This window comes from Andrographis paniculata, unplaced genomic scaffold (assembly GCF_009805555.1).
Source record: "Andrographis paniculata isolate CXL003 unplaced genomic scaffold, ASM980555v1 Contig38END, whole genome shotgun sequence".
Classification (NCBI taxonomy): domain Eukaryota; kingdom Viridiplantae; phylum Streptophyta; class Magnoliopsida; order Lamiales; family Acanthaceae; genus Andrographis; species Andrographis paniculata.
Window position 1 is genome coordinate 2,032,593 of NW_026137571.1, and position 72,089 is coordinate 2,104,681.

Consider the following 72,089-nt stretch of genomic DNA (forward strand, 5'->3'; position numbering starts at 1 on the left):
TTTTTTTCATTACTTTAAATGCTAATTTTTTTTTTTACTATTTTAAATTTTTTTAAGCTCCAAAACTCAAAAAATCTATATATCTAAATGAAATTATTTTTTTGTCTCTTCCAATCATATATACAACTTGTGGACCCTAATATTAAATTAAATGAAATGAAACTAAAAATCTTGAGCGTAAATATCTACGTGACCTACCACGTGACCGATCATTAGTAAACTACTCCATCCGTTCCACATAATTTGTTTCTATTTTCTATTTTTGTCTGTCCCACATAATTTATCATTTCTTTTTTTGGAAAATTAATTATACACTTTAATCATATTTTAAAATTTAAAATTTAATTTTTTTTAATCTTAATTAAATTATTTAGTTATCTTAATCTTAATTTATAATTATTTTTACTATTACATTTTTAATTATTTACTAATTATACTTTACCTAAATTCTCGTGTCTACAGTAATACACACATATTACATGTGACGGAGGGAGTATTTGTCGGATTTATTTTATTTCGGGTTGGACTATAGTGTAATTGACGTCACGTGTCGACGAGGAATACAATATGTTTAATGATGTGGCTTATCCAATTTTGTTTAGATTTGTTTCTAGAATGATGTATTATTTTAATATTAGTAATCATATACTCCATTCTGGTGCAAGATTGTCGGTTATTTTTTGTATGTAGATTTTTTAATATTAGTATTATAATGGATTATAGTGAAAAATACGGAACTACCACTATTAGTATTGTGTAATATAAAAGTAATGACATTTGTGTAATATAGTGTAAGTTGAAAAAGTATTTATTATGTTAGGTATGTAGTAAAATTACTAAATTAGAAAATTGTAACTTTATTTTGGGACGAGCGAAAATAAAAAATGACAACATTTCAATTGGACGGAGAGAGTATATGTGATATTTTTTAATGGTAACTAGCGTATGAGTATATTATAATATATTATTTGAAGTAGAACAGACAAAAATGGTATTTTAAATTAGGAGAAAAGAGTATTATTTTATATTGAATAATTTAATTTTTTATAATATATTTTTTATTTTTTATAACAAGTATTTAAAGTTTTTTTTTTTTTGACCTTTTAATAATTGTATAAAATATTTTGTATTTTTTACTATTTCATCCGTCCTGCAAGAAGGTTTTCATTGACTTTTTGCATGTTGATCTTTGAATATTAATACGTAGTACAAATCAAGAAAAGAAAAAAATATATGTTTATTAGTCTCTTATAATACATATACAATGATATTTGTCGAGTAAAGTATTAAAATATAAGGATATTTTTAATATTAAGTATAATGATACAAAAACCAAATGACAACTTTCTTGCGGGACGAATGGAATATTATTTTTAGAGAATAACAATTGAAAATTATTATTGGAAGAACAAAGCAATATTTATAATAAATATTATAAAAATTTTAAGTTATTTTTTATAAGGTAAATTACATAACATCATATTGTGTTTCAGTAAAAATGCATAAAACACTATGTGTTTTATTTATTGCGTAAAATCTTATTGTGTTAATGTAAAGTTTGAACTAAACACCCTTCTTGTCCAAAACTGATGTTCGATTCTAAATAAAAATCTAAATTACCGCAAGTTTTATATAAATAAAAAACATAAAATATCTTAAATAATTTTTTTGAATAAAATAAATAAATAAATAATTGATCAATCATTTTATTTTTATAGTTTTTTATAAAAATCAAATAACAGTTTGTCTTCAAAAACTATAAAACGAATGATTAGTCAATCATTTATTTATTTAAATTATTTTATATTTTTTATTTGTATAAAACTTACAAAATTTAGATTTTTATTTAGAACCGAACATCAATTTTGGATAAGAGGGTATTTCGTGCAAACTTTATGTTAACACAAGGTAGTTTCATGTAATAAATAAAACACAATATTTTTCACATTTTTACTAAAACACAAAGGGGTGTTATATAACTTTTTTTTTTTATATATATTTATAAATTAGTGAGTAGAATTAATATAATTTTTTTGAGTGGGACAATTACAGTATAACAATTTTTTTTTTTCAATTATTAATTTTATAATATACATGTATAATAATATTTTAAAGAAAAAATTCTATATTGAATATATAGGTCCATAAATCTATGAACAATAAATCGTAAAATTCTATAAAATTAGTTCTGTGCAAGATGAATTACACATCATTCAATTATTATATATGATTATATAATCTAAATAAATTTGTTTAAATTTTTATTTTATTAAATTTTAAATAATAAAAAATATGTGTTCACTTTGTATTCTTATGTGTTTACTTTTTTTTTTCTTTCTTTTTATTGAATATTAATTTCTTTTTTTAAGTTAAAAAAAATTATATAAGCAAGGATATATTTTTGTAATAATTTTCATTGATAATCGTGTCATAAAAAAAATATTGAGTGAACACAATTATTTATAAATATATATATATATATATAAAACTAAACGTTCAATTTCCTATGTAAAACAAATAATAATATGTAATAATTATTTTATAGCAAATTTATTTAAAAAACAAAAATTTCATAAAACTATAATAATCTATAAAATATTATATATAGATATTTTAACAAACAATTACAGATTTTAAAATTAAAAATATATTTTTTCATTATAAAAAACTTTAATCATAGGTTCATATCGTATAGGATACAACCCAAAGAGAAAATTAATTAAAAAAATTTATTAAAACAAATAGAAAAAAATAAAAAAAGAAAAAGAAGAAGATAAATTAATAGCATTAAAATGAGAATATCATATATTAAAATAAAAAATTTAAATTTACGATTCTTCAAACACAATATATAAATATTGTGTATATATATTTTTTTGATGTAATTAAAACTAAAAGGTAAGGAAGGTGTCATGGAAATGGATTCCCTTATTATTTTAGTCTCGTAAGTGGAGCATGTTGCAAACTATTCCCATAAGTAAAAAATTTTCGCTGTTTTAGTCCTCCGGTGCCCGAGATACCAGCGTGATTCGTCAGAGGCGACGTGTCTAACAGGTCAGCGAGACCTGACGGATACGTTAATTTTATTATTATTTTTTAATTTTTTAAAATTAATTTTAAATTTTTTTTGCCTTTTTTAATTTTTTTATTTGGACCAATTGAAAAAAATTCAAAAAAAAAAAAATAAAAAATAAAATCCACATGTGTCGCTGACCTGGCGGAGACGTGGCTTCCGGCGAGCCACGCGGACGTCTCCGGAGCCGGAGGATTAAAACAACAAAAAATTTTCACTTATAAGACTAGTTTGTGACAGACTCCACTTACGAGACTAAAATGATAACAGGTCCAGTTACGGGAAAAAAAAACAGTTTACCGAAACTAAAAATAGACTTTATTTATAAATGAAAAATATACTATGTATTAAATTTCCAATGTGGGCCAAACAATTTATAATAATTTTGTTATAGCAAATTTATACTTTCCTATTTAGAATGTCCAACAATTATTGTCCTCTTTTTATTTTTTATACACAAAATTTACTCTTTTATCCTTACTTTATTTACTCTTTCATTTTCTATACACAAGATTAAGGGCAAATTTGTCATTTTATAACAAAAACCTTAATTGCCTAAAAATGTGTGTAAAAATCAAATAGGACATTAGAAAATGGACGAAAGGAGTATTTTCTATAGAAAACGTATAATTATCCGTAAAAATAATATTCTTTTAATTATAAAAATTCTTAAAATTCAGCGAATTGAAAGAATTGTGAATTGTGCTCATGTCATTGTCCAGTATTAATCTTCGAATGAAAAATATTTATTTTGTTATTTTCGTCTATTAAACTTAAATATATCAATTATTTTTTTTAAGTAAAAGTATCTCGTAATTAAAACATATAGCTTGCTTTATTGTTCTTATTCTTTTAATCTAAATAATGTGAAAGGTGAAATAAATTTTATACTATTCTATTATATTATATTAGAGCCGTCAACCCATATTAGAGCCGTCAAAATGGGTTGAGCTCATCAGATCGGCTCGCCCAGTCTTCTTTTTAATGAGGATTGGATTGTGATTTTTTAAGTCCGTTAAAATGCGAGCCTAAATGGGCCAATTCGCATGGGCCGCGGGGTGAGGGTGCCGTTAGCCCGCAGTGAGGCGGATTAGCTCGCGGGTCAAGGAAATATTATAATTAGTACTCATTCGTTTAACTAAATGTATTTTTTTATTATTTTTTACTGTCATATTATGAACTTGATTGAAAATGAAAAAAAAAATAATTTTCGAGTAAACAAAAATAATATATAATATTTTTTTAAAATTATATTTTAAATGGAGCTTGTTTTAGTTTTTTTTTTTTTCTTATTATTTTTAAATGAATTTTCGAGTAAGAAAGACTCGTCTATTGCCACGTTAATTAGGAAGGTCAATTCGCTAGTAACTTCTTTGAAACGACCATCCGACGAAAATGAATAATACTCCCTCCGTCTCAGATACCGTAGACACTGTATTTTAGGAGATGTGCAATTAATAGATAATTAAGAATGTATTAGTGAAAATAATTATCCTATAATATAAATAATTATAAATTAAGATTAAAATAACTAATTAATTTTATTAAAATTTTAAAAAAAATAACATTAAAAAAATTTAAAATGAGATTAAAGTGTGTAATCATTTTCCAAAAAATGAAAATAACATGGTATATGGGGCGGACAAAAACGGCAACGTGAACATGGTATCTGGGACGAATGGAGTATCTCTTTAGTTGACATGTTTGACACTTCGAGTAGTAAGTCAACAAACATCTCGATATTTTCCTTTAAGGTAACCATTCCGATGTTTTAGTCTATGATAACACAAATAACAACTACACACCTATTTATATACAATTGTCTCTTAATAAATGGACTAGGACATAGTTTATCTTATACTCCATTCATCCTAATTCAAAGTATTTTTTTATTATTTTCGTCTATCATATTTCAAAGTATTTATTTCATATTTTAGAAAATGTAATCCTACGCTAATACCAAAATACCCTTAGGGGTTGTTTGGTTCGTGGATTTGGTGGGATTCCATGGGATTTGGATTTTAAAATCCTAATGAATCCATATTTGGTTATAAAATTGATGATGAAATTTTAATTGCATGAGATTTTAAAATTCTGCAAATGCAAAATTTTTCAGTGTACCCCTGTTACTTTAAAATTTCATATAATTGCATTTTACATTTTACTATTATACCATTCCATAAAAATAAAACCAGATTTCTTTTTTTTTTTAATATTAAATGTATATATATTTACATTTAAATTATATTTTATTGATTTTATAAAATATAATATTATATTTAAGCATACTACTACAAATCATATATTTATTTATAATTATTAATGTTATTTATATTTAATTATTTTACTAATGATAATTTAAATAAATTAATAATTTAAATTTATTTTACTAGTGTATTAATTTTGTATTTTTAGTTTAAAGTGTTTTTTTATATTAAATATGAAAAAGAATGTCGATAGTATAAAAAATAATTAAATTATCGTATTTTTTAGTGTATAGATTATATATTACAATATATATTTTGTATGAATATATATATTATATCTTTTATTATTAATCGAAAATCGTATTAAATTTTATTTTATTAGAATACACTAAATATAGTAAAAAATAAAATTTACGGAAAAAAAATGGATGTAAAGTTTAATTTATTACAATAAATAAAACTCGTGAATGATAATTACGTCATTTAAAATATCAAAAATAAAAATCCTTGAACCAAACAGTTCCAACCAAACACATGATAGGATTCCAAATCCTAAATACAATAAATCATATCACATGTAAATCTACTGCAAAATCCTAATCCCCTTAAAAAACTCGTTGAACCAAACAACCCTAAGTTTTACTTAAATTATAAACATACCATTACACATACAATTATTTTATACAAACAGTCAAAAATATCAAAATTTGGAATAATAGCTTAAATTGTCTGGAAAACTTCTTAAGTGATGCAAACTCATAACTACGTAATCATTTGTTTTTTCACGAAGTTTAGAAATATTAATATTATATTAGGATGTAGTAGGAATAAGGTAAAAACGATTAAAATAACTTTATTAGTAATGTGTGATATAAAAGTAATGAAATTTTTGCATGATATATTATAAGTTGTAAGGGTATTTGTAATGTTAGGTAGATAGTACAGTTACTAAAAAGAAAAATAGACACTTTGTTATAGAACAAACTAAAATGAAAAAAATGAATACTTTATCATGGGACGGAGGGAGTATTATTATTATTATTATAACAAAAAGAAAAAATATATACCGACACCTAAATAATAATAATAATAATAATAATAATAATAATAATAATATTTTCATAATAGTTCAACTTTATCTTTACCTATTATATTTTTATATAAAAATATTATTATTTCTTACATTTTTGCCAATCAAACAACTATAGATATTGCAATTACGGAGTATTTATTTATCTTTAGGTGGAATTCGCCTATAATCTCTCATTTTTAATTCTATCTCTTTCTTAAAATAATAGGTATATTATTAAATATTTTTATTTTTTATGAACTAATTTATGGTAATTATATAAATATTTATACGTATTATATTATATTTAATTCTTCGTGAAATGACGCTCATATAAAATATAGTTTATTATAATATAATTTTTAAAATATTTTAAATATTTTAAATTCAATTTTAATCAAATAAATATATTTCAACTTATTGCCAAATAATAATTTATTTTTCAACAATGAAATTCACTATATACCTTCTATAATTAGACATGATAAGATACACATATATTTGTATCGTTATATTAATATAAAATACAAGTTATATAAATTTATAGGGTAAACTGTTTTTTAGTCCCGTAACTGGACTCCTTTATCATTTTAGTTTTGTAAGTGGAGCCTATCGCAAACTAATCTCATAAGTGAAAAAATTTCGTTGTTTTAGTCCTCCGGCGCCGGAGACGCCCGCGTGCTCGCCGGAGGTGACATGTCTGCCAGGTGTCCCGCCAGGTCAGCGACACCTGGCGGACACGTAGATTTATTTTATTTTTCATTTTTTTAATTTTTTTATTTTTTTTAATTGGACCAAATAATAAAAAAATACAAATAAAATTAAAAATAAATTAAAAATAAGTTTTAAAAAAAATTAAAAATGAAAAAAAAAAATCCACGTGTCCGCCAAGTCAGCGACACCTGGCGGACATGTCACCTCCGGCAAGCCACGCGGGCATCTCCGGCGCCGGAGGACTAAAACAACGAAAATTTTTCACTTATGGGACTAGTTTGTGACATACTTCACTTACGGGACTAAAATGATAAGGGGTTCAGTTACGGGACTAAAAGAATCAGTTTACCCAAATTTATAATATAATTTACTTTATATTAACAAAAAAAGTATACAAAATTCTTCCTCTTATTATATATTAAAATTATATAATCTTTTTTATAGAACTTTTATAGATTTAAATAAAATATACTAAACACACTAACAACTACCATGAATGTATTTTTTCTTTTTAATTTGATTTTATTTTTAATAATAGCTTATAACTAATATTTTATAGTTGCATATTAATAAAAAAAATAAAATTCGAAGAACACATAACTTAACAATAATACTTATTTTCTATTTTCTATTTTTATTATTTTACAAATAATTCAAATCTGTTTAAAATTATGTCTTAAATTTTTAATGAATATTATTATTAACCATGATAAAAAAAACAAAAAAAAACTTAAAATGTGATTAAATAAATAGATTAAGGCTCTGTTTACTTGGATGATTATATCCTAATTTTACTATTTTAATTTTTTTTTTCAAAAAATATCAAATCAGATATCCATTTCTTATTTATTTTATTATATTAAAATCTAATTTTATATTCAAAACATCACATCAATATATATTTATATCACATTAAACAATTATTTCAATTCAAAATTACAGTACTCCCTCCGTCCCATAACTAAATATTCATTTGTTTTTTGCACGTAATTTTAGAAATATTAATATTATTAAAAATGACTAAAATAACTTTATTAGTATGTGTGATATAAAGGTAATGACTGTGTAATATATTGTAAGTTGTAAGGATATTTGTAATGTTAGATAGATAGTACAGTTACTAAAAAAAAATGAATATTTTGTTATGAGACGGACTAACTTGAAAAAATAGATACTTTGTTATGAGACGGCGGAAGTATTTAAAATTAAAATAAAAAACCATAATGTTACAAATAAACACATCTTAAATTTTCAACGAACGATTTTCAAATCCAACGCATCATCAAAACATTCCAAAAAAGAAAAAAAAGACAACAAACAATCGAACAATAAATAACATTAAAAAAAAAAAAAACGAGGTAAAAAAATTTAATTCCTCGATATTGACAAAAAAATGGAAACAAAACGATCTACGGACACATCTCTATAAGAATCGCCAAAATCTGCACTCAAAATCACACCAATTCCACCACGTGATGGAAATCCTCCGTTTCGGCGCTCCTTCGGCCCAGTCATTTCTCGGCGGCGCCGCCGCCGTAAAATCTTCCGACGGCCACCGCCGCCGGGCGTCAAGAATTTCCGCGGTGGCGGCTCCTTCGGCGGCGAAGGAGGAGTCGCCGGTCATCACACTTCCGGCGAACGCTTTAGGACACCACCCCAACGGTCTGATTATCGATCTCAGCAACAGATCATCCGCCGCCGCCGCCGCCGCCACCCCCGACGGCGGCGCCGACGACGTTATGACGGCGGAGAAGTACATGAGGGAGATTCTGCTGTCGAATGTGTACAACGTGGCCGTTCGGACGCCATTAACGAAAGCTGAGAAGCTGTCGAAAAGGGGATACAATTTGTATCTCAAGAGAGAAGACACTCAGCCCGTACGTAATTAAATTAAAATTAAATTAAATTAAATTAATAATGCTTTGTTTACGCGGCTATCGTTCATTTGACACTATTCATTTTTAAAAAAATATCACATTAAATACAATTTTTTTTCTCACAAAAAATTGAATCAAATAGTTCATTCGTCCACGCTAAAAATATACAATTACTTTTGACGTTGTGTTTAAAAAATAATAATATTTTAATTATAGTGGATAGTTAAAAATAGTGTAAAAATATTTTTTGCCTTGTTTTTTCGCGTAAAAATAATAATATAATATATATTTAATAAAATGTTACTTTGTAATTAAACTTTTCAAAATAAAAATATATATACTTTTTGATAAATGAAATATTAATTTTTTATTTTTTTAAAATTTTCAAAATTTCAAAAATCCCGGTCTAAACAAAGCTTCGATTTTCGATTCTGACGTAGGTTATCTATGTATGTATGTATCCATTTGCAGGTGTTTTCGTTCAAGATTCGAGGGGCTTATAATATGATCTCGAAGCTTCCACTGAATGAGCTGCTTCAAACAGGTGTAATAACGGCGTCGGCTGGGAATCACGCACAAGGCGTCGCTAAATCTGCCACTGATTTGGGTGTCAAGTCCACCATTTATATGCCTACCAATACACCACAAATTAAGGTTACATTTATCTATTTTTAAATTTATTTATTAACAATAATTTTTTTTAAAAAAATCACATCATATTTATCTACTTATATCAACTTTGGTTATAGTTTCAATTCAAAATTGTCAAATTTTGTTTATTTGCTCAAATGTTTGAGTATAAGTTTTAATAAAAAAATGAGTAATTATTATTATGATTATTATTTTAGTAAAAAAAATATATGTTTATTAATTTATAATTAAGATAAAACTAATTTTATAAAAAAAAAAAGTAGAAATTTTTAAATATACATAAAAATATTTGTTTATTGATAAGAGATAATAAAAATAAAAATACTTTGAGTGGATCCTACCGTAATCTATTATGTTATATGTATTATTAAATTAATTAAATTGATTTATATTTGTTAAATATGTATAGATTTAGTAATTTTTACTAAAAATAAAAAATACGCCAATTGAAGTGAAATGGACAAAAAATAAAGATAAAACTGAGACAACTGAAATGAGATGAAGATAGTATTTTTTATTTTTTTATTTTTAATGATAACTCAAAATAAAAAAATAAATATAAATTTAAATGACGGAAGAGATATATTGTTCTCTCAATTTAATTTAGCCAACTGTTGACTTGCTGACCAAAAGACTTGTTTAGTTAAATAAACAGTATTGATTTCAATTTGAAATTACAAAAGAACAAATTGTTACAAATCATACGGGTGTTTAGATGGACGCCGTAAGGGATCTCGGAGGAGAAGTCGTACCTTGGGGAGATTCTTTCGACGAAGCTCAGGCTAAGGCGATTGAGGTCTCGGAAGCGGACAACATACCGTTCATTCCTCCGTTCGATCATCCCGACATCATCGCCGGCCAAGGGACCGTCGGAATGGAAATTATTCAGCAAATGAAGGACCCAATCCACGCCATATTCGTGCCCATTGGCGGCGGCGGCCTTTCAGCCGGCATAGCTGTCTATGTCAAGACACTATTGCCGGATGTTAAGGTCATAGGAGTCGAGCCTTTCGACGCCAATTCCATGTCTTTGTCTCTCGAGGTCGGCCACCGTGTCGAGCTCGAGACTGTCGGGACTTTCGCCGACGGCGTCGCAGTCAAGCTCGTCGGCAAGGAGAATTTCCGACTCTGCCAGGAACTGCTAGACGGGGTCGTTCTCGTCACCCGCGACGCCATCGCCGGAGCCATAAAGGTCGGTAAGAGAATATCTCTGTTTACTTATAATTTTAACTTTGTTTTCGTATTACTATCAATTATTTTTTTTAAAAAAAAATCTCTTTAAATATATAATTTTTATTTAAAATATTAAATCATTTTTTTTAAATAAAAAAATCATTTCTATTTCCTTCACTTCTGTTTTCAATTTTATTTTCGTATAATTTATCAAAAAAACTCCTAATAGGTGGCTTACTGATATAAAATTTTGTCTATCTGTGTGACTTATTTGCTAGCTTAAATATTCTTACAGTAAAAAAGTAAAAAGTCTCTCTTTAAATAAATTTGTTATTTAAAATATTTTGTCTCTGCTCACCGGTACTTTTAGATGAATTGATTTTTTCGTATGTGGTACAAAAACTGTATTGTTAATATAAAAAATAATATTTTGTGTTGAATTGTTGATTTTTTATGAGTGGATGATATATATATTATTTTAATGTGTATATATTTGTATTTTTTAAATAACATTTATAGAGAATTATTCCATTGAGAAAGAAACATATCTAAAGTCCGCAATTTGTAATAATAGGACATGTTCGAGGAGACGAGGTGCATTTTGGAGCCGTCGGGAGCTCTGTCTATCGCCGGAGCTGATGCCTATTGCCGAGCGCATAATCTGACGAACGTCAACGTCATCGCTGTAACGAGCGGCGCAAACATGAATTTCGACACGCTGCGGCTGGTGGCGGAGATTGCGAATATCGGTACAGGCCAAGAACAGCGTCTCATGACGTCTCTTTCGGAGGATCAAAAAAGCTTGAAGGAACTTGTCGACATTGTAAGCCTCCGTCCCATATCTATCTATTCATTTGCTTTTTGCATGAAATTTTAGAAATCTTAGTATTATAATGAGATGTAGTAGAAATAAAAATAAAAAGACTAAACTAATCTTATTAGTATCGTATAATAGAAAGATAATGATATTTGTGAAATATATTATAAATTGGAATGATATTTGTAATATTACGCAGATAGTACAATTACTAAAAACAAAAAATTTATACTTTGTTAGGGACAAGGGAGTCTATAAAAAATTATATTTTCAGTTTGAAACATACACAAGCATTATATATTTGGATTCTTGAGTTTGTTTGGTAATAGATTTTATAATTGAATTTTGAGTTTGAATTATTTGAATCCGAATAATTATTTTATATGATATGCTGAGATATACGTTTTTGTCTTAATTATACATGCTGATTGAGTTAAATCAACAAACACCCTAACCGCTTTGATGGATATTAATACGATATTTTTAATATAAAATTAATTTTTAGTATAATATAAAAATAAAAATTAAATATTTAGTTTGATATGTTTAGATTTTTTTTTTTTTTTAGATAATAGATATTGAATACAAAACTTACAAATAATAAGCACAAACCTGATTAATCAATTCGATTTTTTTGCAGTTGAGTGATGTGAACATTAGTGAAATCAGCTACAGATCCAATGGAGGTTTGCCCCACAACGTAGTAACATACAGGCAAGTGAAAAATTAACGTACGTCTCTGATACCATATTAAATGATCATCTCACACGTCAAAACTTGTTTCTTACAGTGTGGATTCAATGTCGGAAGAACAACTTTCCTACGTTATTAACAACCTGAAGGCAAAGGATATGCCTACAATGGTGATTAATGATAACCAATTTGCCAAAGATCATTTGAACAACGTATATGTAAGATTTGGACAATTATTATTTTTTAAAATTATTATTAATAATATTATTTCTTACATATTTATTTCAGACATATTTACCGATCACGGATCTTAATTGTTACATTGTTTCCTCGGCAGGGGGGCGGGCAACTGCTCAAGAACGAGCATATCTTCAAGTTTGCTCTCCCCGAAAAACCGGGGGCGCTTAAGAAAATGCTCGATGGATTTCCCCCGGGGTACAATGTTACATCACTAGACTTCCGATCAAAGGTTGTGATCCTTGTACTAGTGATTCCATATATTTTACACATTTTTAATGTTGTCTGCCTCCGATCTTTTGTCTTACAAATTCTAATCTTCAATTTGAAAATTCTGACTCCGTCACTGATATCTGTATTTTTATTTTATTTTTTAATCCAGGGAGACTTCCAAGGATTTGTGGCCGTGGGCGTCGAAGTTAATGAAAATGAGAAGGCGAAATTGTACGAAAAGTTAAAGGAAACTGGGTACCCGGTTCAAGATGAAAGCGACAACATTGCTGTCAAGTTTGTGAAGGCAACGGGTGATGCTGCTTCCGAGGTTGTAAAAGAATCCGGCAATGCTGTCTCCGGGGTTGTAAGAGAATCCGGAAAAACAGCTACCAAGCTTTTAAAAGGAGCGGTGGGTTTGCTCCCGAAATTAAGATGGTGATGATGACGGGGCAACCTCGCTTACACGTGGCGTAGACTTGTCTAATACAATAATAATCCCATGTTATCCGATGCTCGGGTGTGACCGAATAATTACTATCCCGTCGTATGTCTAATAATGTTGCAACTTCGAGATTTGTATATGTTCTTTGGAGACAGCAGAAAACATCATTTTTGCTGTAGTACTTTGGACATGTCCGATGTTGTAATGCTACCTATTGTTACGATGATCTAATGTAATGAATAATTTCTCAATAGTCGTGACGAACTGTCCGTTTGCTTGATCGAAATATTGGATCAAAAATCCAATTATGCATTAAGTATAACTTGTTTCTACTATTCAAATTAAACTTGAATCTATTAAATTTGTTGGATTTACAATATATTTTATAAGTACGGATCTCTTATGCGCTGAAATTCATTAATTATTAATTAGGTGTTGAAAGAAAGTTAATAATAAGGAATTATATATTAAAGTTCTGATCTTAGGCTTATACACACACTTTATTTATCATATTTAATTCAAATATCACTTTCAATAGAAATACAATAACCATTCTTAAAGAATATCACATATAAACTAAAATTTTAAGCAAAATAATACTTCAAGGTGTGTTTGTTTGGAGGTTTGAATTATGAGTCAGAATTTGAATAGTAAAAAATTTAAATTGAAATAATCGTATTACGTGTTGATGTGATGTTTTGAATATAAAATTAATTTTTAATATAATATAAAAAAAATAAGTGTTTAATTTGATATTTTTTTTTAAAAAAATAGAATTAATAATAAATCTTTTATAAAATTCAACAAACGAACACATCCTTAATTTTCACTGTATATTAGGAAGCAAAGGGTGTGCTCCTTTTATAGTTTATTGCCATTTTTTACCATTTTCATAAAAATATACTCCCTCCGTTTCAATACAATAGTTTTGTTTACTATTTTTGTTTGTAAAAAAACAATAGTTTTATTTCCATAAATAATCATATCAACATAAAACAACCCCTACTTTTTCATTTTTATTACACAATTGCCACTGAGGATGTCAAAGGGGCGGGTTCGGAACGGGTTCTGCAGGCCCCGAGACCCGCCCCGCTAGAAAATATTAGGCTCCGAGACCCGCCCCGCCCTGCTTCCACCCGGCCCCAGGACCCGCCCCGGGGCCAACCCGGCAAACCCGTTTTTTAAAAAAATATATAATAATAAATATTTTTTTAATAATCGAATATTAAAACAAATAGCATTAAAAGCAAAAAAAAAAAGTCTAAAAACAATCAAATATTGATCCATAAAAATAAGATAAATAAATAAATAATATATTTTTATTATATAAATATACATATATTAGGTATAATAATTTTAAAAAATTATTTTGGAGCACGCGATTGAATTTTATATTTAAAATTATTTAAGTAAATAAATAATATATTTTTATTATATAAATGTACATATATATTTGTTATAATAATTTTAAAAAATATCCGGGTTCGGATCCGGGTTGGGGCGGGTTTTTAGTAAAACCCGTAACCCGTCTCGAACCCGGCCGGGTTTAAAATTTTAAATCCACAACCCGCCCTGAAACATATTATTTAGACCCGAACCCGCCTCATTAAGAGCGGATCCGGGGCTAACCCGCCCCATTTGACATCCCTAATTGTCACTACTTTTTACACTAATACATTCGCAAAGGCAAAAAAATCTTTTATCTATATTTTTTACAACTATCAATAATCCTTAAATCTCATGTCCAACCCAATTAAAACTATATTTTTATGGGACAGAGGGAATATTATTTTTCTTTATAACAAATCGCATACAAATTACTATACGAACCATACATATAACACCCTTTATATAATTTCATTGATATAGAAAATTCCATCTTAAATGTCTCTTCAATTAGAAAGATAATAATTTTAGAGATAGTCTCAAGAATGGTGCTTCTTGGCGATATTAGATCTCATCATAATTATAATCAAATACTCCCTCCGTCCCATAATTATAGTTTGGGTTGTATTTGACACGAGATTTAAAGAAAATCGATATTATATTAGTAGTGAGTAAAAAGTACGGGCAAAAGATTTTTTTGTTCTTATGAGTGTATTAGTGTAAAAAGTAGTAGCAATTATGTAATAATAATAAAAAATTATGAATAGTTTTATAGTTATATGGTTATTTATGAAAATAAAACTATTGTTTTGAGACGAACAAAAATGGTAAATAAGACTATTGTATTGTGACAGAGATAATAATAGTTTGTCTAAGTCATCCTTTAGATGAATCTTTGTAGAGATGAGTTATGATGAATAGTTGATGAAATCAATTATCTTTGTAGAAAATAAAACAATTTTTTGAGATTAATTTTATTTGCTAAAGACTTTGTTTATTTACATACTGTTTAAAAAACTCAAGTTACATATTTGAAAAAAAAAAGGAAGAACAAAAAAATCATTTATTATAAAATTGTATATATATATTTACGGGTAAATTATGTAACACCCATTGTGTTTTAATAAATATGCACAAAACATCTTATATTTTATTTATTGCGTGAGTGTGCACGAAATATCCTCATTGTCTAAACGTACTGATGTTTTTTTTTCTAAATAAAGACTCAAATTACTCTAATTTTATACAAATAAAAATATTTAAATAATTTTTTTGAATAACATAAAAATAAATAAATAATTGATCAATCACTTATTTTTATAATTTTTGTAAAAATCAAATAATAATTTGTCTCTAAAAAAACTATAAACTCAAATAATAATTGACCAATCACTTATCAAAATTTTATTTAAATCAAAAAAAATAAATCAAAATGAACATAACACTTATTTTAAATTAATTTTTCTAATTGTATATTAGATCTTGCACAATTGAGTAATTTTATTTTATTTTTTATTTCACAATTTTTACTATTGGAACTCCATTTTTTTTAAAAAAAATAATACTCCATTCGTTTCTTAACAAATTATTAGTTTTTCATTTTGGTTCATCCTCTAATAAAGTATCTATTTTATTTTTTATTAACTATATTATATACTTAATATTACAAATACTCTTACAACTTATAATATATTACACAAATGTCATTATCTTTATATCACATAATATTAATAGGTTATTTTAGTCTTTTATAATTTATTCTTACTGCATACTCCCTCCGTTCCATAACAATTTATCCATTTTTTCATTTTGGTCCGTCTCATACAACGTATCCATTTTTTTTAGTAACCATACTATCTACCTACTATTACAAATACTCTTTCAATTTACAATATATCAATACTAATAAGGTTAATTTAGTTTTTTTTACTTTTATTTCTACTACATCTCAATATAAGACTAATATTTCTAAAACTTCATGTGAAAAGCAAACGGATAGATAAATATGAGACGGATGAAATATTAATATATAATACTAATATATTTTAAACTTAATGCAGAAAGCAAATAGATATACCTACTACTTAGGGGATTGAGGAAGTACATTTTTTTTGTTGTTTCAATTAAAAATACCATTTTTTTTTTACCATTTTCTCTCTCTTATTCAAAAGAACTGTGTTTTTTTTTTTTTTTTTTGTAATAGTACTGTACACTAATTATACTAAAATATTATTAAATTTTACATAAATTTCAAATATATCATTATATATACAATTAATTTATACATAAAATATAGAAAATAAAAATATTAAATTATTTTACATATTTTAATTAACTAATAAAATACTATTATTATTTTTTAATTTATTATAAAAACCTAAAAAAAAATATACTCCTTCCACCCCATCGAAATGTTGTCATTTTTCATTTTCGTCCGTCCCAAAACAAGGTTACTATTTTCTAATTTAGTAATTGTACTATATATCTAACATAATAAATATCCTTCCAACTTACACTATATTACATAATTGCCATTACTTTTATATTACACAATAATAATAGGGGCATTTTCGTCTTTTTCACTACAACCCATTATAATACAAATATTCAAAAATTTACGTACAAAAAGTAAACGGCAACTTTGCACCGGGACGGAGAGAGTATATATTTTAAAATAAAACTGAGAACTTATTTTTTTATAAAATATTATATCAAAGAATACTATTTAAATAAAAATACAGCTTTCAAACTCAATACAGACAAGAAAATGACTATAAGTCGGTCAAGATTATTACATGAAATTTATGTAAATATACACCCTCTCTATTTTAATTGAAAATGCTTTTTATATTTAGTATTTTTGTCAATTTTATTTAAAAATAAATATTTTTTATTATAATAGAAGTTATTATACAGTAATATTTAAATATCTTTTTAGTTTTTTTACCTAAACTATAAATATATAATTACATATAATATAAAATACACAAATTAAAAATATCAAAATTATTTTATATTTTATATTATTCTTTTAATAAATATTTTTAACATATTTTCTTCAGAAAAATTAATATATTAAACCTATTCTTTATTTTTATATTACCTACACGATTTTTTATTCTTCACATGAAAAAAAAAATCAAAATACAAAACAAATCAAATGCACCTCTCTCAATCTCATCTTAATTGACACATTTAAATAAAACTATCTTTTTATTTTTATATATTATAAAAAAATTTATTCTCTATAAAATTATGTTCATATTGCATACTGTATATTTTTTATTGCAATATAATAATTAAAATATGTAAATTTATTCTAAAAATATCAATATAATTAATTATATAAAATATAATAAAATATTATCATAATTTAATATTATTAATTAAATAAATATAATTACCTTAAATATCATATATATTATCTTACGATAAAAAGAATAATACTCCATCCGTCCCACGTACCGTGTCTGCTACATTGTAGACACGGTATTTTAGGAGAGGTGTAATTAGTAGATAATTAATAATGTATTAGTGAAAATAATTATTTTATAATATAAATAATTATAAATTAAGATTAAGATAACTAATTAATTTAATTAAAATTTAAAAAAAATTAAAAATTTAAAATAAAATTAAAGTGTATAATTATTTTTATAAAAAATAAAGTGATATGGTACGTGAGACGGAGAGAGTATTACTTTTTAAATTTACTAGAAAAATAGAAAGAAACATTGGATGGTGACGCGGAGAGTACAAAATTACACGAATAATATCCAAAGTACAAAATAAATAGAAACACGTGGTGGGGTCTTCTTTGTAATTATTGTACAACCTGTTTGTTGTAATATTATTATTAGTTGCTAGAAGAGGAAATTAAATTATTTTATACTACTTATAGTGTTGTACTTTGATACTTCCTTCGTCCCGAAACTAAGTATCTATTTGCTTTTTGCACATAGTTTTAAAAATATTACTATTATATTGAGATATAATAGGAATAAAGTAGAAATAATTAAAATAACCTTATTAGTATGTGTGATATAAAGGTAATGATATTTGTGTAATATATTGTAAGTTGTGAGGGTATTTGAATGTCAGGTAAATAATACAATTACTAAAAAAAAGAAATGAATATTTTGTTATGGACAGACTAAAATGAAAAAATGGATACTTTGTTATGAAACGAAAGGAATACTATAAATATCTATAGAAAAAATAGTAGTTTCTATAAAATTTAAAATATAAATAAACATTTGGGCAGTGTTTGTTTGGAGGTTTGGATTTTGAGTTGAAATTTAAATAGTAAAATTTTTTAATTGAAATAGTTGTATAATGTGATATAAATAGATATTGATATTATATTTTGAATGTAAAATTAATTTTTAAAATAATATATAAAATAAAAAATAGATGTTTGATGTGATATTTTTAGAGGAAAAAGTTTTGGATGAATAGTAAATTTTTGGCCAAATCTCTCAAACAAACACACCCTTGATGTCTTCACCCAACTACTACCTCCGTCCCACATTGGGTGTCTTGGTCACTGTAGACACGAGAATTTAGGATAATTATAATTAGTAGATAATTAAAAATGTATTAGTAAAAATAATTAACTTATAATATAAATTATTATAGATTAAGATTAAGATAACTAATTAGTTTAATTAAAATTTTTAAAAAAATTAAAATTAGAAAATTTAAAATAAAATTAAGATGGTAATCATTTTCCAAAAAAGGAAAGTGACATTAGATATGGGACGGACAGAAACGGCAATATGGACATGGTATGTGGGACGGAGTGAGTATTATTTATTTTTTTGTTCCGATATGGTGTCATAGTTATTATACACATATAAATTTAGAAGAATATAATTAATAAATAATTAAAAATATATTAGTAAAAATAATTACTCTCTATGGTCGGCATCTAAGAATCACATTTACTTTTTGTGTCATTGTACTTAATATTAAAAATATCATTATATTTGTATAATTTTATGTACAAATGTCCCTCTATTAGTATTATAGGATAATAATGAAAGTATTTTTGTAATTTTTTTTTTAATTTGTACTACATTTTAATATAATAATTAATATTTAAAAATAAACACGCAAAAAGTAAATGAAACCCTTAAAACCGGACGTATATAGTATAATATAATAAAAATAATGACAGAATAAGATAAATAATTATTATAATTAAAATTTTAAAAATTAAAAAATCTATATTTTTCAATATGATTAAAGTGCCTAATACTTTTTCAAAAAATATATATATATAACATAAGATATAAGACGGACAGAATGAAGAAAATGACATTATATTTGAAACGAAAAAAATATTAATACGATTTTCTTTAAAATGAATATTATTAAAAATATAATATATTTTATTTATGGTAAAATTGCTTATAACTCCCCTATGGTTTCAAAATTCCGCGTAAAATCTCTATGTACTTTAAAAATTGTATGGTACCCCTAATACTTTAAAAAACGTTGCATGAAATCCCACTACCATAAAACTTTCCTCGTGTGATAAGAAGATGATTTCCTATCTATATATTTTGCATGGCAGGGGGGTTTTATGCAATATTTTTTAAAATATAAGTGAGCGTCATGCAATTTTTTAAAGTAAAATGAGAATTTATACTGAGTTTCGAAACCACTTTGTGGTTTCATACAACATTTTTTAAAGTATAAGGGGGCGCCATGCAATTTTTAAAGTAGAGAAATTCACGCTTAGTTTCGAAACCACAATAGAGTTATGCACAATTTTGCCTTTATTTATTCATTAAAAGATTAATACTTTAAATAAAATATTAGTCCTTATACTAATGATATGATTCTTCGTATCTAATATAAAAATATTCATTTAAAAACACAACAAACACAAACATTATTTTCTAATACGATAATAGATTTGTTTACTTTGGGTGTGTTTGTTTTGGAGGATTGGATTGGATTTACACTATTTATCCAATTTTTTCTCCCCAAAAAATATCAAATCAAACACCTATTTTTTATTTTTTATATTATACTAAAAATCAAATTTACATTCAAAATATCACATCAACACATATTTATATCCCATCATACAACAATTCAAATTCAAAATTTTTACTATTCAAATCCCAACTCAAAATCCAAACTCCCAAACAAACACACCCAAGTGTTTTTTTTTTACTGTAATAGTGAGTTTGTTTGGGGGATTGGATTTTAATCCCACTATTCATCCAATTTTTTTCCCTCAAAAACATCAAATCAAACACCTATTTTTTATTTTTTATATTATATTAAAAATTAATTTTACATTCAAAACATCACATCAATACATATTTATATCTCACATCATACAACTATTCAAATTCAAAATTTTTATTATTCAAATCTGAACTCAAAATCCAAATCCCCAAACAAACACACCCTAAATATATTTATGTTATGTAGGGAAAATTGTATGTTACTAATATATAAAATATATATATATACTCCCTCCATCCCATTAAAAGGTTATCATTTTTTATTTTTGTCGGTCCCAAAACAAGGTTATCATTTCCTAATTTAATAATTGTATTATCTACCTAACATAATAAATACACTTTCAACTTACAATATATTACACAAATGTCATTACTTTTATAATACACAATACTAATAGGGGTAGTTTTTTATCTTTTTTACTACAATCTAATGTAATACTAATATTAAAAAATCTACGTCCAAAAAACAAATATCACCCTTCCAACGGAACGGAGAGAATATTTTATATTGAATATTGATTTTGTATTAAAGTTTGTATAAATAATATATTTTTAATAATATTTATTGAGAATTGTAGCATAGAAAAAGAATACGGATGAACAAACTCATAAGTATTTACTTTTTTTTTTGCCATGATTTTAAATTGCTTTAATTAGTGCTAAAATAAATTTTATAATAAATTTAATATTTAGAATATAGATATTACTACATATACCCTACTTTATTTGCTAATTTAAATAGTAATAAAATATTTGATATTTTTTTAATTATTTTATTTCTAATGATTTTATTAATTATATTAGTAGGGATAAAATAGAAAAATATATAGAATAAATAAAAAGTAGAGTATATTATTACATGCGATTTGTTATCTGTATTAGTATAAAAAATAGTAATATTTTGTGTTATAATAATAAAAAAGTAGAAATAATTTTATAATGAAACGATAAACATAATGATATTATATTAATAGTTTTATTTATTTATTTAGGCCAAATTGTACAAAATTCACTAGTAAAATGTAAATAAATTTGATCTAAATGCGCTAAATAAATTTTAAAATCTTAATATCTAAACACCTAAAATTACAAATATATTTATTTTTAATAACTAATTTTGAGTATATTTACTATTTTTTAGATTCAATACATTAAATAAAGACCATCAGCGGTTAGAAGCAAAATTTATGAAAACACGAAAGAGTTTCATGCAATTTTAGAAGTACAGAAAATTTGGCGCAATTTTATGAAATCAAGTACTGCCTCCGTCCACCGTCAATCTGTCCATTTACTTTTCATATGTTAATATTTGAATATTAATTATTATATCAAAACGTAGTACAAATCAAAAAAAAAATGTCAAAAATACTTTTATTGGTGTCTTATAATATTAATGTAATGATATTTGTACAAAAAATTATACAAATATAAAAATATTTTTAATGTTAAAAACAATGACGTCAAATACAAATACATAAATTGACGGTGTCCAGAGAGGTAGTAAAAATTTTGTGGAATTTAGCCATTTATTTACTGCAAATATTCTCTATAAGAACAGGCAAGTTTGCAGTGAAAATTTCACTGCACAACAAACCACCAAACCTTTTTCAGCACGTGATGGACGTCCTCCGATTCGGCCCTCCACCGACGCAGTCGTTTCCCGGCGGCGCCAGGCTATTCAACGCAGCCGTAAAATTTTCCGACGACGGCGCGGGGCGGCGCCGCCGCGCGTCTATCATTCGCGCGGTGGCAGCTCCTTCGAAGAAGAAGGAGGATCCGCCGTTAATCACACTTCCCTCCACTGCTCTGCCGCACGACCCAAACGGACTGATTCTCGATCTCTCCCAAAAATCCGCCGCCGCAGACGGCGGCGACGGCGACGGCGATATGACTCCGACGGATTATCTGAAGGCGATCCTGCTGTCTAAAGTTTACAATTTGGCGGTTCGGACGCCATTAGAGAAAGCTGAGAAGCTTTCAACAAAAGGGGGGTATAATTTGTACCTCAAGAGAGAAGACAATCAGCCCGTACGCAATTAAATTAAATTAAGAATATTAGGCTTTGTTTATACAACACATTTTTAGTCATTTGATACTATTCATTAAAAAAAATCATATCAAATATATTTTTTCTCTCACAAAACATCAAATCAAATACTAATTTTTTATATTTTTATATTTTTTATTTTTTTTCAAATTTCCGAAAACCTCTATCTAAAGAAACCCTTAGGGTGTGTTTGTCCGTTTTAGGTTTTGAGTTTGGATTTTTGAATAATAAAAAGTTGAATTTGAATAGTTTTTGATGTGATATAAATAGAGGTTGATGTAATATTTTGAATCTAAAATAAATTTATAGTATAATATATAAAAAAATAAAATAAAATAATTATTTGATGTGATATTTTTAAAGAAAAAAAAATTAAATAGTAAAAATATGCGGTAAAAACTACAAAAGAACACAGGCTATTCGATTTTTCGATTCTGACGTAGGTTATCCATATGCAGGTGTTTTCATTCAAGCTTCGAGGGGCTTACAATATGATGGCGAATCTCGAAGAATCTCAGATTGAAAATGGCGTAGTTACTGCGTCAGCAGGGAATCACGCACAAGGCGTGGCTTTGTCTGCATTCAATTTGAAACGGAAAGCCTGGATTTTTATGCCTATCACTACACCACAAATTAAGGTTATACTTCTTCCATTATTAATTTCTTCTTCATCGTACAAACAATTAATATTATGACAATTAATAAATTACCCAATTTTTAAAATATATATATATATATATATTATATAAAGTCCATGTGAGAAAATGAAGATGAAGAGATCAAATTCATTGAGGACTGAATTCGAATTTCGAAAAAAAAAAAAGAGTTGGAAAATTTCTTTGGATGACTATGGACAACAATACCGAAATCCCGACAACGTTGAATCTCGATCTCTTTGACAAATTGTAATAAAACGAGGAAACTAAGATCATCTCCAACCCACTGCATTTTTATTATAGCAGCTGCAAAAATAGAGTAGAGGGTTGGAGATGGCCTAATGGTGTGTTTTTTTATATGAAATTTTTTGGATACTGAATTATCAGGAGAAAAAATAAAGATAATAATATTAGTATTAGTAAAAATAAAAGTAAAAACACTAAATTAACTTTATTAGTATTGTATAATATAAAGATAATAATATTTGTGTAATATATTTTTTTAAAAAAAAAATTGATACTTTGTTTTAGGACGGGCTAAAATAGAAAAATGAATAGATTTGTTAAAATCGGAGTGAATATATATATATATAAATTAAATCAATTTGGGCCGCACTTTGTGTGTTGGTCTTGGCTCGAAGTCTACCGGAGGCCGAAGTACACAACATAAATAACCGTCCTTGCTAACTTCAAGGACATCGGATTTAAAATAATAAAATTTTAAATTTGGAGACGAAATTGTATTGGAGTTTCCCTCCAGCCCTATATATATATATATATATATATTTAAAAAAATTAGGTAAAATTGCTTATAACTCCCATGTGGTTTCGAAATTCAGCGTAAAATCTTTCTATACTTTAAAAATTGTACGGTACCCCTTATACTTTAAAAAACGTTGCATGAAATCCTACCACCATAAAACTTTCCTCGTGTGATAAGAAGATGATTTCCTATCTATATGTTTTGCATGACATGGGGTTTTATGCAATATTTTTTAAAGTATAAGTGAGCGTCATGCAATTTTTTAAAATAAAATGGGGATTTATGCTGAGTTTCGAAAAATCACAAAGTGGTTTCATACAATATTTTTTAAAGTATAAGGGGGCGTCATGCAATTTTTAAAGTAGAAGGAGAATTTACGCTGAGTTTCGAAATCACAAGGACTTATGAACAATTTTGCCAAAAAATTAATATAAAAATAAAATTAATTATATGATTATGTTAAATTGCTCCTCGATTTTAAGTTCATGTTTTTTTTTACCCTATTGCTATATGGTATCAAATAGAACTAAAAAAAATTGTAAAATTGGTTCTGCTAGTGTTTGAATTGGATATATTTTTTAATATTTTGAGTAAAAATTCATTTTTAAGATTATATTAAAAAATAAAAATAAATAAATATTTGATTAGGAAAAATTACGAATGCTTGAAAACCCAACCAATCAAATCCTCCTCCAAATTACAAACATAATTCTTATCAATAGTTCGAACAATTTAAAAAAAAAAAAAATTAAATATTTTGATGTGATATTTTATAAATATTTAATATAATATTTTATTAAGTCGATGTTTTTTTTTTTTTTCTTACAATTTCTTGGGATATTTAGATTGACGCTGTTATTAGTTTCGGAGGAGAGTATGTGCAAGTAAAACGTACTGGGAATTCGTTTGACGAAGCACAAGATGCAGCCTTAAAATTCGCCGACGAAGAACACAAAACTTACATTCCGCCTTACGATGACCCCGCCGTTATCGCCGGCCAGGGGACCGTCGGGATGGAAATTATGCAGCAAATGAAGGACCCGATCGATGCAATTTTCGTCCCGATTGGCGGCGGCGGCCTTGTCTCAGGCATTGCCACGTACGTAAAGTCGCTCGCGCCGGAAATAAAGGTCATAGGAGTCGAGCCTTTCGACTCCAACGCCATGGCCGTGTCTCTCGAGTATGACGAGCGAGTGAAGCTCGACACCGTCGGGACTTTCGCCGACGGTGTCGCCGTCAAACAGGTCGGGAAAGAGAATTTCCGGCTGTGCCGGGAATTGCTAGACGGCGTCGTTCTTGTCACCCGCGACGCGATTGCCGGAGCCATAAAGGTTGTTTATGCGGTTACTTATGTTTTCAACTTTGTTTTCGTATTATTTATTGAGATATATTTTTTATTTTAAAAAATATTGCAATTTAAAATGTGTTTTTTATTTAATATATTATTAAAAAAACTAAGTTTAATTTATATATTTTTGAAAAGAGTAAAATTTATTTTTAAAAAAAATATACTCACGTGGAAAGTATATATTTGTTTTTTTAGTTGGTTAGAAAATAATGTAAAAAAATTAATATTTTTATAAAAGTTAGGAGTATTTTTTATATTTATATATGATTATTTTTACACTGATTGAAAATTAATACTTTAAGTGACATGACGAAAATAGTAAAAAAAATATATTGAATTTGGAATGATATAGTCTTATATTAAATATTAAATATGTATTTTTATTTAAAATAAATAAAATTGTTAACTCACTTGTTCGGAAAGAAAGTTTTGTATTTTTTTTCCTTTATAATTAGAAATTATATGAATTTTTAGTATTTCCTAAAATATTCATTAAATCTATTTTTAATAGTTTTGTGACATTTTAAAAAATAGGATAGAACACCACCTAATTTCCAATGGATTCAGACCCGTTTGGATTAACTTTTGAAAAATGCTTTTATCTTCTACTTCTAAAAAAATATTTATTCATATTTATATTGGCTTCTCTTCAAAAATAAAAACAGTTTTTAGATTCCAAAAACTTTTTGAGAAGCACCTCAAAGCCCTTTAGGAAAAAGCAAAAGCCATAATAATAATAATAATAATAATAATAATAATTAATTAATTAATTAAAATAAATAAATAAGATACAGTAAAATAAAAATAATTCATTTATATAAAACTTAAATATAATTATATTTTAATTATTAATTTATATTTTTTATTTTAATTAAATTTAAAATATCAAAATTTAAAAATATAAAATTTAATTATATAGTACATTTTTAATATTTTTAAATACAGTTTTTAAAGTTAAAATAATTTGTAGAATACTATTATTTAAATTTATTTAAATTTTTAATTTTTATTTTTATAAAAAATAAAAAAATACAAATATAATAAATACATAAAATTTAATAAATATATTGTCAGTTAGTTTAAATAATTTAAAATTTTTAAATATAATTTATAAAATTCTAAATAAATTAGAAAGTTTTAATAAAATATATTATTTACATTACTATTTGATCATTTTAACGGTTTGAAATACTTTCAACTTTATTATATCTAAATAATTTTTTATAAAAAGCTACATTTATAATTATTCATCCAAACATAAAATTGAACTGATTATGTTTTTAGTTTCTGCTTCTTCATTTGACTCTTATTTATTTTTTAAGTCAATTCAAATGAAAAATCAGTAAAATTATATTCTAAAATATAATACGAACAAGTCATGCAATTTTTAAATTATGAAAGCTATGTTGCTAATTGTATTATGTACATTTATGTTCTTTTATTTTTATAGATCTTTTATTTTTTTTATCTTTTTAATAAGAAATTATACTATTATTATTATTTTTATTTTATTTTTACCATAATAGACAAAAAGGCACTTTATCAATTATTATATCACAACATTAATTTAAATATCCTTTGCTATTAATTCAACTATTTACTGTACTATTTTTCATTCAAAATATTGCATTCAAACGTTTCTTTCAATTACATCAAACCTTTATTTTTTTCATTCAAAACTTCTATAATTCCTAAAACAACATAAAATTATAAAATACTTTCAAAATATATCTAACCACACAATTTGTTCGTCTCGCTTCGCCTTGTAATAATAGGACATGTTCGAAGAGACGAGGACCATTTTGGAGCCATCGGGAGCTCTGTCCATCGCCGGGGCGGATGCGTATTGCCGAGCGCATAAACTCAAGGGCGTAAACGTTGTCGCTATTTGCAGCGGCGCAAACATGAATTTCGACACCCTCCGGCTCGTGGCCGAGATGGCGAACATCGGGACAGGACAGGAACATAAACTCATGACTTCTCTCCCGGAGGAACGAGGAAGCCTCAACAAATTTGTAGACATTGTAAGATTCTTTCTTCCTAAATAAAGATTCAAACTCATTTTCTATCACTACAAGAAAAAATTATTTTTGTAACAAAATTTTTTTGTCTCTAAATCTATTTTTTCCATTACTAATGACATTAGAGACGGAATTAGGAATGAAATTACGTTAGCTACGTGAACTTTAGGGACGGAATTCCATTACAAATATATTATTTTTTTGTAATGTATCTTCTCCAGATTCACCTCACTAATCCATTTGGTCGTTTTTTGTTTTTTACAGTTGGGTGATGTGAAGATCAGTGAAATTAACTACAGATACAATGCAGGCTTAGACGCATTAGTAATCTACAGGTATTAAATATATATATTTAAAAATTATAAACCTTCCGTTCGGTAGAAAGGTTACCGTTTAATTTTTGCAAGTAAATTTTTTAATATTAGTATTATATTAGTTTATAATAAGAAAGACAAAAATGCCCCTATTAGATTGTGTGATATAAAAATAATGACATTTGTATAATATATTAGAAGTTGTAAGGATATTAAATTATTAAATAAAGAAATAATATCTTTGTTTTTGGATGGACGGAGAAAGTAATATTTTAAGCAAAATTACTTATAATTCCCTTGTAATTTAAAAATTTTGCATCATACTCCATGTCCAGCCAGAAAGTATATATATTTTTATTTTTATTTTAAAATGTCCAATTACAAATTAATAATTTCATTAAATACCTAATTTTTTTTTTCATAAATACCTTCACTTTACATCGTATCATTATTTTTATACCAAGAAACAAAAGACAAAAATATCTGTTATATTACTTTATTTTATTGCGTGAATATTGCCATTGTTCATGCCATTTTTCACTGTCTGTTTATTTCAGTTTGGATGATATGTCAGAAGAAAAGCTTTCTGAGGTTGTTGACAAATTGTCGAAATCTAATTTGCCAACAGTTTTGCTCGACAATAATCAATTTGCCAAAGACCATTTGGGCCATATGGTAAGAATCACAGTGTGTTTATTTCTTGATTACATTTTTCTTACGTTGGGTTGGATGGGTCGGATGGATACCGTGCTGATTTGAAAAATGTTTCGAAGAATCAAAAAAAAATAAATAAATAAATAAATAAATAAATAATTATTGTTTTGTTGGATGAATTTGAATTTTAAAATAGATTTTAAATGAATCAACTCGAATTTAAAATACTTCGTAATTAAAATTTATCATTTGATTGTAGTAAGTATTTTGAAGTGTATAATATAAAAAATATAAAAAATATTTTTAAAAAATAGATTTGAAATTCACAATCAATTTTAAAAAATTTAAATTCACCGGTTAGCACATAAAAAAATATATTTTCGTCTCAATTCAATTTATTATTTTAACTATTTTTTGTCTTTCAACTAAAAATATTTATTTTTTTATTATAATAAAAATAATTTATATATAAATACAAAGATTGAACTTTTACAAAATATATATATATGGTTTTTGCCTTTATACTTGTAAAAGGCAAAAATGTTAATATCATTTTACATAGCAATAAAATATTACTATTATTTCTTAATCTACTAAAAGAACAAATGAGTACTTTGAATCTGAATGGAAGGAGCATATGTTTTTTGTTCATATTTAAATGGTGTGTTATGCGAAAATATAACTTTTCACCAAATATTTTTAGATGAAATAATTTTTTATGTGTAATATAGAGAATTGTATAAAAAAATATAAATATATTATTTTAAGTTGAATATTTAAGTATTTGAAGTTTTGTTTTACATTTTTATTTTTTGTAATAAGTATTTGAAGTTTGTTTGATTTTTTAACTTTTGTATAAAATATTTTATATTTTTACTATTATTTTTTTTAAAGAATCACAATTCAAAAATGATGTTGAAAAAAAAAAAGAAGATAATATGTATTGTTAATTCACTTATATTAATATAAATTGTGTATTTTCTACTATCATATTATGTACTTTCTATGATAATATGATATGTTGTCAGCACTATACTGAATTACAAAATTAATCAGAGTAACGGTAGCACATTGTTATTCATGGGTCTCTTCTTGCATCGCCTCGGCAGGTCGGCGGGCGGGCGGCGGTTAAAGACGAACAAATTTTCCAGTTCGTTATACCCGACCGGAGCGGCACTCTATCTAAATTGCTCGGCGCATTCCCGGCGCAATCGAACATAAGCTGGTTGCAATACCGGTCGAAGGTATCTATCCATATCTGAAACTAGGGTGAGCAAAAAAATCGAACCGAACACCCGAACCGAACCGAATTTTTGGTTAACCGAGCAAATTTGGTTCGAATACAAATACTGCATATTTGATATTTGTTTGGCTCGGTTTGGTTTCGATTTTTGATATTTTTTTTGGTTCGGTTACCGAACAGAATATATTTATATTATTATATTTTAAAATTTATATTAATAATTATATTTGGTTCGATTTCTGTTTGATTTCGGTTTGGATATTTAAAATATTTGCAAATATTTTTATTTAGTTAGAATTTTAATTGTTTTTTTATATATATTTTTTATTTCGGTTCGAATATTTAAAATATTTTTTTTTAATTAGAATTTTAATTAATTTTTAATATATATATTTTTTAATTTCGGTTTGGTTCAAAGTATTTGCAAATATTTTCGGTTAATCGAATTTTCGGTTCGAATACAGTTCACGATTTCAGATATTTGTTCGGTTCGATTCGATTTTGATATTAAATACCTACGTATTTGCAAATATCCGAACCGTACCCTCCTATCCGAAACCTCGTACATGTCTGTATCGATTTTTTATGTCCTAAAACACACACTGCCTGTCTTGTCCAGGGAGACTTCCAAGGGTCCGTAAGCGTCGGCGTCGAAGCCAACGAGGCCGAGAAGGGGAAGCTTTACGAGAATGTAAAGAACATCGGGTTCCCGGTTAAAATCGAGACAGACAATGTTGCTGTCAAGTTTATGAATGCAACTGGCCACGCTGCATCCAAGGTTGTAAAGGAATCCGGAAATTCTGCCTCCGATGTTATAAAGGAGTCAGGAAAAACTGCTACCAAAATTGTAAAGGGCGCGGCTGCTTTGCTTCCGAAATCTTGATGTCGATGAAGACGGGAAACTTCTGGTAGACAAGGCTAGGCCTTGTCCGAGACAATAATCGAATGTCACCCGTTGTTACAATGCGGTGACCACCGAGTAATAATGACGCACTGTCGAAATCTTTTATATGTTCTTTGAAAATAGCGCAAAACATTGTTTCGCGCATTTACCATGTTGTAATGCTTATGTGTTACTATGATGGTGTAGTGTAATGAATAATTCATCAATAGTAGCGATGAAATTTACATATGTTCGTAATTGTTAAGGTCAATCCTAAAGAAAATTAGAGTAATTTAGAGCATAACTGATAATACGTCCACCTAAATATACAGTGACGGAACTAAAAATTTAATTTGTTGGGCTATTTATCTTAGTTTTTAATAATATATATAAATTTTCAAAATATATATAACATAATTAAAATTATAAAAATTGAAACCGTCAAAATTCCAATTTGATATTTTGAGAATAAAAATATATTTAGACGATGAAAGTAATTTTTTTCGTAATAATAATAATTAAATTCTAAAATAATGCGAATACTACAAAAAAAATAAAATATTTGTATGGCATATTGAGCCTTTACGTCCTCAAAAGCAACGAACAATAGCTTATTGGAGATACAAATTCAAGTTTTACATTAAAATATTAAAAAAAAAAATCACATTTTATAAATTTCACATGAACTCTACTAGTATAAAGCATTTTTAGAATAAATTCAAAAACAAATCCGTGAACTCAATCCAAAGCTGATTTGCACTCCATAATATCGTATAAGAAAAATTTATACCTCATAAGTCTCACGTAAATTCACTTAAGCTTAAAATTCATTAAGTAACTTTTTCAAATTTTTTATGTCAAAAAATATAGTAAGAGTTTTTATATAATCAGTATAAATGAAAAAAAAAAAAAAAAAAGAAAAAAACTATGTGATAGTAACATATAAATAAAAAATGTTAATTAGTTAAAAAAATTTTGTCAAACCACAATAAAACACAGTGCTCCAACTGTGGAGGTAAGCTTGGCGCCTCACTTTAATGGCGGCTCTTATCCACCACTGCCACAACTCCGCCACCGCCACCGCCTCCGCTCATTCCCGCCGCCCTTTGAAGTCGTTCGCTACATCGCATTCAATTTCATCTCTCTCTCACTCTAAACCCTCTCCTCCTCTCTCCTCCCCCAAAACCCTCCATCTTCCAAACCCCTCAACTCCACTCTCCAAGGCTCCATCTCCCCACAATGAAGCCTCCCCTCCTCGCACAAACCGCGATTTCTCAGAATTTCTTCAGCTATCCACCGACTGCTCCGATGTTCGCCTCAACAAAGCTATACACGCTTCGATTCTCAAAATCCAGCCGGACATCCGCTTATTCAATTCCCTAATCACGTCCTACATCCGCCTCGATAACCTGAATTACGCCGAGAGAGTTTTCAGCTCCATTTTATCCCCTGACGTCGTCTCTTACACTGCGATGATTTCCGGTCTCGCAAAATCGGGCCGCGAGGATGAAGCTGTGGAGCTCTTCTTCCAGATGAGAAATTTGGGAATCGAACCTAACGGGTACACTTTCGTCGCCTTGCTCACTGCTTGCGTTCGTTTACTTGATTTCGAATTCGGTTCCCAAATTCACGCCTTCACTGTTAAAACTGGATTTGTTGATTGCACTTTTGTGGCCAATTCTCTCATGGCATTCTACGGTAACTGTAACTCCTTAGATTGTGTCGTTAACCTGTTCGACGAAATGCCTGAAAGAGACATTGCTTCATGGAATACTGTGATTTCATTTATGAATAAGGAAGGATTGTATCGAAGAGTATTAGAGCTGTTTCATGATTTGCTCGTAGAGGAGGAGGATTCAATGTTCGATTATTTTACGTTGTCGAGCCTCTTGGTCGCGTGCACGAAGTGTTACGCCGAGAAAGAAGGATCGGCGATTCACGCCTACGCGCATAAATCCGGTTACGGCAGCCATTTGAGCGTCGCGAATGCGCTGATTGAGTTTTACGCGAAATGTGGCAATGTGGAAGATGTCGAGGCTTTGTTCGGTAGAATGCCGATGCGCGATGTTTTTTCTTGGACCGAAATGATCAGCGCCTATATGGGATTCGGGCACGTCGATTCGGCTGTCGAGGTTTTCAATCGGATGCCTGAAAAGAATTGCGTTTCCTACGACGCGCTGTTGTCTGGATTTTGCCGTAATCGTGAAGGTTTGACAGTGTTGAGATTGTTTAACCGATTGGTTCGGGCAGGCGTGGAGCTAACCGATGTTACATTGACGACCGTTTTACATGCTTGCGGGATTACGAGACGGAAGTGTGCTAGCGAACAGATCCACGCGTTTGTTCTAAAGATCGATTTCGGAAGGAACGAGTGTATTGAATCGGCGTTGCTCGACATGTGCACGAGATGTAATCGAATGGGTGATGCCGAGAGGATTTTCGATCGACTTCCAATCAGTCCCGTTACGGTGACGACGATGATTTGTGGCTACGCGCGGAATGCGGAGTTAGATAAAGCGGTTTCGTTAATTTGCGATTTGCAGTATACCGAAATTGACGAGGTTGCGTTGGCTTCGATACTCGGAGTATGCGGCGATTTGGGGTTCCAGAAACTCGGCGAACAGCTTCATTCGTTCGCTATAAAACGCGGATTGTTCGCCGCCGTTGGCGTCGGAAACGGCGTAATCAGCATGTATTCGAAGTGCGGCGGCGTCGAAGAAGCTACGAAGACGTTTGAAAGTATGGCCGCGCACGACGTCGTTTCGTGGAACAGTTTATTGGCAGGACATATCGTTAATCGACGAGGCGACGACGCGCTTACCGTATGGGACAAGATGCGGAAACGACGAGTCGAACCGAATACGATTACCTGCGGTTTAATTCTTTCGGCGTATCGACACACGAGCGCGGAGTCGGTTAATTCTTGCCGCGATTTCTTCCTCTCGATGAAACCCGTTTATCGCATCGACCCGAGTTCGGATCATTTCGCCGGCTTCGTTAGCGTTTTGGGTTTCTGGGGCTTTCTTGAAGAAGCCGAGGAAGTGATCGAGAAAATGCCGGTCGAACCGACGGCTGCTGTTTGGAGGGCTTTACTCAACAGCTGTCGAATACACAAGAAAGCCGAAATCGGGAGACGGGCGGCGAAGGAGATTCTAAGCGTCGAGCCGCGAGATCCGTCAACGTATATCCTTCAATCGAATCTCTACTCGGCTTCCGGGAGGTGGCATTGTTCGGACAATGTAAGAGCGGAGATGAAATCGCGGGGCTTCCGGAAATTCCCCGTCCGGAGCTGGATCATAGATCGGGACAAGGTTCAGACATTCTACGCTCGGGACAAGTCTCACCCGCGATCGAGGGACATTTACGGCGCGCTCGATGTACTATTTTTGGAATGTCTGAAGGCCGGGTACAGACCCGATACGAGCTTCGTGTTGCATGAGGTCGAGGAACATCAGAAGCCGAATTTCTTGAGGTACCACAGCGCGAAACTAGCCGTTACGTACGGACTGCTGACGGCGGTGACCGCGACGACGACAACGACGACGACGGCGGCGATTCGGGTGATGAAGAATGTTCATCTGTGTGGGGATTGTCATACGTTCTTCAAATATGTTTCAATTGTTACGAGAAGGGTGATCGAGGTAAGAGATGCTTCGGGCTTTCATTGCTTTGCTCGTGGCGAGTGTTCTTGCATGGATCAATGGTGAAATTGGTTTTCGATTGAGAGCTCGTTCGATAAATTAAACGAACGGTTAAAAGAAGGTAAAATTCATTCGATCATGGCTTTTGTTGTTTCTTTTTTTCTGGGCTAAATTATATAATATCCTCATGTGTTTTACTAAAAATGTAAAATATATTTTGTATTTTATTTATTGTGTAAAATCTCTTTATATTAATGTAAAGTTTACACTAAATACTCTCTTGTCCGAACTGATATTTAGTTCTAAATAAAGATTTAAATTACGCAAATTTTATACAAATAAAAAAAAAAAATTAAATAATTTTTTTTGAATAAAATAAATAAATAAATAATTGATCAATCATTTATATTTGTAGTTTTTATAAAAATCATATAACAATTTGATTTCAAAAACTATATAAAGGATTAATATATTATTTATATATTTATTTATTTTATTCAAAAAATTTATTTAAGATATTTTGTTTTTTCTATTTGTATTAAACTTGCATTTTTATTTAAAATCAAATATCAGTTTTGGACAAAGAAGGTGTTTTGTGCAAAGTTTACGTTAACCCAAAAGAGTTTCACACAATAAATAAAACACAGCATATTTTATGTATTTTTACTAACAACACAAGAAAGTATTATATAATTTATCTTTTTTTCTTTTGTGTTATATATTGGGTGTGTTCTGTTGGTATTTTTGGGTTACATAATTTTTATTCGGTTCAAGTTAAATATATTTATTTGACTTTTGCATGCGAATTTAGGTATATTAATATTTTTATACATATGTACTATAATGGAGTAATGTAAAGTTTATTTTACTTAACATTAGTGAGACTAAAAGAATACCGTAACTAATATTTTTTTCGTCCCATCATAATTGACATCATTTTTATTTTTGTCTGTTCTATAATAATAGACACATTTTTATTTTGGATAAAATTTTTACTAAATCAAAATATATTTAACAAATATAAATTGATTTAATTAACTACATGACATATAACATCATAAATACTTAGGACTCATTCAAAATCCTTTTATTTATATTTCTCTTTAAAAAATAAATATTTTTATCTATATTTAAAACTCCACATCTTTTATAAAATTAATTTATGTAAATTATAAATAAATAAAATTATTATTTTTTATTTACTTGTATTATAGAAAATTTTATTCTCTATAAATTGATATTCATATTGCATATATATTTTATTTCCATCAAATTTCTTGATATTCAAATTATTATACTCCCTTTGTCCCCAAAAGTATAGTCTTGTGTTGAATACGAGATTTAATAAATATTGTATTTGGTAAAAAATAAAGATAAATGACTTTTTTGCCCTTGTGAGTATAAAAAGTAGTGGCAATTCTGTAATAATAAAAAAGTAAGAATAGTTTTATCTGATATAGTTATTTATGAAAACGAGACTATTATTTTAAGACGGATAAAAATGGTAAACAAGACTATTATATTGGAACGAGGAAAGGGAGTATATTACTGTCCACTTAAATTTTTGTACCGAAATTTTATGCTATATTTAAAACGAGGGAGATCCGTGGCCCCAATAGAAGATTATCTTCATCGAATTCGATGAACAAATTTTTGTATTCTTATTTTATTTTTTTTCTTTCTTAATTTCTACAATAATATTTTATTTGGACTGTAGAATATCATTATTATTATTATTATTATTATTATTATTATTATTATTATTATTATTATTATGTTGATGTCCGACGCAGACCTGCTTGTGGGAAGATTCGTATGCAAACAAAAATATAGAAATCAAAATATAAAATATTTTTTTCAACAGATATTCAAATAAATATCAAAAAATATTTTTAATTAAACAAAATTTGAAAAACAAAAAATTAAACAAACAAAACTTTAAGAAAACTCTTAATAATCCATTCTAACTAATATCAATTAAAAGCAATCATCGTTTTACTTCTTCTTCAATCATCTGGATCGAGGCCCTCGTACGTCCATATATTTTTACTCTTAATATCTTGTTCCTCGTAGGGCGTCAAATCATTATCTATCTGAAAAACTTTTCTCACTCATGGCACACTTTTGTTCTTCATTAAGTCGGCTGATCTCTGACAAGCCTCGTCTAGAACCACTTGAACTCCCAAATAATTTGCGGCAGAGGCAAGGGCAAGGAAATCATAGATATTAAATTTAACAAAGAAATCATCGCATTGTTTTTTCTTTTCTTCATCGTTGAATTGTTGAAACGATTCTTCTAAGTATATCTTCAGAAAACCAATTACCCTTTCGAGGGTTATTCCGTCGACTTCAGGGAGTGGGATTACGTCGATTTTGCCTTCTTCTTTAGGGAGTGAAATTATGTCATCTTTTTCTAAATCGAGTAAATTTGCAAGGAGCGATGATTGCATAACGATGGATTTGGAGACGTTGAATTCTTTCCCATCAGAGCTTCTTAGAATTCTGAATGTCTCTTTATCTATGGCAGTCGTAAGAGATGTTTCTATATCCATGATAGTTGAAGAAGAAATCGACATTAAAGAACCTTATGTGTTAATAATATTTTTAATAAACTTCCCTTTTTCCTTTGTGTATATATAGAAAATTAAGGATATGATTTATTAGTTATGGATAGAAAGATAATTAAGATTATACAGTTTCAAATCATATCTATCGAATCATATTTATTCCTTAGAATCAAATTTGATCTTTTTAATAAAATAATATATACAAAACTTAAAAGATTGGAAAAAAATTCATATGATATAAATAGATGTTTTGAATTTAAAATTATTTTTAATTTAATATGAAAAATAAAAAATAAATATTTAATTTGATAATATATTTTCTTTTTAAAAAAATCAATAATAAAAAAAAAAAATTGTAAAAACTCCTATAAAACACAACTCGGCAAACTAATGCTAATAAATTTTTCAAAATTTTGTGTAATATTTTATAGATTTTTATCACATTTATTACGTAAAAAAATGGTATATACTATTTTATTTCTAAATTTTTATATTTTATTTAAATAATATTTTAATATAATAATTTATTACAAGAACTTGGATATTTTTATTGAAAATTATAAAAATTAAATAATATTAATTTATATTTGAAATGCAAATCAAATATATGTATATTTTGAATAGAAAATTATTTTATAGTATAATAATAAATAAAGTAGCTATTTAATTTAATATTTTTAAGAAAAAATATTGATAAATAATATAAATTTTGAAAACTTTGACATACAAACACAATAAATTAGACTGAGTACAAAAAGGCAATACGCTTTTCAAATGAAATGGAATAGATATACGTCACTTGTTCTTTTTTATGGTTATTTAGTACTTCCTCCGTCGTCCAATTGTTTGCTAATTTAACTGAACACGAATTTTAAAAAAAATATTTAAAATTAGAAATTTTTACTTTTTTTTGGTAAAAAAAATTAGTATTTTTTTATTAAAAAATAAAACGAGAATAAATTTGGATGACAATAAGAAAAGAAAAATGATAATAAATTTAAATGACCGGGGAGTATTTGTTTTGAGGTGAGTGTGTTTGTTTTGTAAGATAATTTGAATGAGTGTTTTTTCTACGTAAAATACGAAGAATTATGTAAAAAAATATAAAAATAATAAATATATATAGTATATTTATATTTTTAGAAAATACGTGAATATAAAATGTTAAAAGAAAACACGCATAGTGTGTCTGGTTTTTTTGTTATTTTTAGATAATTTTTTTATTTATTTAATAGTATTTTATAAAAATAATAAATATATAAATAAATATTTTATTGATAATTGTAGAAATATGTAACTAAATAGAATTTGTTTATTTAAAATTTAGTATTATCTTTTAATTTTAAATTTTAATTTAAACGATAATTTAGTTATAATGTTCTGCAAAATATCATAAAATTTATATAGCAAAAATATTTACACTACACTCGAAATAAACAGAAAAACTGTTTCTTTTTTTTTTTTATGTGTCTGATATACATGCATCCGTTGAACACATATTTTAAAATTTTTTAATTATATAGTACTCTCTCCGTTCTAATACAGTAGTCTTGTTTACTATTTTTGTTCATTCCAAAACAATAGTCACATTCCATAAATAACCATATCACTATAAAACTACCCTTACTTTATTATTACACAATCATCACTATTTTTTACACTAATACACTCGTAAGGGCAAAAATATCTTTTACCGTACTTTTTATCTATTACTAATATAATATCAATATTCATTAAATCACGTGACAAACACAATTCAGAATATAGTTATGGGGCAGAGGAGTATTAATTTTTATTTTAAAAATTTCAACACCATTACTCATATAAAAAAGTTAAATAAACTAATATTATAATTTACTATTATTAATCCATTACACTTTATTATATTAAATATCATATCATAAACCAAAAGTGTCAATTAAAATTGAATTGAGGGACTATTTTTTAAATATTGTACTATATTTTAAAATACTAATTAAACACACTGTTCTTTTGAGGTTTTTACTTAAATTTTTAATATTTATTAAAAATATTTTTTAAAAATATTAAATCAAATATTTTCTATGTCCCTTAACAAGGTATCCAAATATTCTTATATTTGTATAATATTTTATACAATTGTTATATTACATTTTTATTATATAAAACTAGGGGTAGGCAAAAAAATCAAACCGAACCGGTGAACTGAACCGAATTCTCGGTTAATCGAAAAATTCGGTTCGAACACAAATACTGCATATTTGATATTTGTTCAGTTCGATTTTGGTTTTTGATATATTTTTCGGTTCGGCTAACCGAACCGAACCGAACCAAATATATTTATATTTTATATTATTATATTTAAAATTTATATTAATAATTATATTTGGTTCAGTTTCGATTCGAATATTTGAAATATCTGCAAATATATTGATTTAATTAGAATTTTAACTATTTTTTAATATATATATTTTTTAAAATTTTCGGTTCGGTTCAAATTATTTCCAAAATTGCAAATATTTTTTGTTAACCGAAAATTCGATTTGGATACGATTTGCGGTTCCGGATATTTATTCGATTTGGTTCGAATATCAAATATCTGCATATTTGCAAATACCTGAACCGTGTCCACCCTTATATAACACTAATAAAAATATTTATTTTTTCTTAATTTGTACTATGTATAATATAATATTAATATTTAAAATTCAATATTAAAAAATAAAATAGATAAATAGTTACAGGACAAAAATAGTGCTCTCTCCGTCCCATTGGAAGGGTGTCATTTGCTTTTTTTCAAGTAAATATTTTAATATTAGTATTATATTGGACTGTAGTGAAAAAGACAAAAATATCCTATTAGTACAGTGTAATATAAAAGTAATGATATTTGTGTAATATAATGTAAGTTGAAAGGATATTTATTATGTTAGGTAGTTAATATAATTATTAAATTAGTAAATGATAACCTTATTTTGAGACGGACGAAAATAGAAATTCGTAACATTTCAATGGGATTGAGAGAATATTAGAGAATATTTATTTTTTACTTTTTATATCATACAAAAATTTAATTTTATATTTAAATATCATATAATACCTATTTATATGACTTCATAAAAATAATTGACATGGTGTGGTAGGTTTGAGATAGTGGGCATTAATTACAAGTTAATGGGCTAAATAAATGAAGGCACCGTCACAAAAGGGTCGATTAAATTTGGCCTTTCAAAATTTTCAAATTTTAATTTAATTTTTTTTTTCAAATTTAATTTAATTTTTCAAATTTTAATTTAATTTTTTTTTAAAAAAAGGTAAAATTTTTAATATTTAATATATTATTTTTTAAAAATAATATTATAATGATATGATTACTTATCGTAATAAGATTATTCTTTTTAAACGGATAAAACTAAATAAAATAGAATTATTGAATTGAAAAAAAAGAAAAGAAATATAATATAAATAAAACACATTTATATATAATAAATATAAATTAATAGCACGTAAAATCGTGCGATGCACGATTTGTATAAATTGTTGAAATAATATTAAACAAATAATTAATTATATTGACAAATATTTTGTAAAATGATACAAATATTCTTAAGACTAATCAACAATTAATATTAAATTTATCATGTGATAAATTCTTAAAAAAATATATGCTAAAATAATTAATAATAAAATAATATATATATGTCTATTTATAATGAATAAAATAAAATATAACATATTAATATTAATATGCTATTAATAAGTTATAAATATAATATATAAATTAAGAGCACATTATAATAATAAAAAAATATATTACATTGATCTCATTACAAAGGGTATATTAATACAACACACGTGTATAATATAAATCGATACATAATGTAAAAATAAATATTTTTATCTATATTTAAAACTCTATATCTTTTATAAAATTAATTTATATAAATTATAAATAAATAAAATTATTATTTTTTATTTACTTGTATTATAGAAAATTTTATTCTCTATAAATTGATATTCATATTGCATATATATTTTTTATTGTTATATAAATTTTAAAATATTTAAATATATATTTTAATTTTTTAATCATATCTATTAAATACTTTAAAACTATTAATATTATTAATTACATAAAAATTAATAAAATAATATTATAACTTATTATTATTAACTAATTAAACATTTTTATCTTAAATATTGAATCTCTAATAAAAGGGTTCAATTATCATGAGACGAAGGAAGTATTTTAGTATTTAATTGAGATGCATTTTATTTAAAAAGGATAACAAATATTTTTTACTTAGACAAAAAAAAAAAATGACAAAATAAATATCTTTTATTCGGACGGACAGAGAATATTTTTTATAAAAATCTACTTCATATATCCGCTTAGAAAGTCAATATTTAGTTTTTGCATAAACTTAATAAATATTATATTTTAATAATATTTCTTTTTGGTTCCGTCACAAATGATCATATTTTTTTTTTGGTACATTTCACAAAAGATCACTCATTTCTATTTTTGATAAATTTATCAATTTTAAACATACTTAGTGCGTGTTTGGCAATTAACTGATAGCTGTTAACTGTTAGCTGATTCAATTAGCCGATAGTTGTTAGCTGATTCAATTAGCTGGTTTGACTGGTTGATTTGATTAGCTGTTTGTATTAAAATATTTGGTAAAACAACTGTTTGATATTAACTGTTTCTACGTAAAATAACAATTGAGAATTTTTCTATTTTATTTTTGTTTCTAATATATTCAATTATGTTCTTTTGAGTTTAGAATGGTAAATTTTTTTTTGTTATTATTTATTTAAAATTGTAAAAATGTTATAAAAATATTTATTTTTATTACAGTTAGATTTAAAAAATAATATATTTTTAGTAAAATATATAAATAGTTTTTTCTATTGAAAATGATGTAAAATATAAAATAATAAATTTTTCGTGTATATATTTATTATATTAGTTATCGATTAGTTCATTATATTTATAATTTTCAATAAATTTAATTTATTTAATTTATTTTTAGTATAAAATTTATATAATGTAATTTTAATGTAAAAATAAATTATTAATATTTATATTTTCTATTTTATGTTGATTTTAATAAATTTATATATTTTACAATTAAAATAATTTTTATATAAAAATTAATTATTTTAAATTTATAAAAGTAAAATTATATTATAATAAAATATTATAATATAATTAATAAATAATCAAAATATATTTATTTGTGTAAAATGTATAATAAATTTTTAAGGTCATATAAGGAATAAAAATATTTTTACAGAAAAAGCTATTTTAAAACGTTGGGTAAGTTAGCTTTTCAGAAATTAGTTTTTTGGGTTCAAAAAGTTATTCCAAAAAGTTAATTTACCAAACACCTAAATTAGCTTTTTAACTGGTCAAATAGCTAAAAGTTGTTCAATAAACTAAAAGCTCTTAAAAAAGCTATTTGCCAAACACTCCCTTAACAAATATAAATCAATTTAATTAAAACTTCTAATATATTACATGTAGGACACACTCAAAATCTCTTTATTTCTATCTCTCTTCTCCATTAACAAATATTTTTATCTATCTTTAAAACTTCTCATTTTTTTATAAAACTAATTTATGATAATGATAAATAAATAAAATATAATTTTATTCATTTGTATTTATATAAAATTTTATTGTCTACAAAATGATATTGATATTGCATATATTTTATTGAAGTATAATTCTAAAAATATTTAAAATATCAACAACACTACACATATAAAAAATAATAAAATATTTATCTTAACTATTATTAATAACTTAATAACCTACACTATTTAAAATACCGTGTCTCTAACAAAAGGTTCCATCTTTCGCGAGATTGAGGGAATAGTTGATAATAGTTTTAGCACGTATACGCTATTTTATGACATGACATATAAAGTAAATGTAAAAATATTAATTTAAATAAGTATTTTATGTCTATATGTATATCAATAATCATGTAAAATATAATTATATCAAAAATATATAAAGACGAATATAGTATTTTCTCCGTCATAAAAATTTAGTATTTGATTCGGTAGGAATTTTAAAAAATGTGGATAAAAATAGAATTTTTTTAAAAAAATATAATAATTAAAAAAAAAGTGATTAAAAATTAAGAGAAATTTGATATTTAAATATGATTACTTTTATTATAATTGAAACAGGATAGTTTTTAATATGACAAACAAAAATAATAAAAATTAATATATTGAATTGAGAGGAAAATAGTAATATTTTATTAATTAGTTAAAATATACGAGATAATTTTGATAGTTTTAACCTTTAAAATACAACAAAAATGAATATTTTTTGTAAAAATTTGTATTTTTTTATATTTTTTAAATAGGATTATTTTTGTTATAATTAAAAATGATATTTTTTTTAGTGAAACATACAAATACGGTAAATAATATATTGAGTCCGATTCCCGTGTTGATTTAGATTAAATCAGTATGGTTTTGATTTAACCAATCAACAAATATTCATAAAGTAACACATATTAATATAATACTCTCTTCGTCCTATATATTTTATCCACATTACTATATAGATACATAAATTTAGGTAAATTATAATTACTAATTAATCAGAAAATGTATTAGTAAAAATAATTATTATATAATAAATTAATTATAAATTAAAATTAAAATAACTAAATAGTTTAATTAAAATTAAGAAAAAAATAAATTATGAAATTTAAAATAAAATTAAAGTGTATAATTATATTTTTAAAAATGATAAATTATGTGGGACGGACGAAAATGGAAAAAATAGACATTTTATGTGGGACGGGGAGAGTATAATACAAATATTTAAAAGCAAATTTTATAATTACATATAGCAAAATATAATTATGATTTCAATACAATATATTCTAACCCAATCAGCAAATATTTTAAAAAAAAAATCACATATTAATATAATATATAAAAAATATTTTAATAAAAAATTATATAATTACACAGAGCAAAATATAATTCTAATTTCAACATAATATATTTTGATTCTATCTATAATACAATAAACATATTATATAACACGACACAATATATAACCAACATAAATAACAAATATAAATACAATATATAGCATAACACATTATATAATTACATTTAGTAGAATATATATTTATTTCAACAAAAAATATAATCATAACACATATTTATATATTACACAATATATGATATTTGTCTTACGATAATTTTTATTTTCTAAAAGTAATTGTATAGAATGTTTTGCAATAAAAAATAATAAGTACTTCATTCGTCTAATATAAAATGTTTATTTTTTTTTTATTTTTGTATATTTTACGTAATTTGTTACTCTCTCCGTCCAATGTAATATGAGTGTATTACTGTAGACACGAGAATTTAGGTAAAATATAAATAGTAAGTAATTAAGAGGTGTATTAGTAAAAATAATTATAGATTAAGATTAAAATAAGTAAATAGTTTAATTAAAATTAAAAAAATTATAAAATTTAAAATTTAAAATGCGATTAAAGTGCATAATTATATATTCAAAAATAGAAAGAACAAGTAATGTGAGACGAACGAAAATAGAAAATAGGGACAAATTATATGGTACGGAGGGAGTATCTTTTTATTTAGAAATATTATTATATATTTTGATCATATTTAAAATTTAATAATTTATAATTTTTTAATCTTAATTAAATTATTTAATTATCTTAATTTTAATTTATAATTATTTTATTAATTATATTTTAATTAAATTCTTGTCTCTACCGTTGACACTTTAACTGGATTGAGGGTGTATATTTTTAAATAAATTTGTATTAAATTGTATAGCAGTAATAAAATTTTTTGTTATTTTTTAGTTAAGTTATATAAAAACATTCAATCTATTTTTTTTTACCATTCTTCTATCATTTATATATAATTAAGTAAATATTCTTATTTAGATCACATTATAAAAAATAAAAATAAAAATAAAAATAAAAGATTCTGAATATTTTGGGTTTTAGGTTTGAATTTTTGAATAGAAAAAAAAATTAGAATTTGAATAATTGTTTAATATGATATAAATAGAGATTGATATGATGTTTTAAATGTAAAATAATTTTATAGTATAATATAAAAAATAATAATAATTATTTGATGTGATATTTTTTTTAAAAAAAAAATTATGAAGATGCAAAAATTAGATATTGAACAGATGCAAATCAGAAAGATAAAAATAAAAATCGAACCACCGGAATCGAATCGGACGGCCTAGATTAACTATCGCGGCGACCAAGTGTAGTATATATATCTAGGGTTAGAGATGAGTGGACGGTCTAGATGGAGCGATCAAATCGCACGGCCTAGATTAACTATTGCATGGAAATGGGCCATGTGTAGTAAATGGGCCACAAATTTGATATGTTAAGATAGTATTGGGCCTCAGAATTGTAATTGGGCCTCACAAATCATTGGCCAATATTCAACAATACAAAATATGTTAAAATGCATTATTTAGGGTGTGTTGGTTTTATATTTTAATTTTGAATTTTTGATTAAATAATAGTTGAAAGGTCATATTTTGTAGAAAAAATTATTTATTTTTATGGATTCAAAGTTGTTAAAAGAGAATAAGGGTCTGTTTATACTGTGAGATAATTTAAATGAGTATTTTTTTTTTTAATGTAAAATATAAAAAATTATGTATAAAATATAAAAATAATAAATATGTATAATATATTAATAATTTTAGAATACATATGTATTTTTTTTTTGTTAAAAGAACACACTCTAGAGACTTGCACTATTAGAAAACTAGCAAATATTTTCAAAAATAAGTTTATAAGAGCCTTTGTTATAGTCTGCGTCTCTACTTTATTGTATTATTTTATTTTATTTTATTTTATATCTCTCACATCCACTTTTTTTTTAATACCAGTTATATATTATCACGTGCACTCACTATCTTTACAATTTTATAAAATTCATAATAATTATTTATTTTTCTATATTTTTATTATCTAAATATGTATAAATAATATTTATAATATATATTATAATTTAATTTTGAAAAATTTTGTTATATAAATTGTAAAAATATTCTATAATTTTTTTATATTATGATATATTAAAATAATTCGAATTTGTAAAATGAGCGATATTTGAAATTTTGAATGATTGGAATAAATTCGAATTAATACATTGCCCCAATAATTTTTCGTGTTCTCGATGGTTTTATTAAAAGAGCTAATTGAATAGAGATTGAATATAAAAATTTTAAAAAGAAATAGACGCCGAAATTGGATATATATATATATAGATATAAACGGTTGAAAAATATGTTAAAATTGTATGGATAAATTATTGATAAATTTAATTTAAAAAATTTTAGGTTATAATTAATTAAATAATTATTTTTTAGAGGCAATCAGTTCTACATACATGTAATATATGAATGATACCTGTATTTCTTAATAGATGTCACGAATCTTGTTATAATAAAAATATATATATATATAATATCAGTATTCATCACGTGATCCAAAATGGAGTTGTGCATATGGGTGTACGTGTAAGGTACGTAAAGTCACGTGATCCAATTGCATGTACGTAATTATTTAAACCTTTTAAGGTAAAACTCACTTCTCATATTTTTTATTTTTTATTATATTAAATATTATGAAAATATTTATAAATTATTAATTACATATTGATAAATACTCCACGTAATTAAAGTCACCCTTGCCAGTAACATTTACACTAATGTTACATTTGACGTCCACTTACAAACTATACATATTTTTATTTTAGTTTGTTTAATTATAAAATAACTATTTAAAAAAATATTTCACTTCTTTCTATAAATATTTTATACTTTACCACTGTATTATTACATTTATATATAAAAAAAAAATAAAAATATCATTATTGTTTAAACTCCCATCAAAAATAAATATTTATTTTCAAATGGGATGAAAGTAGAATATACTTAAATTATAATATGAAAATAAATATTAATTATTTTAAAAATACAATATATAATTAACGAAAAATATGTTAGAACTTATCATGAATTTAACTAGGATCTACAGTGTCGTAATAATTGAGATAAAAATAAAGCAAATCAGATCTAACCTTATTCCATTAGCGTTGTTGGATTCGGATATGCAAATTAACGGAAGATTTGTGTTATTCAAGCCTATGACGCAATCCCTCGTGAGAAAACTGCTAGGGTTTTTGTCGTTACTCTGACGATAAAATATGGAACGTAATGGTTGTTGCGTCTAGACCTGGATCACAACCCTATTTATAACTTTTATTATTAATTGGCCCAATAAATTAATAAATCACTTAACATAGGCTGAATCTGACTGATAGCCCAAATAATTTCATTTAACCCACAATTGAATTTTTAATTCAATAATAAATTTAAATTATTGCTACACATAATATTTAAAATATTTTTTATTAATTAAAAATAATAAATAAAAAGAATAGTAAAACTTTCTCTCTATGTGAAAAAGAAATAAGATTAGAAAAAAAACAAGTTTGGACTATTTATTATTTTTAATATTTTTTTTCTTTAGTGGCATGCGTAGAAAGATTTGGAGGGTTTTTATTTTTGTAATAATACTACGCTATGGATGGTCTAAGCAAAATTATAAAAATAAATCTATATTTATTCCGTAGTTATATTTTTTATTTTTTATTTTTTATTTTTTATTTATCAAATTTCACCAAATAAAGATAAGACATTATTTAAAAGATTAAAAACCAATGAACACGGGACCAAAAAAAACTTATGAAAAAACCTCTCGTTACAAGAAAATATCAATTTTGTAATAAGATTTTTTCATTTTTAAATCCACTTTTTTTCATTACTAATGACATTATAGATAAAATTAGAGAGTGTATTGCATTAACTATGTGAATTTTAGGGAGGGAATTCCGTTACTAATATACTATTTTTTTATTTTTTATTTTTTTGTAGTGTCTTGCAAAACTCGATAAGATGATGACAACCATAATTATCTTCTTTATAAACCAACACGTAACATCTACGATTGCAAAATAAATTAAATAAAATTAAAATGAATTCTTGATTGCATGTCGTTTTTAATAACTATAAAAATGATAATTTTATCATTTATTGTAGATTAAACTAAACCCTTGAATTACTATATCCGTAGACACGAGAATTTAGGTAAAATATAATTAGTAATTAATTAAGAAGTATATTAGTAAAAATAATTATTATTTAGTAAAAATAATTATAAATTAAAATTAAGATAAATAAATAGTTTAATTAAAATTAAGAAAATTATAAAATTTAAAATTTAAAATGGGATTAAAATGCATAATTATATTTCTAAAAATAGAAATGACAAGTTATGTGCGACGGACGAAAATAGAAAATATCCACAAATTATGTGGGATGGAGAGAGTAATTTATTTTTAAGTTTACGTATAGAAGACGTGGCTGACTTTTAGATTACGTGGCACTTCCAGATTAGTTAACTGCCAGCTTAGAATTAATTACTAAGCTGTCAAGATAGCGAAATTTAATTAAATAGAGCTAAAATTAGGGTTTGCTTTGATGATTTAAAATAATTAGATGATGATTTGATTTTCTATTTTAATATAATATTTTTATAAAAAAAATAATATTTTTTTTCATCTCAATTCACAGTATTATTTTTACCATTTTTGTCTGTAATATAATACATTAATATCAAAATACTCTTAACTTTTACTTAAATTACAAATATATCATTATTACACATACAATTATTTTTTACAAAAAAAAATAATATTATTTTTTTAATTTACTATAAAACTCCAAAAGACCCTTTTCAAACCAGACGGAAAAAATATATTTTTATTAAAAACGAATTAATTAGTGTAAATTTGTGCTTAAAATAGTAAACAAACAAACCCTAAAACAACTCACAATAGTTGTTGAAAAGTGTTTTACACTTATTCGATGATAATAATAATAATTATAAAGTTAGTCTCAATTGAGGCTTTTTGTGGTCTATATTTAGGTAGTTGCACTTGTAAAAAGTAATGCTCCATTCGATCCAATATAACAGTCTTGTTTAATATTTAGTTCATTCTAAAATAATAGTCTCATTTCCATAAATAACTATATCACCATAAAATTATCTTTATTTTTTCATTATTATTAATATACTCACAAGGACAAAAATGTCATTTATCCTTATTTTTTACCAACTACCCATATAATATCAATATTTCTTAAATATCGTGCCCAACACAATAAGACTATACTTTTGAGACGGATGGAGTACAAAATTGTCAAAGTTAGTGGACTGTTCATGTTAATCTAAATTAGTTTTTATTTAAATCTAATAAGTAATTTTCAATTTTAAATATTTCATTTTCGAACTCAGCTCAATATTAATCAATTTGAAAGTGACATCAAAATTAACTTGTTAGAAAATACTCCCTCCGTCCTACATAATTTGTTCCTATTTTCTATTTTCGTCTGTCCCACACAACTTGTCATTTTTATTTTTGGAAATATAATTATGCACTTTAATCGCATTTTAAATTTTAAATTTTATAATTTTTTTTTTTAATTTTAATTAAACTATTTACTTATTTTAATCCTAATCTGTAATTATTTTTACTAAATAATAATTATTTTTACTAATACACTTCTTAATTACTTACTAATTATACTTTACGTAAATTCTCGTATCTACAGTAATACACCCATATTACATGGGACGGAGGGAGTATAGTTTATTAGAACTCAAATTTTAATCTTATCCAATAAATTCTAAACCATACAATCTAAATATTGGAATTTTATTTTGACAAAAGTATTATTTGAATTGAGTATATTCTATTAAATATATGTATACAAATTAAACTAAAATATTGGTAATTATAATACATATATATATATATTTTAATTTTTCAAATTAATTTCATTACCAACATCCACCCATATCATATATTCGACTTTTTTTCAAAAGAACTTTTTCACATGTTCAAAGTTCAAAATTCTTGCCCGAAACGAAAAATCTGTAACTAACAAAAGCTTTACATGCGTTATCACAAAATAGGAAATTATTCATCAAAATCTCAAAATAAAATTAATAAATATATAGGTAAGGTGTGCATATACAACGAAATTAATTTGTTTGTTCGGTTTTTTATTCGAGATTTCATTTTTTTTAAGTTTAAATAGTATTTTGATATGATATTTATGGTAAAAAAAAATTATTTTTATTAAAAACAATAGAAAATAAATATTTCCTCCGTCCCAATACAATAGTCTCGTTTATCAATTTTGTCCGTCCCAAAACAATAGTCTTATTTCCGTAAATAACCGTATCACCATAAAACTATATCTACTTTTTCATTTTTATTACACAATTGCCGCTACTTTTTATACTAGAAATACTCACAAGGACAAAAAAGTCTTTTAACCATACTTTTTACCGACTATCAATATAATATCAATATTCCTTAAATCTTGTGCTCAACTCAATTAAGACTATATTTATGGAACGGAGGGAGTAATATTTAATTATTTGAGTTTGAAATTGACACCAAACATACCCATTTAGATATTTGAATATGATTTTGTTTATTTTTATTTTTTTAATTCCAACAAAATTTAAATTTAAATTTGTATGGTGTTCCATGTCAACTTTCCAATCGAAACTCAATTGAATTTCAATATTTATGGAATTGCTTTATCAAATTTAATTTGATAATTTCAAAATAATTAATTTATTTAAAATATGGTAGTAATATAAACATCAATAGGATTAGTAATTATAGGTGATTATGTGTTTGTAGTTATATATACAAATAAAAAAATGTAAAATATTTTAAATAGTTTTTTTATAAAATAAATAAATAAACAATTGGTCAATTATTTTTTTTTTATAATTTTTGTAAAAATGAGATGACAATCTGTTTTCAAATAATTTAATTAATTAATTATTTATTTATTTTATTAAAAAAATTATTTAAAATATTTTATTTTTTATTTGTATAAAATTTGCGGTCTTTATTTAAAATCAAATATTAATTTTGGACAAAATAGGTATTTTGTGCAATTTTATATTAACACATGGAGATTTTACGTAATAAATAAAATACAATATGTTTGATACATTTTTACTAAAAATACAATTAGTATTATATAATTTATCTTATTATAAAATATAAATTAAAAATCAATTGATAAATTTAAAATCGGTCATGTTAGCGAGACGTGTAAGAAGGTGGCAATGGAGGGAATATAAACCATACTGCAAAGTAGTCATGGAAAGGGACACGTCACGCCCCAAGTCTCCATTTCCATACTCTTTTTTCTTTTCTTTTTTTTTTTTTTTTTTAAATTATTAATTTATTATTATTATTATTATTATTATTAAATGCGAATTAAACTCACACTATTGTCCTTTTTCAAGCACAAAAATCCATGCATACTTTTTCTCTGTCGTTTTCCCAAACTGAAAGAGAATTAATGGTGCTGATTTCACGGCTGTCATTAATACAATATTAACAGAAGTTTAATTTACATTAATTACATCTATCATTCGTTAATCAAAACGCGCCGCCGTATCAGCAACGGTCAGACGGACACGTGGCGGGACACGTGCAGCGCACGCTCCGGAGGAGCAAAGTAAATAATACGATAGATCGAGGGCAAAATGGGAAATACAAATTAAATACGGTCTGAAGTTTGCTGTAAGTCTGTCTGCATGAACAAAAACAACGACTCGAATATTGAGGCAGCCTTACGACGACGCTTGGCTGGCGTGACGACAGCGGCGGCGACCACCGATCGCTGCTACCTTAATTTAAGAAGAATTTCCGATCTGCAATCGATGTTAATTAACTAATTTGCTGTAATTCAGGTTTTCGATTTGAGGATTTTGATATATGGAGGAGTGTTGTCGGAAAACGCAGCGGCGGTTTCCGGCGACGGCGTCGAGGATTTGGGGTTTGGCTCTGCCATTAATGGCGGTATCAGCTCTGGCGGTGCTGGTGGCTTTCCGGCGGTCGAATTCGCCGTTCGATTTGAATTATTGGGCATGGCGGTTGGCTTTTCGTAGCTCCGGTAATTACAATTCCACGGCGGCGGTGGCGGTGGAGGCTAGTGGAGCGCCGGAGAATGCAATTTCCGTCGATTACAGTCTCCGCCCTCCCAACGCCGCGCCGCCGCCGGAAGTCGGCGCCGTTGATTCTCCCCTCCCTGTAAGAACAATTAAACTCTTCAATTAATATATATATATATATATATATATGTGTGTAAAAGAATATTTCGATTGGATTTTGATTTTCGACACAGTTTGTAACGACGGACAACCAGTCATCATCAAGGCCAAGAACCAGACAAAAATTCAAAAATCTCCATTTCCTGGAGGGCAAACTGCAGCAAGCACGATCATCAATCAGATCTCCAAAACCGCCATTAAAGCAGGACCTCGACTACGTTCCAACAGGCCCGGCCTACTGGAACGCCCCAGCTTTCCACAGGTCGGTCCCGTCCGTCGTCCGTACAACCTAGAAATCTCAGAAAACCCTAAGAAAAAAAAAAAAAATCTCCATTAAATAATTGCAGGAGCTATTTGGAGATGGAGAAGCAGATGAAGGTGTACGTGTACTCGGAAGGGGAGCAGCCCATCTTCCACAACGGGCCCTGCGGCAGCATCTACTCCATGGAAGGGAACTTCATATACAAGATCGAGAATTCTGGGTTTCGGACAAAGGACCCCAACAAGGCCCACGTCTTCTTCCTCCCGTTCAGCGTGGCGTCGATTGTCCGATTCGTCTACGACAGAAGTGTCGAATACTATTGGGAGCCCATGAAAGGTGTCGTCGAGGATTACATCCATCTTATTGCTGCTAAATACCCTTTCTGGAATCGCAGCCTCGGCTTCGATCACGCCATGCTTTCTTGCCACGATTGGGTAATCGATCATTGACTTGTTCACGATTTAGATTGAAGACGACTTGAAGCTTTGAAGTTTTTTTTTTTTGAAAATTATAAAAAATTAAATATTTTATGAAACGACTTTTTTTTTTTTTTTGAGAAGAAAGAGAGAGAAGAAAATAGGTACTAAAATGTCTATCTAAACAAAATTTGAGAATAATTTTTGTGATTTTAATTTGATCTTTTTTTAAAAAAAAAAAATAAAAATTATGCTAGTATTGAAAAATATACTGATAATATAAAAAATTAAATATTATCTCGGTTCACTTCATAGATTTATATTAACTTTAGTATGACAATCAAATAATAATACTTTATGTGTTCTACCTATTGTGTCCATTTTTTTTTTATTTTCGTTCATTCTATTTATTTTGTGATTTTTTTTGAAAAGAATTATACATTTTAATATTATTTTATTTTTTTTAAATTATGTATTTTTTAAAATTTTAATTAGATTAATTAATAATTTTAATTTTAATATAAAATTATTTTTATTATACGATAATTATTTTCACTAATACATTTTTAATTATTTAGTAATTATATTTCGTCTAAAATCTAGTGTTTACAGTAAATGAGACACCATAATCGAGATGGAGAGAGTAATATATAAATGATAGTTGGTTGTAGTTTTATAAGTATGCAAAAACTTTTTTGTTATTGTGTTATAATGAATGTAATGGTGTCCCTAAATATAAATTTGATAGTACTTATAATGCATATTTGGGTGTTTTGTCTTAAATCGTTGACTTTGATAGATAAAATATACTTATATTTTATCTTTTATATGAATATATGTGTAACTATAATGAGAAAACCGTATTTAAATTTTTTTTTTTTATGGAAGAACACACTAAGATACATTATTACAAACGGACGTATATACATGTGTATTTGCCTAAAAATTGTTGTAAGATGTAAGAGCCTTAGATGCATAAGTTTGCAGGGGCCAGAGCTTTCGAAATCAGTCCCGGAACTATTCAACAATTCGATTCGAGCATTATGCAATGCGAATACATCGGAAGGATTCGATCCGTCCAAGGATGTCTCGATCCCGGAGATCAACTTAATTGGTCGAAGAACCAAAGGATTGATTGGCGGGTTGTCACCTTCGAAACGATCGATCCTCGCCTTCTTCGCCGGTGGGGTCCACGGCCCGATAAGGCCGATCCTTCTAGAACATTGGGAGAATCGAGACCCCGATATCCAAGTCCACCGGTATCTTCCGAAGAACGTCTCGTATAACGCCATGATGAGGAGTAGTCGGTACTGCATCTGCCCGAGCGGGTACGGTTTAAATATTTTAGAAATTTAATTTATTATATATAATAAATTTGGTTAGTTTATTATAAATTAGATTGTTTTGATTCGAGTAGCAATGTCAATTTGTGTTTTCGGGTCGTATTCGTGTCTGGTTGAGTCATGAGGTAACAATGACACTATCAACCCCAACCCGAACCCGCCTGAACCCAAAATTTGACCCGAAACTCTAAATCCGAACATGATACGAATTCTTTCAGGTCAGGTTCAGGTTGACCTGATTTAGTTTCAGGTCATCCGAAATTCGAATAAACCCGACAAAAAACAGACGCGAAAATTTTAAAAAAAAATTGAAGTAACCTAAAAAATTCATTTTTTATTTTTATTTTAATATTATTTTATATTTAAGATGGTATAAATATTATAAATTAAAATAATAATAAATAATTTCAGATCAACTCGAAATACGAAATCCGACATAATTTTTATATTTCATGAAGTTATTAGGTCAACCCAAAATCCGACCCGAATATGAAACAAATATTTTTCGTTGTGTTTTGGTCAACCTAATTTTTTGCAAATTCAAAATATTCAAATTTGAACCTGAAAAATTTCAGCTCGAACGGGTTCAATTTTTCGGATCGAGTTTAATTTTAACTCCTCTAGATTTGCGTTTGTCAAATATATTTCATACCTATTTATAAGTTCCTATTTTCATCATGAGTAATACGTGATTCTGATGTTTTTGAAAATTATTTTACCAGATACGAAGTTGCCAGCCCGAGAATGGTCGAGGCACTCTACGCCGGGTGTGTGCCCGTGCTCATAAAGGACCACTACGTCCCGCCGTTTAGCGATGTCCTCAATTGGAGGGCGTTTTCCGTCGTGGTTCCGGTTGAGGACATTCCGAACCTTAAGGACATTTTGACGAGGATCTCGAACCGACAATACATAAGAATGCAAAGACGAGGGGCCGGTGTGAGAAGGCATTTCGAGGTCAATTTGCCTTCGAAAAGGTACGATGTTCTCCACATGACTCTTCATTCGATTTGGTTGAGAAGGTTGAATGTTGATCTCCGTAATGTTGTCGAGGATTCATGATCTTGCTAATTATATATCGATTTTATTAAATTAATGTAGTTAAATTGTATGAGGTATAATATTCTTTACGAGGATAATAAGATTTTTGTTTGATCGGAAGGTTTATATTATGTCGGAATATTATATAATATGTAATTAATAATAATGAAAAATTCATCAACTGTCATATGTGTTGTGAAGTTGAATTGTCTGTACTTCATCAATACGCGGCATTGAAAGTTATATTAGTTGAGTCAGTTAAGGATGTGTTTGTTTGGGGGATTGGATTTCAAGTTAAGGATGTATTTGTTTGGGGGATTGGATTTCAAATTAACTATTCGTCATTTTTCCCCTTAAAAAATATCAAATCAAACATCTATTTTTTATTTTTAAAATTATACTAAAAATCAATTTTACATTCAAAACATCACATCAACACCTATTTATATCACATCATACAACTATTCAAATTCAAAATTTTTACTATTCAAATTCAAAATTTTTACTATTCAAATCCCATCTCAAAATCCAAACTCCCAAACAAACACACCCTTAGTATATATAACAAAGTCGAATAATGTATATTTTTATATAACGTAATATAATGTTATGTCATATAAAGACATGTTGTACCATATATTAATTATACTAAAATTAGCAATATATTGTGTTATGTAAAATTATATTATATGATCAGAATATGTGCTATATATTGGATTATCATATATTGTCAAAAGTGTATCAAAACATTTTTAAAAAATGTATAAAAAAAAGATTACTGTAATAGACACTGTTCAGACCTGATGCATTATTTAAAAAAAAAAAAAAATCCTTCGTGAAAATCAAGAATTTAAGCAATTCATTACTCGAACAAGAAGGGTTGAACTATGATCCGATCCAAAAAGAAAATTAAAAATAGAAGGTTGAACTATGAAATTTGCCTGAATTCAATTCACACAATAAATTTATTTATATTCAACCAAAGCTTTATTATTTCTACTATAACAACTAACAATCAATTTGCTATTATTTTTTTTACTCATCCCACTAATTATTTATTAATACTTTGATAAATTTCTCATAATACTTTTATTTTACTTTTTCTTTGCTCCATTTTTACGTTAAAATACTATTATTTCTTAGGACTAGTCTTCAATGTGACATGAAAAGGCCCGACAAAGAAAGTATAAAATTTAGCATAGTAAAAGTTGCCAAATAGACGGGTAATAAAGTCTCAAACACCTTAAAATTCCGGGAGGCTCGCACAGCCGCGGCGCAGGTTCTTCCGAGACTGGTAATGATGTGTATACCGACCCTTCATCGAACAAAATAATCGTTTGTTAGCTCAATCTAGTGTAATTCAATCTAGTCGAATCTGAGTTTATGCGAAAATCAAATTTCGCACTAGAAAAAGTTAATTACCTCCGCGCGTACGGCGCCTTCTTTGCTTGTTTATGTCGTCTCTTCAACTTTGCTGCAAGAAGGCGTCGCAAAGATTACTGTTGTCTGATCTGATCGACGCATCTGTTCGACTACGCCTCAACTTGTGCTTCCATTTCATCTTTCTTCATATGATTCTATAAGACACGAATACTCTGCAATCAATCGTAGGTCGGATTCCATAACCGTGTACCATTAAGTTAAAACATCGCCGTCCCTCGTCAACTAGTCCGGCGTGGCTGCAAACTGAAATTACTGTGAGGAAGGTTACTCTATCGGGTCTTACACGGGCTCTCAACATATCCTCGAAAAGCTTCGGGCGCTCGTCATCGAAGTCCACGAAACTACATCTCTTGTTGACAACCGATTAAAGACGCTTCTTCATGAATCTTTTCTCCTCGCTCCAAATCGACGAGGCGACTACACGGCGATATCGCGACGGTATAAGAGATAGAGTCGGGCATCAATCCATTGCTCCTCGTCGCAAAAATTGCAAAAAAATATTCCACACGTATACCCTATTATCATTGTTGTTACGTATTTATCTTGTTGGCAATATATATTCTACATGTTTGAAAAAATCGCTATTTCTATCCCTATATGCCGCAGTTAAATAATAGAAATAGCAACTTTCTCAAACATATAGGATATATTTTGCTAAATAAATATATGACAAAAATATTCCAACAAGCTAAATCCCTCTCAGGCATTTCGTCGAACACCTTCACTGCAGATCCAAACATCCCACATTTCGCATACATTCCGACCAATGAACTAGCAATAACCACATCCGATATAAACCCTAATTTCATCAGCATCGAATGATTCATCTCCCCGTACTCCTTCCTCCCCAATCCTCCACAAGCCTTCAACAAGCTCGGGTACGTACGTGTAACCGTCTGGTTTCAAATTTGGAAACCGCAGTAATTTCTCGAACAATGACAGAGCCTCGCGGAACATTGCGTTCTTCATATATGCTGCGATCAGAGCGTTCCATAGCGTGATGTCCGAAGGATTCTCCACACCTCGAAAAATCGCAAGAAATGTAGAGATTGCTCAGGTTCTTGCACAGGGATAAGAGATGGCTTTCTGATGAAGAAAATGAATCGGTTTCAAGGATCTCAAATTGTTCAGTGATTTCGAGAGATGGAACGATATTTTACTGTAATGGCGTCCATTCAATGGAGGGAAAATTGAATGCGTCTGGCTGAAGAAGAAAGGCTTTAAATTAGTTTATATAATTTGTAGAGGTACTAGTTGGAGTATTAATCATATTATAGGGGCTTATATGAAAATTTGTGTTTTGTGCTTACCAAGCGGTGGGTTTATGGGTTCAGGTTTTGTGGTTTGGTGTGCATTTGAAATTTAAATGATGAATTGACGGATTTGATATTTAAATTTTAGAATTAATGATTTACAATTTCTTAATTATATTGCATATTTACTAATATATTTAAAATATTTTATTTTTTAATATTCACCTGATTTTAATATTTATTATTTTTTTAAAAAAAATAATTATACATCACCAGACGGGCCCAAATTTAATTGTTGGTCACAAATAGGTATTCGGCCCATTATAAATAATAATCGAATCATATGCATAGAAAAATAATACCCTTATTCATTAAGCTATTATTTCGATTGAATATATGTATGTTATACAAATTCCAATGATATGATTTTCTTATATATAATATATGTTATATAATTTTTTTTTTTTTTTTTTTTATGACAATAATATAATATCATTTAAGGAAATTACATATAATTATTAATGAAAGATTGATTTATCCTAATCAAATTTGAAATATTACTGTAGTAAATTTATATATTTTATTTGATAAATATATTTCCTATATAATTCTCAAATTATTCTTCTCTCACGCACATAAAGAATCACCCTCGCCTTTATCGCCGTTATCTACATCTGCATATTGGATAATCCATATATTTATACACCGTAGTAATCTATGAGTAAAAATATAAAGGGTCGGTGAACCTTAAGATTAATTTGGAAGAAATAAATTAATATTATTTATTTATTGTATATGGAATTTGATTAATATTTGACTATTTTGTCAATCTCGAGACAAATCAAATTGTGCAGCCATAAATTAACACTACAAGAAAAAATCATTTTTGTAATAAAATTTTTTTGTTTCTAAATCTACTTTTTCCGTTACTAATGACATTAGAGACGGAATTAGTAATAGAATTACATTAGCTACGTGAACTTTAGGGACGGAATTTCGTTACAAATATATATATTTTTTTGTAGTGTAAACACGGGTATATGGCCTAGGTCGCAGTATTATTTGGATAAAATATTATCCGTTGGATAAATTTATTATAATATGAAATTAGAATAAAATACCATCGTTTCAAACGGAAGTTTTGAAATTAGAATAAATTACAATCGTCACAAAAGGAAATTTTGTTATTAGAATTAATTACGACCGCCTCAAACGAAATGTTTGAATTTAGAATAAATTACATCGGTAATTAAGGTCGTAATTATTATCGTAATTGATCCCCTGCTATTTTGGTCTAATGGAGACGGCTATATAAAGGGCCTCCTGCCTTTAATTTATTCTAAACGCACAACACCATTCTCTCCTCTTTATCTTAACTCTTCTAACTTTCCGGCAAACTCCTCAGCTCGGTTCCTCTCTCGCTTTGTTCGCCGGAGCTCCGACGATCTGAGGTGCCACTCTCATCAGAGACGGAAAATCGTTTTATCTTTGGGTTAGAACGTCGGCTACTTGAGGCACTACCAGAGAGTATCTAATTTTCGGAAAGAGAATTCATCCTCGACTTGGTTTCACGGTAGACTTTCTTATAGCAATACCCATTTAACTAACAATCGAAAATTAGTAACTACCGAAGTCGTCGGAGTCGCTGCCACCGCTGCCGGAGGAGTGGCCGGAGCCTCATTCGAAATAGTTTCCGGGGCTGCCGCCGAAGTTGCCACTCCCCCATTTGGGTCCATTTGCTTTATGAGTAGCCTTGTGTTTTATGGGTTTGCCCAAGGTGGATGTGAGGGCTTTCTTGGATTTGTACCCGTACCCTCTGCTACCTTCGCAGTCCAAACTACTGGTTATAGGCCTTGCCCACGGATGATACTCCATGTACCAGTTCCACAACCATTCACTCGCGTGGACTTTAAGAGGTGGCATGAGAAGATGTTCATATACCTAACTGCGATTGGGTTTGTCATATTTGTGTTGCACGATGGGCCAACTACCCCAAAGCCCGAAGCAGATCAGCAGACACATGCGAATTATGCATCGTTGGCACATGAAGACTATATGAAAAAAGAAAACATCATATTAGGTAGCCTCTTTAACTCTCTTTATAATATATATTGTAAAATCAACAGTCCGAAAGGGTTGTGGGATGCCCTTGAGAAAAAATATAAGTTCGAGAATGCCGGATCTAAAATGTTTGTTGTGGCACGGTTTATGGGCTATAAAATGGTAGATGACAAGTCTATCGTTGAACAAGTGAAAGAATTTCAACACATTGTCCACTCTGTCATCGACAAGGAGATGCTATTGCCAAAAAAGTTCATCACGAGTGTAATGATCGAGAAATTACCCCCGAGTTATAGCAACTTCAAGCACGGGCTGAAGAATGAGCTAAAGCAATGAGGCTTGAAAATCTGATTGTCCAAATCTGGATAAAGGAGGACAACAAAAAGCAGCACAAGGCTAAAAGCGGAGATATTGCTAAAGCTAACTTGGTCGGAGATCCCTCCAAACATCGTGCACGCCCAATTCAAAAGGACAAGGGCAAGGCTAAACAATCCAAGTTTACAGGTAATTGTTTTGACTGCAATCAAACAGGACACTAGGTTAAGGACTGGAAGGCACCGAAAAAGAAGAAGCCAAGTTCCCAACTGGTGGAGACGAGCCACCAGACTAATTGTGACCTCAATAGTGGCAATCTTATCGTTGTTGTGTACGAAATAAATAATGTAAAAAATCCGAAAGAAAGCCTGGTGTTGATGGTAAAACTTCAACAATAAAAAGTAAAATTCGAAAACATATTTCGAACTTGAGTGAAGAGTGTCTGAGGTTACAGATCCCTAGACAGACAGTACATAATATTGCTAAATAAAAGAAAAAGAAAAGTTGAAAAGGATAACTAGAAAACTAAAAATGATGATTCCCGATGAGAATTTCTCTAAATTTTGTTTGATTGAAGATGTCCGCACTCTATCGCTAAGGTTGTTTATATACATATCAAACCAAACCGTCCAGAACCACTTCCATATCGGTTACCCTTGAATCGCCTAAAAAACCGCTTTCACGTCGGTTACCTTGAACCGTAAAAAAACTGCATCAACGTTAGTCACGTTTAAACCGTCCAAAAACCGCTTCTGCGTTGGTTACTGATCTGAACTGTCTAAAACCGCTTTCTCGTCGATTACCGATCCGAACCGTCCAATACCACTTCCTCGTCGGTTACCGATCTGAACTGTCCAAAACCGCTTTCTCGTTGATTACCGATCTGAACCGTCCGAAGCGGCTTCCTCGTCGGTTACCTTTGCAATCAATTGCTCCAAGGCCCAAACTCGGATAAAAATTGTCCATAGGGCCAACCGTCCGACCGGCCTGGCCCCAACAACCATCCGATCGAATGACTCTACCCACCACTGGGCCCATCCATTCATCTTTTCTGGGCTCAAATCATAACTTTATTTTCTGCTCAATAACTTGCCTCCTCCTCCTCTGACTCGCAAACGTCACCCTCGATTAGCACCAGCATTGACAGTTGGGAATCTCGGACTGTTAAGCCCTTTCGTGAGTGGTGGTCGGTCACATGGTCTCTGACTCCTACATCCGATCAAATAACTCCAACTTCTTCTAGCCGTCCCAACACGGGCCCTGCGCAAGAGGTAAGTACCAATCCCATGAGGAACCGCCTATGATTGATCGGACCGAGGAACCGACCAGGAGGCGAACTTCTTCACAGTCAATGCACCCTGAAATACCAACTGTGCTGCTCAAGGCATTGTGGTCTCCCGACCAATATTGCCGACTTCTCCTGAGCAACCACCAGTTGACCAACCAACTTTCAACCTTTGGCCACAAGAGTTCCGACGGTTGGATCCTTGTTTTTGGGTCTCCCTGCGGCTAACCCCTCCAAAGCCGGTTAGCCAGTGGCCGATCCTCCAACCGTAGATTTTTTTGAAGCCAACCGCCCGATCAGTCGTGATGCGACGTGACCAGATGTTTTGTTATTAACCTGTTTTCAGTAATAAAATTTATGTTTTTGACCCAACAAACATGCCTCTATTTGTGGATCAAAACACCATGCACAATTAATCACCATAGAACCAAATCTTCACTCCCAACCCTTCATCAATAAATAAATCATACATGTCTCATAATTGGGTAAATTATATAACACCCTCTTGTATTTTAGTAAAAATGCACAAAATACCTTGTGTTTTATTTATTACGTGAAACCCCTTTGTGTTAATGTAAAGTTTGCACGAAACACCCTCATTGTTCAAAACTGATATTTGGTTATAAATAAATACCTAAATTACGCAAGTTTTATAAAGAAAAAAACACAAAATATCTTAAATAATTTTTTTGAATAAAATAAGTAAATAAATAATTGTTTAGTCCTTCATTTTATAGTTTTTTTTAGACAAATTCTTATCTGATTTTTATAAAAACTATAAAATAAATGATTGATCAATTATTTATTAATTTATTTTTTTCAAAAAAAAATTATTTAAGATATTTTATACTATTTTTTATTTGTATAAAATCTGCGTAATTTAGGTATTTATTTAGAACCAAATATCAGTTTTGGACAAGAGGGTGTTTCATACAAACTTTGCATTAACACAATGGGGTTTCACCCAATAAATAAAATATAGAGTGTTTTGTGCGTTTTTACTAAAACACAAGGGGGTGTTATATAATTTACCCCATAATTTTTTACCAAGTCTTTTTGTTTCCCGGTTAGAATGACTTCTCCCCACGTCCATGTTCCATCCAACAACTGGGAATGTTCTTTGCAATCATTCATCGTAGGTCCACACCCTATTGGCGGTCATACTGAGGACCTGATTCAAGCACTCAACTAATTGGATTTTAAATTCAAATTTTCTTCAAGGGACAGGAGGACAATACGTCGTGTAATTCATTTGATGGAACGTATCTCCATCGGATATGAACCTCTAACTGATATCTTAATTTCTATCGTGATCTTGATCACCACATAGACCTAATAGAATATCATGTCATGACCTCATCTTCAGTAAATAAATCATATTTCTCCGTCAAATTTGTCCGCCTAAAAAAAAAAAAAAAAAATATTTTCGATAAAATAAAATAAAATAAAATAAAAGTATTAATGGTATGCAAATTATTGGCCCAACTGAAAATTTTATAATTAGACAATAATTAAATTTATAAAATTCATAGATAAAAATTATCAACAAATGCATTTTCACTTCACTCGTAATCTAGATATGAACAATATACAATATCGGTATTTTTATTGTTTTTATATTTATTTTTATTTGAATTGTAGTTCAAATTTCATTTATATGTGATGTTTTTATTAACACTAATATATTTTTATTGGGATACGCACTCAAACAAGTCTAATTTAATATTCTCTCGTTACGGATGTAAGAATTCTTTTGCATTTTGTAGATTATGAAATTATTATATTTTATTGTTTAGTGAATGTTAGTAAGATGATTTTAATATTTTGTTATTTGCATTTTATGTATATTTCTTCGATTTTGGCAAAGATTGAGTCATTTGGTTATGAACACGGTATTTTATAAGATTTTGCTTTTGGATTTTGGTTTTGAATAGTAAAATATTGAATTGAAATAGTTGTCTGATGTGATATAAATATGTGTTGATGTGATATTTTAAATATAAAATTTAATTTTAAGTGTAATATAATAAATAAAAAATAGCTGTTTGATTTAATATCATAATTAATAAGCTATGATATTATTTTATTATTTTTTATATGAGTAGTGTTGTTGGCATTATAAATAGTTTTAGTATTATATCTCAATAAAATATTTGCAGTCTGTATATTATTTTGTAGATAATAAAAATTTACATATACTATTTTGGACCAACAATAAAGGAAAATGAATCATCTGTGGCGGGACGGAGGGAGTATATAATAATAATGTTTGTAATTTATATAAAAATTAAGGGTATTTTAGTATTAATATATAATTACTTTTCATATAATAGAAAATGATAATTTTTATGGGACAAACGAAAATGATAAAAAATGTACTTGCAGTTGAGACGGAGAGACTATTATATATATTTTAGTTTTTTTTTTTTCAATGTTTAACTATACAATTTTTATATAAAAATATATTAATTTCTTATACTCTCTATGTCCGCCTATAAAGGTCATATTTAACTTTTTGCGTCATTATATTAAACATTAAAAATATCCTTATGTTTGTATAATTTTTTATACAAATGTCCTTCTAATTAGTATTATAAAAAACTAATAAAAGTATTTTTGCAATTTTTTTTTAAATTTGTACTACATTTTGATATAATAATTAATATTTAAAGATCAATACGTAAAAAGTAAATGAGATCCTTAGAGTCGGATGGAAATAGTATAAAATATCACATTTTAACAACTATTTCACCAAAAAATCAAAACACATAAAAAAAAAAAAAAACTACTAGAAATATTTAAAATTGTCCCAAACAAATTATCTCATAATTTATTCATATACAAGATAAATAATTAAATATACTTAAAAGATTATCTCAAAACTTTTGTCGTTGTTATCTGATCGTGACAATTTGGAAAATCACAAATTGGCAAGACAAATTGTTTCATCAAATTAACCCATAAAATATAGTAATAATAGATTGTCTCAAAAATACTTACAAACTCTATCAAAACTATATTTTATTTCAAGCCACTGTGACAATGTCCCAAAACATACTTTGTTTTGAACAATCATGACAACTTCAAAAACTATTTTTATTTTAAAGAACTACGACAATATCCTAAATAAATTAACATTTTATAACAGTAAAAAAATAAAGAAAGAAAGAAATAGAGCAAATTTTTCTTTGTTAAAATATCTTTTATACGAAAATAGCTTTGTATGAAAAAATTGATGTCACATGTATTTTTTTTTTCTTTAAATGCATATAAGAATTATATAATAATAAAAGCTAGGAACATAAATACAAAAGAACACAATTTTGTTTATTTTAGTTAATCTATAATGCATGATTTTTCAAATGAAATTTAAGGTTTAATTGTTTTCTTTAGCACAATCATTATTCAGAATTTTATTATCTTAACAGTACCCGCAGTCGCTATCTGAAAGTGTGCACTGGGTAAACCCTGGCCGGATTTAATATGTATTTTTATTATACAGTACATGAATCATGAAAGTATTAGAGAATGATATTTTGTATGTTTTGTTGATTTTGGTATATTTTTTTATTGTTACGTGTATTTATTGTATTTTTTGTATTATATTTTTTTAAGATCATATAAAAAAAAAAAAAAAACGTGTTTTTTAGATGTTTTTGGATTTAGAATTTGAATAATAAAAATTTTGAATTGAAATAGATGTATAATATGATATAAATAGGTATTGATATGATATTTTAAATATAAAATAAAATTTTAATATAATATAAAACATGAAAAATAGGTGTTTATTTCATATTTTAGGGAAAACATTTGATAAATAGTAGAAATTTGAAAAAAATATCCAAAATAAGACACGGTTTGTTTGGTTGGAGTTTTAAATTAATTTGAAATGAGTTTTTGATTTGAATTTTGTTTAAATAGTATTTTTTCGTAATATTTTATATAAAAAATAATATATTTTTATTGCAAATTGTACTTGATGAATAATATTGATTTAAATTTGAAATTATAAAAAGACAAACTCGGAATAAACAGTCTAAAATAATATATATATATAAAAGGAAAAAAATCAATTTTAATGTCAATATAACAAAAATATATCAATTTTGTTCACAATATAAAAAAACTCATCAATTTTAATTTCATTATAAATAATTTAAATCAATTTTTGTATCGCCGTTAAAAAACTAACGAAAATTGCTGACGTAGACGTAACGGGGTTGACGTGACAGCTGACTTGGAAACATCACGGCCATGTATAATTATACACGACCGTGTGAGCAATTATACACAGTCATGTTTAATTCTACGTGGTCGTGTATCTCTCTGTTTTTATCTAAAATTTCATTTTTTAGTTATTTTTTTTGAATTTAAAATAATTGATATAGTTAAAATGAAAAAATTAAATAATAACAATATAATTAAAATGTATAAATTTTGATTTCAATATAAAAAATTCATCAGATATGTTATTTCGGCAGATTTTTTTCTAAAATTTTATTATTTCTCAAAAAATTTGTTCCTACAAGCATCTAATTAAACATCTATTTTTTATATTATATTAAAAATTAATTATACATTCCAATACAATTGTAAACAATTTTAACATAGACGTGTATAATTGTACACGATTGTGTTGTTTCCAGATCAGCTATCACGTCCATAATGTTTTGAATGCAAAATTATTTTTTCATATAATATACAAAATTGAAAGCAAAATGGGGGTGTTTGTAGGAGCGAAAATTTTGATGAGTAGTGAAATTTTAGGCAAAATCTTCCAAAAAAAAATGTACCCAAAGAATTTTTATATTGAAACTAAAATTGATACGTTTTAATTATATTGAGATTACAATTGATTTTTTTTATTTTAATTATATCAACTATTCTAAATTCAAAATATTTTCTTTTAAAAAAAATATAACTAAAAAAATAAAATTTTAAACCAAACATAAATTTTTAGAAAAAAAATCTGGGAGGAAACATTTTGGTAAATAAAATTTTTTTAGGAAACTTCTAAAATAACATATCCGATGGATTGAAATCAAAATTGATACATTTTTAATTATATTGAAATTATTATTATTTTTTATATTTTAATTATATCAATTATTCTAAATTCAAAATATTATTTTTTAAAAAAATATAACTAAAAAATAAAATTTTAGACAAAAACAGAAACATACACGACTATGTAGAATTAAACATGGTCGTGTGACAATATGACCGTGTAGGGGTGTATAATTATACACGGCCGTGTGACTACATGACCATATATAGTTGTACATGATCAGGTTGTTTCTAAGTTAGCTGCCACGCCAATCTCGTTACATTCACATCAGCAATTTTCGTTAGTTTTTTTTTTTTAACAGTTGGACCATAATTGATTAAAATGGTATGATTAAACTAAAACAGTTGAAATTTTTTATTTCAAAACTAAAATTGATATATTTTTCCATATATATTATTCCGGTTTAAGATAAGCATTATGTATGTGCGGTTTACTGTTGTAACCAGTTGTTGTCGACATAATCATAAAAAAAACAAAAAAAACAAAAAAAAATAAATAATAAATTTATAATAATAATAAAAGCCAACATGAAAAGTAATAATAAATAAATAGTAGTAACAAATTAAGAAATATATATATGTATAGTGGCATATAAAGAAAAATCTCATATTCAAGCTACTTTTTTTATACTGGTTTCGACCACCTGGTGCATTTTTTAAATAATTTGAATATATTTAATCAAGATTATAGTATTTACTTTTAGATAATCATTATCATCTCTGATTGATTACTGTTTCATAAGATATGTTCTTATTCAATTACTATTATTTTGTAAAATTATTTAATAATAAAATTATTAGTCTTTAAATAATCCTACAAAAGTAAAAATAATATAGAAAATATTATACTCCCTCCGTCCAGCTAGAAAGTATACATGTTTCTATTTTGGGACGTCCAATTACAAAGTAAATATTTTATTAAATACTTTATTTTTTTCTACAAATACCCCTACTTTACATCACATCATTACTTTTACACCAAAAAAAAAAGGCAAAAATATCATTACACTATTTTTAACTACCCACTATAATTAAAATACTATTATTTCTTAGACACCACGCCAAAAATAATTGTATACTTGTTTTTTTTATAGACGGAGGGAGTACAAAATTAAGTAAATGCACGTTTGGTAATATGAGGTGGTCAACTACGGAGGGCTAAACGAATATATGCTCGCCCAAAATTTGATGTTTACTTTTAATTTATTTTCTCATTTTTAATCATTTAATTTTCGTTATATATTAAATAATATATATATCTTAGAATATACATATGCTTAAATTTTATGGCTACATAAAATTACATTGACACTCTTTATCTAATAATTTATTTTCTTCATCACTTTTTCCCTAAAAGCTATATTAATATAATTATTTATTTTATTATAAATATTTCATTCAATATTATTAACTTTAGTAATTCTATTATATAACAATATTAAATTTATTTTAAATAGAATTTATTTTATTATTATAATATAATAAAAATTAATGATAGAGACTTTTTTTTATTATTTTTATTTTAATTTTTTTTATTACGTAAAAAATTAATCTTTGTTTTATTCGATAAGTTTATTTTAAGTAGAATTTATTTTATTATTATTGTACAATAAACATAACTTAATTAATTAATTTCACTAAATATACTCCCCAATGATCCCGCCTAAATAACTACAAAATTATGAAATTGTAGTAAAAAATGAATATAAATTTGTAATTAATTTGAGACTATAAATGAAAACTTGCTATTTTATGAGATAAATTTAAATGAAAATTATGTTTATTGAGATGGTTGGATTCAAAATTATGTTATGTAACATCTCATTAAACAACTGGATGAATAGTGTATTAAACATCACATTAAAAAAATGATTGATTAGTGCTTTTAAAATTCAATCACCAAACAAAAAATTATGTTTATGTGAATAGTTATTAATAGTTAATTTGAAATTATTGTGACACTTAATATTGATATAACTTAATCTTGATTGACTTAACATGATTGGTGTTGATGCCTTGAGCATGTTACCTTTAGCCTTTGCTACTTAGACTACATTGGCTTGTCTGGTCTGTTTTGTTTGACTTGGACTGTATAGCCTGTATTAGGAGAACTACGTATGGCTTGATCCCGTTTGAGTACGTAGGCAGCCCACTTTGGGTGCAGCCATTCGATTGAGCGTACCCTTCTCCCAACATATATCACTTTGTAGATCAAAATTCTCCTTCGAGCGGATGCAGATGGTCTCCCGACTTTCCATTTCAGGTAGCAGTTTACACCTTCTTACTTGTTTTTTGTGGCACTTAGTGTTGATATTATTTATACTTGATAGACTTAGTATTGTTTGGTTGGTGTTGATGCCTCAGGCATGTTGCCTTTGGCCTTTGCTTGTTTGACTTGGACTGTATAACCTTATTAGGAGAACTACGTATGGCTTGATCCCGTTTGGGTACGTAAGCAGCCCACTTTGGGTGCAGCCATTTGATTGAGCGTACCCTTCTCCCAACATATATCACTTCGTCGATCAAAAGTCTCCTTCGAGCGGATGCAGATGGTCTCCCGACTTTCCATTTTAGGTAGCAGGTTTCACCTTCTTACTTGTTTTTTGTGACACTTAGCGTTGATATTACTTACACTTGTAAGACTTAGTATTGTTTGGTTGGAGTTGAGGCCTCTGGCATGTTGCCTTTGGCCTTTGCAACTTGGACTACATTGGCTTGTCTGGTCTGTTTTGTTTGACTTGGACTGTATAGCCTGTATTAGGAGAACTACGTATGGCTTGATCCCGTTTGGGTACGTAGGCAGCCCACTTTGGGTGCAGCCATTCGATAAAGCGGACGTTTCTCCCGACATATATCACTTCGTCGATCAAAAGTCTCATTCGAGCGGATGCATAAGGTCTCCCGACTTTCCATTTTGGGAAGCAGGTTTCACCCTCTTACTTGTTTTTTGTGACACTTAGTGTTGATATTACTTACACTTGAAAGACTTAGTATTGTTTGGTTGGAGTTGATGCCTCTGGCATGTTGCCTTTGGCCTTTGCAACTTGGATTACATTGGCTTGTCTGGTCTGTTTTGTTTGACTTGGACTGTATAGCCTGTATTAGGAGAACTAAGTATGGCTTGATCCCGCTTGGGTACGTAGGCAGCCCACTTTGGGTGCAGCCATTCGATTGAGCGTACCCTTCTCCCAACATATATCACTTCGTCGATCAAAAGTCTCCTTCGCGATGATGCAGATGGTCTTCCGACTTTCCATTTCAGGTATCAGGTTTCACCATCTTACTTGTTTTTGGAAACACTTGGTGTTGATATTACGTTCACTTGATAGACTTAGTATTGTTTGGTTGGAGTTGATGCCTCTGGCTTGTTGCCTTTGGCCTTTTCAACTTGGACTACATTGGCTTGTCTGGTCTGTTTTGTTTGACTTGGACTGTATAGCCTGTATTAGGAGAACTACGTATGGCTTGATCCCGTTTGGGTACGTAGGCAGCCCACTTTGGGTGCAGCCATTCGATTGAGCGTACCCTTCTCCCAACATATATCACTTTGTAGATCAAAATTCTCCTTCGAGCGGATGCAGATGGTCTCCCGACTTTCCATTTCAGGTAACAGTTTACACCTTCTTACTTGTTTTTTGTGGCACTTAGTGTTGATATTATTTATACTTGATAGACTTAGTATTGTTTGGTTGGTGTTGATGCCTCAGACATGTTGCCTTTGGCCTTTGCTTGTTTGACTTGGACTGTATAACCTTATTAGGAGAACTACGTATGGCTTGATCCCGTTTGGGTACGTAAGCAGCCCACTTTGGGTGCAGCCATTTGATTGAGCGTACCCTTCTCCCAATATATATCACTTCGTCGATCAAAAGTCTCCTTCGAGCGGATGCAGATGGTCTCCCGACTTTCCATTTCAGGTAGCAGGTTTCACCCTCTTACTTGTTTTTTGTGACACTTAGCGTTGATATTACTTACACTTGTAAGACTTAGTATTGTTTGGTTGGAGTTGAGGCCTCTGGCATGTTGCCTTTGGCCTTTGCAACTTGGACTACATTGGCTTGTCTGGTCTGTTTTGTTTGACTTGGACTGTATAGCCTGTATTAGGAGAACTACGTATGGCTTGATCCCGTTTGGGTACGTAGGCAGCCCACTTTGGGTGCAGCCATTCGATAAAGCGGACGTTTCTCCCGACATATATCACTTCGTCGATCAAAAGTCTCATTCGAGCGGATGCATAAGGTCTCCCGACTTTCCATTTCGGGAAGCAGGTTTCACCCTCTTACTTGTTTTTTGTGACACTTAGTGTTGATATTACTTACACTTGAAAGACTTAGTATTGTTTGGTTGGAGTTGATGCCTCTGGCATGTTGCCTTTGGCCTTTGCAACTTGGATTACATTGGCTTGTCTGGTCTGTTTTATTTGACTTGGACTGTATAGCCTGTATTAGGAGAACTACGTATGGCTTGATCCCGTTTGGGTACGTAGGCAGCCCACTTTGGGTGCAGCCATTCGATTGAGCGTACCCTTCTCCCAACATATATCACTTCGTCGATCAAAAGTCTCCTTCGCGATGATGCAGATGGTCTTCCGACTTTCCATTTCAGGTATCAGGTTTCACCATCTTACTTGTTTTTGGAAACACTTGGTGTTGATATTACGTTCACTTGATAGACTTAGTATTGTTTGGTTGGAGTTGATGCCTCTGGCTTGTTGCCTTTGGCCTTTTCAACTTGGACTACATTGGCTTGTCTGGTCTGTTTTGTTTGACTTGGACTGTATAGCCTGTATTAGGAGAACTACGTATGGCTTGATCCCGTTTGGGTACGTAAGCAGCCCACTTTGGGTGCAGCCATTTGATTGACCGTACCCTTCTCCCAACATATATCACTTCGTCGATCAAAAGTCTCCTTCGAGCGGATGCAGATGGTCTCCCGACTTTCCATTTCAGGTAGCAGGTTTCACCCTCTTACTTGTTTTTTGTGACACTTAGCGTTGATATTACTTACCCTTGATAGAATTAGTATTGTTTGATTGGTGTTGATGCCTCAGGCATGTTGTCTTTGGCCTTTGCTACTTAGATTACATTGGCTTGTCTGGTCTGTTTTGTTTGACTTGGACTGTATAGCCTGTATTAGGAGAACTACGTATGGCTTGATCCCGTTTGGGTACGTAGGAAGCCCACTTTGGGTGCAGCCATTCGATTGAGCGTACCCTTCTCCCAACATATATCACTTTGTAGATCAAAATTCTCCTTCGAGCGGATGCAGATGGTCTCCCGACTTTCCATTTCAGGTAGCATTTTACACCATCTTACTTGTTTTTTGTGGCACTTAGTGTTGATATTATTTATACTTGATAGAGTTAGTATTGTTTGGTTGATGTTGATGCCTCAGGCATGT

At 27.9% G+C, this 72,089-nt stretch overlaps 5 protein-coding genes and 1 long non-coding RNA gene across 6 annotated transcripts; 4 read left to right on the forward strand and 2 right to left on the reverse strand.

Annotated features, from left to right (window-relative positions):
• The first annotated feature begins 8,514 nt into the window (after positions 1-8,514).
• Positions 8,515-13,419, forward strand: LOC127250941 (threonine dehydratase 1 biosynthetic, chloroplastic-like). The gene is made up of 8 exons (XM_051274433.1): positions 8,515-8,940; positions 9,412-9,594; positions 10,307-10,783; positions 11,339-11,587; positions 12,222-12,295; positions 12,372-12,492; positions 12,612-12,743; positions 12,894-13,419. Exons 1-8 carry the CDS (start codon positions 8,539-8,541, stop codon positions 13,161-13,163), a joined length of 1,908 nt encoding a protein of 635 aa, XP_051130390.1. The 5' UTR covers positions 8,515-8,538; the 3' UTR covers positions 13,164-13,419.
• Positions 13,420-22,397: 8,978 nt separating this feature from the next.
• LOC127250996 (uncharacterized) lies at positions 22,398-31,015 on the forward strand. The gene is made up of 8 exons (XM_051274511.1): positions 22,398-22,843; positions 23,321-23,500; positions 25,127-25,612; positions 27,405-27,653; positions 27,915-27,985; positions 28,522-28,639; positions 29,728-29,862; positions 30,481-31,015. The coding sequence occupies exons 1-8, from the start codon at positions 22,433-22,435 to the stop codon at positions 30,742-30,744; spliced, it is 1,914 nt and encodes a 637-aa protein (XP_051130468.1). The 5' UTR covers positions 22,398-22,432; the 3' UTR covers positions 30,745-31,015.
• Positions 31,016-31,744: 729 nt separating this feature from the next.
• Positions 31,745-34,669, forward strand: LOC127251139 (pentatricopeptide repeat-containing protein At5g03800). The gene has a single exon (XM_051274738.1). The coding sequence runs from the start codon at positions 31,782-31,784 to the stop codon at positions 34,449-34,451; it is 2,670 nt and encodes an 889-aa protein (XP_051130695.1). The 5' UTR covers positions 31,745-31,781; the 3' UTR covers positions 34,452-34,669.
• A 1,827-nt stretch (positions 34,670-36,496) lies between these two features.
• Positions 36,497-36,961, reverse strand: LOC127250839 (SKP1-like protein 10). Its single transcript, XM_051274266.1, has one exon. The coding sequence runs from the start codon at positions 36,959-36,961 to the stop codon at positions 36,497-36,499; it is 465 nt and encodes a 154-aa protein (XP_051130223.1).
• Positions 36,962-51,868: 14,907 nt separating this feature from the next.
• LOC127251103 (probable glycosyltransferase At5g03795) lies at positions 51,869-55,382 on the forward strand. The gene is made up of 5 exons (XM_051274680.1): positions 51,869-52,183; positions 52,278-52,465; positions 52,551-52,899; positions 53,869-54,209; positions 54,947-55,382. The coding sequence occupies exons 1-5, from the start codon at positions 51,869-51,871 to the stop codon at positions 55,281-55,283; spliced, it is 1,530 nt and encodes a 509-aa protein (XP_051130637.1). The 3' UTR covers positions 55,284-55,382.
• Positions 55,383-56,440: 1,058 nt separating this feature from the next.
• LOC127251048 (uncharacterized) lies at positions 56,441-57,892 on the reverse strand. The gene is made up of 2 exons (XR_007838830.1): positions 56,685-57,892; positions 56,441-56,577 (listed from the first exon to the last, which is right to left on the reverse strand). It is a non-coding gene; the product is annotated as an uncharacterized LOC127251048 (long non-coding RNA).
• Between the last annotated feature and the right edge of the window lie 14,197 nt (positions 57,893-72,089).

Coding starts and splice junctions, on each gene's coding strand:
- LOC127250996 (XM_051274511.1), top strand. CDS start 22,433: ATGGACGTCCTCCGATTCGGCCCTCCACCGACGCAGTCGTTTCCCGGC. Junction 27,986..28,521: donor GACGCATTAGTAATCTACAG/GTATTAAATATA, acceptor TGTTTATTTCAG/TTTGGATGATATGTCAGAAG. Junction 29,863..30,480: donor GGTTGCAATACCGGTCGAAG/GTATCTATCCAT, acceptor TGTCTTGTCCAG/GGAGACTTCCAAGGGTCCGT.
- LOC127251139 (XM_051274738.1), top strand. CDS start 31,782: ATGGCGGCTCTTATCCACCACTGCCACAACTCCGCCACCGCCACCGCC.
- LOC127250839 (XM_051274266.1), bottom strand. CDS start 36,961: ATGTCGATTTCTTCTTCAACTATCATGGATATAGAAACATCTCTTACG.
- LOC127251103 (XM_051274680.1), top strand. CDS start 51,869: ATGGAGGAGTGTTGTCGGAAAACGCAGCGGCGGTTTCCGGCGACGGCG. Junction 52,184..52,277: donor CCGTTGATTCTCCCCTCCCT/GTAAGAACAATT, acceptor TTTTCGACACAG/TTTGTAACGACGGACAACCA. Junction 54,210..54,946: donor TACTGCATCTGCCCGAGCGG/GTACGGTTTAAA, acceptor TTATTTTACCAG/ATACGAAGTTGCCAGCCCGA.
- LOC127250941 (XM_051274433.1), top strand. CDS start 8,539: ATGGAAATCCTCCGTTTCGGCGCTCCTTCGGCCCAGTCATTTCTCGGC. Junction 10,784..11,338: donor CCATCGCCGGAGCCATAAAG/GTCGGTAAGAGA, acceptor TTGTAATAATAG/GACATGTTCGAGGAGACGAG. Junction 12,296..12,371: donor CACAACGTAGTAACATACAG/GCAAGTGAAAAA, acceptor TGTTTCTTACAG/TGTGGATTCAATGTCGGAAG.